We start from the raw sequence: 72089 nt of genomic DNA, 5'->3' as shown, positions 1-72089 counted from the left end.
GTTAATGCACTTTTTATCTTGTTTTTTTTACTTTGGCCAGTGGCTTTTGAGTTAGGAATGGGTGGCATTTCATCACTAGGTACATTACCGGAGTCAGGAGTACAGGACATCACTTGGTACATTACTGGAGTCAGGTGTACAGGGCATCGCTTGGTACATTACTGGGGTCAGGAGTACAGGGCATCACTTGGTACATTACCGGTGTCAGGAGTACAGGGCATCACTTGGTACATTACTGGAGTCAGGAGTACAGGGCATCACTTGGTACATTACTGGAGTCAGGAGTACAGGGCATCGCTTGGTACATTACTGGAGTCAGGAGAACAGGGCATCACTTGTTACATTACCGGAGTCAGGAGTACAGGGCATCACTTGGTACATTACCAGAGTCAGGAGTACAGGGCATCACTTGGTACATTACCAGAGTCAGGAGTATAGGGCATCACTTGGTACATTACCGGAGTCAGGAGTACAGGGCATCACTTGGTACATTACCGGTGTCAGGAGTACAGGGCATCACTTGGTACATTACCAGAGTCAGGAGTACAGGGCATCACTTGGTACATTACCAGAGTTAGGAGTACAGGGCATCACTTGGTACATTACCGGTGTCAGGAGTACAGGGCATCACTTGGTACATTACCGGAGTCAGGAGTACAGGGCATCACTTGGTACATTACTGGAGTCAGGAGTACAGGGCATCACTTGGTGCATTACCAGATTCAGGAGTACAGGGCATCACTTGGTACATTACTGGAGTCAGGATTACAGGGCATCACTTGGTACATTACTGGTATAAGGAGTACAGGGCATCACTTGATACATTACCGGAGTCAGGAGCAGGGCATCACATGGTACATTACTGGTGTCAGGGGTACAGGGCATCACTTGGTACATTACCAGAGTCAGGAGTACAGGACATCACTTGGTACATTACCAGAGTCAGGAGTACAGGGCATCACTTGGTACATTACCGGAGTCAGGAGTACAGGGGATTACCTGGCCAATGGCTAAAATCAGGAATAATGGGCATCACTTGGTACATTGCTGGAGTCAGGAATTTTAGGGCATCACTTGGTACATTGCTGAAATCAGGAGTGCAGGCAATCACTTGGTACATTAGTGGCCTCAGGAATACAGGGCATTACTTGGAACATTAGTGGAATCAGGAATACAGGGCATCATTCAGTATATTGCTTGAATCAGGAGAACCAAGGCATCACCTGATCCATTACCGGAGTCAGGGTTAAAGGGCATTGCTTGGTACAGTGCTGAAATCAGGAATACAGGGCATCACTTAGTACATTAGTGGAGTCAGGAATACAGGGCATCACTTGGTCCATATCCATAGTCAGGAATACATGACATCACTTATTAGGTACATTGCTGGAGTCAGGGAGTACAGGGCATCACTTGGTTCATTACCAGGGTCAGGTATACAGGGTATCACTTGGTACATTACCAGGGTCAGGTATACAGGGCATCACTTATTGTATTACTGGAATCAGAAATTATACATTTTACAACAATCTATTATAAATATTAGTATTGTCATGTACAATGTTGGGGCATATACTTAATGCAGCATTTTAAAGATGACATGCAGGCTATATTGAAACAAAGCTCAAGACTGTTGTATCAGGAGCTACATATTAAAACAGTTACCTAAATAGATGCTGGAAGTTGCAGTAACACACATGGTCCAATGTTCTCTGTGGTGCAGCCGGACAAGAGTTGTATGGATACATTTACAATGTACATTCCTATATAGTTATGTAACGTTTATTGTAGGACATTGCTTAAGCTGTAAAAAGTGAACAGAAAAAAAAAAAAAATAATATATATATAGTATGTATACAGTATTTTTTTTGTGTGTATATCTATATATATATATATATATATATATATATATATATATATATATATATGTGTGTGTGTGTGTGTGTGTGTGTGTATCAGTATGCCATGAAGTATAAGTTTGAGATGAATCCAATGCAACTGCAATTTTTTATGCTAATCAAAGCAAAAATTAAGCTGAAACGATATACAGTTTCTAATTGCCTATGAAAGATGGTACAATTTATGACATCTTCTAATATACAGAGAGGGACAGGTTAACATTTGTTACAAGACAAAAAACAATGCAGATAGTCTATAGTTTTTAAAAGGGAAGCAAGTAACGTCAGCAGCATTGTTCATGTGATAATTGACAAGTGGATCTGCCTTCCATACGGATCTTAGTACTGTATATGGAATTGGTACAGAATGTAGAGATAGATGAATAAATCTGTAGATACAGTATAATAGAAATGAGGAACTAAGACATGTTCAAAAAAACTCTCTATTAAATACAAGCATCTAGATCTGTTGGGTGGTTACCACTTTCTAGTCTTGTGTGATTTTGTGTTTCTATTAAATCCTCATAAATCATTGGCATAACTATAGTAAAATGCGTTGGAGGGAATACTCACCTGAAACAAACTGCATCAACCAATCAGATCAAATCAGCACTGGAAAATAAATTACATTTGGAAAATGGAATCTAGAATCTAAATGCTGGTTATTCTTTGCATGTCTACATTTTCTAGTAGTTTAGACATGATTCCACATTGTATTTTTTTCTCAAACAATTTAAAAAATGGTAGAAATAGTCTCCAGCCTTGTATATGGGGAAATAGATATACCATAGTTTGGCTTATTCAAGAATAGAAAATACAAATACAAAGGTAAAGTGCAGAATCCCATATGAACTACCCTTAGGTCTGGGTTCACATACGTGTGGGGCCGGTTGCGGTGCGACTTTTCAAAGGAGTCCGGGGCGGTCTCGTTCACCTGTTCAGGTGCGATTCACGTGTGAATTTTTAAAGTGTATGACACTAGAATTTGCACCTGAATCGGACTGAAAATTGTACAGGACTCCTTTATAAAATGCATTATGGCCGGCCCGCACATATGTGAACCGACTCTATAGAAAGCCAGTTTGGTTCATATGTCATGCAATTCGGATGGGTTTCAAAATGCATCCAATTCACATATATGTGAATCAGGGCTAAGTTTATTGCAGCAGAATTCTGGTTGGTGATATTGTTTTACTTTATGGTTTTTTAAATTGTACAACCTAGACATTTGGTCAGGTGATCTTGGTCAAAGGGAGGATTCATAGTTCAGATTGGTGAACCTCCTTTTAGCAGAGATAACATGACCAGATGCCTAGATTTGCGGTTATATGCCCATCAGTGGAGAGGTTCTGAAGCAATGGGGTTGATTTACTAAAGGCAAATAGGCTGTTCACTTTTCAAGGGAAGATGACCTTTGCAAGGGAGTTTAGTAAATGAGATGACACTCTGCTGACTTCCATCCAATCATGTGCAAGCAAAAATGCTATTTTTTTTTTCTTTTCCTTGCACGTGATTGGGTATTCTTTCTTTGCAAAGTGACATTTCCCCCCCCCCCCCCCCCCCCCCGGAGGAATGCCTGGGTTTTAGTGGCTAAATACAGACATACAAGGCAGCCATCAGAAATTTTGGGGCCCCTTACACAGCTTTAGGCCTAGGCCCCTCCAGGCCTTACCACCAACAATCTGCAGGGCCCACCCTCTGGCCGGCCCACTGAATCCACCCACTGGCCATCCCACCGAGTCATTCAGTGTACCCACTTCAATTTTAACACTCTTACAACTTAATAAATTAAAATTAATCTAATCTATCAAAGAAACATCCCCATATATTCAGCAAAGAGACATCCCAATCCAGTAAAAAAGATGGCCTCATATATTCAGCAAAGAGGCATCCTAATCCAACAAAGAGACGGCCCCATATATTCAGCAAACAGATATCCCAATCCAGTAAAGAGACAGTCTCATATTTTCAGTAAAGGCACATCCCAATCCAGTACAGAGACAGCCTAATATAATCAATAAAGAGATATCACAATCTAGCAAAGAGACACCCTCATATTTTCAGCAAGGAAACAGCGCAATCCAGCAAAGAGACATCCCTTCAGCTGCATCGGCTTCCTCTGCAGCCGCCATTCTTTAGCAATTGCTAGTTACTACAGTAGCAACAACTCGGTCTCATTGGTTGGGGCCTGGGCGGCCGAGCCCTTTGGAACGCCTGGGCCCCCTACATGTGTATGGGCTGTACCCCCCTGATGGCTGCCCTGCAGACATACAGCGGCTGCCTACAATGCCACCAGGAGATGCTAGTTTTCATCAACAGGTCCATTTGAGCATTCTGTTGTGATTTTCTTCAGTGGCTAAATGGTTAGCACTTCTGCCTAGCAGCATTAAGGTCATTGATTCGAATCCCAACCATGGAACTACCTGCATGGACTTTGCACATTTTCCCTGTGCCTGCATGGATTTCCTCCGGTTTCCTCTCACACTCCAAAGACACAATGGTAGGTGAATTGGCCCTACTATGTGTATGTATGAATGTGAGTTGAGGACCTTAGACTGTAAGCTCCTTGAAGGCAGGGACTAATGTGAATGTACAATATATATATATATATATATATATATATATATATATATATATATATATATATATATGTAAAGTGCTGCTTAAACAGCACTATATAAGTACATGAAATAAAATAAATACAACACAGACTGTTTAAGCCCTGAAGAAGGGGAAGGCTTTTTCCCTCGAAACGCTGTATTTGATGCTCTTAACCAATAAATGCTTCAAAAAGTCCTTTAAGTGAGATGAACTTTTGTGCCATGCGTTCCTCCGTACACATTTAAGATCTACTATCTGGTGAGCGCTTTCCTGTGTCGCTGTCAGAACCACTTTTTAGCACTATCTGTCCAGTGGTATCACACACATATAGTGCACATAAAGTGACAGTGTTTATGAAAAGATCCCCACTAAAGTTATACTTTCTTTTTTAGACAAATAAAAAATGGGTTGGGACTTTGATCGAGGCATAAAACTGAGTCTGATTGTAAAACAAAAACATAAAATATAAATGTTTATCGATTTTATTGAGTACAACAGATAATGACAATGATGTTAAAAATGTATAAATATAAGATAACATGCATGGATGATACCAGTCTGACCAAGTCTTAAAAGACAGACATATATATATATGGTGTAGGTTACTTTCTCATTTTTTTTTTTACTTACTTTCTGATACACCAGTGGTACTCTCTGGTAATATTTCTTATCTCACTATGTTCACTGCACTATATCTCATCCCCTATTTTTCCATTATTACATCTCCATGCACCTTATTCATGCTTTGCACAGCACATGCTTTTTCTCCTTTTCTTCTCCTTTGGGTGTATTATACTCATTCCCGGCCTCACCATACATGATACCTAGGATTCATACTTCTCGATACTCATACTCCTTATATATGAATCTACTTATTTCATTATAAATATTCCTAGGTACTATAATAGACAACTAGTCGAGGCTGTGGTTCCTTTTCCCACGGAGATGACACTCATCTCACATCTTTATTTTCCCACCCACAAGCCCATGACATTGCTCCCTCAGCTCCCGGGTGAGACGGTTTCAGAGCACCCTCCTCTACAAGCCCCTTGTGGCGGAATTTTGTACTAATTTTTATTAGACCACCTTTTGTTGACAGACATTGCAATGCTTTGGCAATGATACCACCAGACATTTTTGCATATTTTTTTACATTTTTATTCCTTGATAGATTAATGATTGCTTCTGCTCCTGACAAGTGTAGAAACACGAAACGCGTAGAGCATTAGAGGACGCAATCCTCAGGACAATTCTTCCTACACCATATACATATGTCTGTCTCAACCATTTTCTTATTTTGGAATTCCAGCGTTTAGACCACTGTGATACTGCATACCCTTTTAAGTCTTGGTCAGACTGGTATTATCCACGCATGTTATCTTGTATTTATACATTTTTAACATTGTCATTATCTGTTGTACTCAATAAAATCGATGAACATTTATATTTTTATGTTTTTGCTTTACAATCAGACTCAGTTTTATGCCTCACTCAAAGTCCCAACCCATTTTTTATTTGTCTTCGAATATTAGGGATGGAGGTACAATGGTCAGTTGTAACCTCATTCAAAGTCCCAACCCTTCTCCATATATACATACTTTTTTTTTTTTTTTTTATCTAAAAAAATGTTATTATTGAAAAAAATAGAAGCAAACATGAAAAACAACAATGAAGAAATTAGTGCAACAAAACCCATACAGCTGCTGTATCAATCACCAGCTAATAAGTGCATACATTAATAGGGTTCACCTATAAACTGCCTTACCACCTTTCAATAACCATATAACTTTCCCCACTCTAAAGCAACAGAAATAAGTACTTGACCTCCCACATGAAGAAGTTGTCAAAACTCCAAAAATATCAGCTAGCTCAGAAAAGAGATAAAAGAAACCCAGAAGAAAAAGAAATGAAGGAGGTCGGGTGCAGAAAGAGAAAGCCAGACAGCAACAGAGAAAAAAGCAAAGATTGAAGAAAGAGGAAAAAAGGAAGGGGTAGGCGAGAGTCCCCCAGAGGTCTATAAGAGCGACATGTTAAACTAAACCTCCATGATTCTACTCATAAGCAGTTGTGCCGGTGCCAAGCCTGGACAGTCCAGCAAGTCCTGCCAAATTGCATAAAATGTCTTGACTGCATTCCTATGGCGATAAGCTAGTTGTTCTCGCAATAAAATTGTGTTGACACGTGTCACCCATTGCCCGATCGTGGGAACCATGGGGCTCATCCAATTACTGGCAATCAGTTTTCTAGCCAGATACAGCAAACGCTGTATCATGGCATACGTGCCCGGTAAATATGGTTCTGGATCCAGCACGCCCAATAGACACACTAGAGGGTCAACAGGTGTGGTAGTGTGGGCACTAAAGTTATACTTAACTTTTCAATGATCCCCTGCGGTTTAGCCAGGGTGAAATATGCAATGCTTTAGGCAGGGGTCACCTAACTTTCTAAACTAAGGACCAGTTTACTGTACTTCAGACTTTAGGGGACCAGACTGTGGCCAGTGGGAGTAGATGATGCCTCACCTCAGGCTTGGTGGTCAGTGGTAGTAAAATAATTACATAGCACTCCTATGGCTAGGATAGGCAATGGAGGAATAGTGCCCAATCATTAATATTTGTGGGAGGAATAATGCCCCCATCATTGGTGTCAGTGGGAGGAATAGTGTCCCATTATTGGTGTCAGTGGAAGAAATAGTACCCCATCACTGGTGTCAGTGAAATGAGTAGTGCCCCATCTTTGGTGCCAGTGGAAGGGATAGTCCCCCATCATTGCCATCAGAGGAAGAATGTATGCTCCATCATAGGTGTCAGTGGGAGGAATAATACCCCACTGTTGATGTCAGAGGGAGGAAAATTGTCCCAAGGGTCAGATAAAGGCAAAGAAAGGGCTGCTGGTCGCAGTTTGGAGACCACTGCTTTAGGGTATCAAGCTAGGGATAAAGCCACCACCTCCCGAGTGACAGTCAATAGGCCTAGTTGCCAATCTCTAGACCCAAATAGTGACACATGACATAGTGGATGAAATCATCACTTTCTCTAGGCTCTGACATCAATCAAGACGGGGGATTTTGGGGCCAGCTGGGATGGAGGGAGGAAGGAACAGCAGGTGAATTGCTTGAGAGGGGAGTGTTAATGGGTTCACATAAACTGCAGTTTTGCTATAAATGGGAGAAGTGACAGTGTCTCTCTATAATAATTACCCACATTCACTGACATAGGGAGCTCTGTGCATTTCCTCACCCACCATTCATATCAGCAGAGTATTTGCCCTTGTGTGCATATAATCGGCACTATGAAAATGGAGTTTAAAATATGTGACACATTTTTTTTCTATCTAGGAACCAAAAAGTACAAGTGTAGCTTTATATAGCCCCCCCCGTGTCCCTGTGCCTCGGTCTGTTTTAGGAACTCAAGGACCACTTTACAATTTTGATGTTCTATTTTTCTATTATTACATTTATTATGTATATTGTCATCTGTTAAGTTAGGTTCCAAGTTCCAGTTTTTGTTTAATTTATCAACATGAAATTCCTCAAAAAAACCTCAATTGTGAAAAAGAAAAGCCTGCCTGGGTTCCCCCATCCCTTCATATCTACAAGCTCTATATGGATGAAAGGCAGAGCACAGATAGCTATGATGACATAAAAGAGATCAGCCAATCAGATATCAGTTTGTTTGATTTAGCAGGTGAATTATGGTTGTTATCAGTCGCTACCTTATTAAATAAATCTACATGGCTTGGTTAAAGGAAGGAAACTAAGAGGTAAATGTAGCAGCCATAATTGGGGTGGTGAATATACACCATTGCATTGACGGACAGTCCCTTTAGATTTCAGTCCAATTTTTGGTCTCTAAAGACAATGCTGAAGGAGAATACAGAGCTGGCCGTTCAGATAAACAAAATGGGGTCTGCGATGTTCTGAGAGATGAGGAGGTTCCTGTCCCTGCCTCCCTGATTCTCTAGAGGGTGTCATCCAAATGGACAGAATCCATGTTAAGCATCTCTTTCAAAGGCCATCGAACGGTATTGATCAGGATGTCAAGTGAAGAAGGCGAGAGACAGGTTCTCCTTTCATGTCAGTTCTTATAATAGGCTCTGACTCTTCTGTCCCTCCTATCAGTGTCATCTCTCCCTCCCTTTCCATACAGAGTCTCATCAGGGTGGGCCTGCTGGTCACAAACAATCAGGAAGTGCAGTGAGATCCCAGGTAGTCTGTTTTAAGTCAATTCTGTTCACTTATCCCAATGTGAAGAGCAATAGTGAAGTATTTGCCATGATATATATATATATATTGGATGTAAATTTGTAAATTTATAATATTGGATGTCCCAAGCCCAGTTATAAAGGGATATCACTGTCCATGGGCATTGGATGCTTAATATTAGGGCTTTTTTTCAGCTGGAACTTGGTCGAACTCAGTTCCACCACCCTTGGCTCAAACCCCCTGCTCCTTGCTCACCACTATCACTTGTAAACACACAAGTCTGGCATCTGCGATTATCAGTTACAGCTTGTCTCCCAAAAGCTCCCACAGATCTGATCTCCTGAGCTGCTCCCACAGGATGTGCAGGATGGGGACAAAGGAGATTCAGATGCCTGGGGTGCAGTGCAAATGCCAACATCCTCATTGAATGATCTCCCGGCAAGTGAGAGGCCGAGCCAGCTACAGTGAGCAGGGAGGTACTAGAGCCAGCCGGGTGCTTCAGCCTAATAGGAGGATTGGAAGTGAGATGTGGATAGGGGATGCAGAAGGAAGAAGTCTGCACTATGCATGTAGCACACCGCCAAACTCTGCACCCCTGAACTCTGCACTATGTGTGGAATAACCTTCCCCTCCAAAACTCTGCACATAGCGTACCCCTGAACTCTGCACACTGTACGTAATGCACTCCAGGTATTTAATGCCACTGTAAGACCCTCCCACTGAAATTTGACAACGTCCACTATTTGATGGGGTTTGGAAGGTGTGTGTTTGGGGGGGGGAGGGGGGAGGGGGGATTGGAGGGTCGTGATGAAGTTCCTGCACCTTTTTTCTGAGAAAAAAAAGCCCTGCTTAGTATACTTAAAGTAGGCAAAACTTTATTTTTGATTTTGAATAGAGCAAGAGAGGGTTATAACTAGTGATCGACCAATTATTGGCAACACCAATATATCGGTGGCCGATCTGCACTTTCCCTGATATATCAGAATCGGCCTTTTGATTTACAAATATTGCCGATATTTCGGGAAAGTGCTTGTACAGGGATGATGCCTGCAGCTAGAGGCATCACCCCGGTACCGGCGTCCATAGCTGATGATCAGCTGTCTTGTAATGACAACCGATGCGGCTGAGAAGCCGCTCGGCTGTCATTCCAAGGAGCGGGAGGGGACGTTCCCCCCCCCCTCCCGCCGCCTTCCGCGGCTCGCCCGGGTCTCCCGTCCCACCGAGAGACCCGGGCATCCTACCTACACCGCCGCCGTCTGACCGGGTCTCCATTTTTTTTAATCCGGCATCGAGTACCCAGAAGTGATGTCATGACATAACATCACTTCCGGGTACTGGCGGCGCCGAATTTAAAAAACTTAAAGCATTCAAAACAGCCAAACTTGCCATTTTGAATGCTTTTACGTGCAGAGGACGGGTTTGGGGTCTTTTATACCCCCAGATCCCTCCACCACAGTACCTGTAGACATAAAAAAAATATATATTATTGGCCAATATCGGCCGATACCAATATCCGATGACCAAAATATTGGTATTGGCGTTAAAAAAACGATATTGGTCGATCAATAGTTATAACCCCTGTCAGATTTGTTTTCCATTCACTTCCTATCCCATAGGCAAACATAAAGAGGAAATCCTTGCAAAATAAGGGGATTCTTTGGGGAGCCCCAGGTCATCAGAACTAGTATCCCCATTGGAAGATTTCCCATCTATTACCGTTCTGGGGACAACTCAAAATGTGGGATTTTCTTTTACTTTCACTTTCAAAGCAAGCATGTTATACAGCACAGTTCTTGTGCTGGGTCATTTGGCCCCCTGTATCACCTAAGAAACCTGGCTGATTCTGCCAGTTCCTACCCACCCCCCCTGTAAACTGACCACGGTGTATCATGGCTGCCGAGCCCTGACACCGTGGTCAGTGCTCCTGTGCCTGTCTTATAGAAAAAAAAGAACGATCTGTACCTATGTCAGAGGGGCTCCCAGCGATCACGTGACCGCTCAGCTCTCTCTCTCTCCTCTCTTCCCCTCCTCCCCGGCTGATGTCAGCTGCAGTGCTCAGCCCCGCCCAATGAGCTGTCAGCTGGGCAGAGAAGAGAGCCAAGGGATCAGCTGATCGCTGGGAGCCACTCTGACATAGGTACAGCTCGACATATTTTTTTCTATAAAACAGGCACAGGAGCACTTATATTACAGAGTGGATTAGATTATTTTATAGTGGTGGCTTAACAACCACTTTAACATCATACTAGCCATCCAGAAAGTGAAATCATCTACTGTATCTATGTCTTGGATATGCATCGTATAGAATTTATGGGTGGGATCTTACTAGTAATGTCCTAAAATATTTTCCATGGTCTAGAAATATTTTAAAGTGGTTGTAAACCCCTAAAATACAAGACAAAGCATAGTCTTTTATAGTGTGTACTTGTCTTTATCCAAAGCAACTACAGGCAGTCCCCGACTTACGAACATCCGAGTTGCGAACGACTCCTACTTACGAACGGGGCCCCGTGACGAAGGACTCCTACTTACGAACGGGGGCGTGACGAACGACTCCTACTTACGAACGGTGGAGGCGCCCGCGTGACGTCACTGCTGGCTTCTTCCGGCTTCTTCTCGCTCCTGTGCTGGATAGTATTCATCTTAGTGCCGGCCACAATGCACGCTGCATGTACTACATGTACTGATTGCCCCACACTGCCCAGAAGCATCCCACTGCACAGGCAGAAGCTGGTGGAACTGTCTGGAAACTGGTGAGATTACATTACTCTGTATTGGGAGCAGGACCACTGTATTGTACTTGTGCTTCTAGCTATGTTGAATGTAACTATCCTTTTGGGTCTCTTTTAGCCTTTTAGTTTTGGCTAGTACAGTACTGGATGGTGTGGGGTTAGAGCCACAATGAGGTTTGTACTGCTGTCTGTATCCTTATGAATTCTTTGGGCTGGAGTTACACTTAAAAAAGTACATGTTCAGACTTACAAACAAATTCGACTTAAGAACAAACCTATTGTGAATCCCTATTGTGTTCGTAACCCGGGGACCGCCTGTAGTGTGATTTCTGTCTCCTCTCTTATTCCTTTGCTATCTGCATGAGTCACTTCTGACACTTTCCAGGAGATCGCCCCAACCCCTCCTCCAGCACACAGTAGGTGATTGACAGCATCAGCTGTGCATGCTTCCCTATGAGACTGTGTAGAGGGAGGTGTGTCCTTTCCCTCCACTCAGGTCCAAAATTACACTCAGCTCCCTGCTCTATGCTGTGCAGTGTGTGACAACAGATCCTGCCCCCTGCCTCTGGAAGCCAAAAAAAAAAAAAAAAAATCTGTACTTTGACTGTCTATAAAGGAGAGAGGGCTGGAGATAAATGGATACAACTTATAAAGGAGGATTTGTTTAATCTCTGTGTATCACCTGTAGGGGTTTTTACCTACTTTAAAGTAGAACAGCTTTATGTACATATCCTATCCATGAGTTAGTATTTAAAAACCCTTCCTTCTTTATATAGCTTGTTAATGTATATTACATGGAAGCAGCCATATTTGTTCGTTAATGGTGTGTTTTACTTCTTAATCCTATAAAACAAATCTATAGGCCTACTAGATGCAGGGGGTTATTTGAACATCAGATACAGCTGATGTGTGTGGCCACCAAAATGGCACAAAGAGGGCTATAGGAATGAGATGCAGGGGGCTGAGTGACGAGAGAGAGAGAGAGAGAGAAATTCTGAGTTCTCTGTGAAGGACAAATATCTATGACGCAAAACCAAAAATAAGAACAAAAAAATGGAAGAGTAAGCATGTAAAAGAGTGATTCGCATCAAAAACAACTTTACAGTAAACAACGAAAGGAATATACCCAAATGGTAGGATCCCTAAAATGTTAGCAAGCAGCACCACATCCCATATTTCAGTTTAAGAGTTCATATGCTATTGAATTTCAGCCTACTATAACACTAAAGGGTTGTTAGCTGCACAGATTTCCGTATATACAGTGCCTTGCGAAAGTATTCGGCCCCCTTGAACTTTTCGACCTTTTGCCACATTTCAGGCTTCAAACATAAAGATATAAAACTGTAATTTTTTGTAAAGAATCAACAACAAGTGGGACACAATCATGAACTGGAACGAAATTTATTGGATATTTCAAACTTTTTTAAGAAATAAAAAACTGAAAAATTGGGCGTGCAAAATGATTCAGCCCCCTTAAGTTAATACTTTGTAGCGCCACCTTTTGCTGCGATTACAGCTGTAAGTCGCTTGGGGAATGTCTCTATCAGTTTTGCACTTCGAGAGACTGAAACTTTTGCCCATTCCTCCTTGCAAAACAGCTCGAGCTCAGTGAGGTTGGATGGAGAGCGTTTGTGAACAGCAGTTTTCAGTTCTTTCCACAGATTCTCGATTGGATTCAGGTCTGGACTTTGACTTGGCCATTCTAACACCTGGATATGTTTATTTGTGAACCATTCCATTGTAGATTTTGCTTTATGTTTTGGATCATTGTCTTGTTGGAAGACAAATCTCCGTCCCAGTCTCAGGTTTGTTGCAGACTCCATCAGGTTTTCTTCCAGAATGGTCCTGTATTTGGCTCCATCCATCTTCCCATCAATTGTAACCATCTTCCCTGTCCCTGCTGAAGAAAAGCAGGCCCAAACCATGATGCTGCCACCACCATGTTTGACAGTGGGGATGGTGTGTTCAGGGTGATGAGCTGTGTTGCTTTTACGCCAAACATAACATTTGCTTTGTTGCCAAAAAGTTTGATTTTGGTTTCATCTGACCAGAGCACCTTCTTCCACATGTTTGGTGTGTCTCCCAGGTGGCTTGTGGCAAACTTTAAATGACACTTTTTATGGATATCTTTAAGAAATGGCTTTCTTCTTGCCACTCTTCCATAAAGGCCAGATTTGTGCAGTATACGACTGATTGTTGTCCTATGGACAGAGTCTCCCACCTCAGCTGTAGATCTCTGCAGTTCATCCAGAGTGATTATGGGCCTCTTGGCTGCATCTCTGATCAGTCTTCTCCTTGTATGAGCTGAAAGTTTAGAGGGACGGCCAGGTCTTCGTAGATTTGCAGTGGTCTGATACTCCTTCCATTTCAAAATTATCGCTTGCACAGTGCTCCTTGGGATGTTTAAAGCTTGGGAAATCTTTTTGTATCCAAATCCGGCTTTAAACTTCTCCACAACAGTATCTCAGACCTGCCTGGTGTGTTCCTTGTTTTTCATGATGCTCTCTGCGCTTTAAACGGACCTCTGAGACTATCACAGTGCAGGTGCATTTATACAGAGACTTGATTACACACAGGTGGATTCTATTTATCATCATTAGTCATTTAGGTCAACATTGGATCATTCAGAGATCCTCACTGAACTTCTGGAGAGAGTTTGCTGCACTGAAAGTAAAGGGGCTGAATAATTTTGCACGCCCAATTTTTCAGTTTTTTATTTGTTAAAAAAAGTTTAAAATATCCAATAAATTTTGTTCCACTTCATGATTGTGTCCCACTTGTTGTTGATTCTTCACAAAAAATTTATTTTTGAAGCCTGAAATATGGCAAAAGGTCAAAAAGTTCAAGGGGGCTGAATACTTTCGCAAGGCACTGTATGTTTAGAACCATCATAGTCATTGCAGACTACATGATCTGAGCAAAAAGTAGACCCCCCCAAATGCAACATTGATGAGCAGCACAGAAGCTGATTACATCATTTTAAGAAGAGACTTCTGGATCTTACGTAGATTGCAAGTGAACACAACTTGGTATTACAAATGATTACTGATAATTGAATTGGTTAATGGTAGGTTATCTTGTAAAACACCAGCCAGCAATGTATAAAGTGATGTTTTGTGATGGTGTTTCATGATGCTCTTTTTTGTTGTCTTCCAGGTTTCTTTGTGGGATATCGCACAATCTGAACCTTCAAGTCAAAGCTGAGCCATCCAGCCCAACGCTACAGATGGACACGAGCGGGTACTTTAGCCCAGGAGGGATGTCCGACACCAGCAGTAGCTATGGGCTCTCTGTTGGAGGACAATCTCAGAGTTTGGACTCTCCCACTGCACTGCTTGGATTCCCTGATACCAGTGAAAAGTTGTTTGCAGACAGTCCACCTTCCATGGGGGAGGACTCCAGCATGCAGTGTGTCCTCAGGTCTGTCCCCAAGCGACTGTGCCTGGTGTGTGGAGACACAGCCTCAGGATATCATTATGGAGTGGCTTCTTGTGAGGCCTGCAAAGCATTCTTTAAACGCACAATACAAGGTGAGAACCCTGATTTTCTGTAGGTCTTTGTGCATTTCTCTGCTATTATATAATTTAATAGGTTTCTAGTTCAATCTTATTTTATTAAGAATGAACCATACAATACTACAAATAGACATAATTAAGAATACACAAGACTTGCACTGTTGGTCATCACATGGTCCTCAATGGTTATACATACAAGGATACCTCATTAGAATATCACAACTTTTGGTAGCAATGCTATGATTGACATATCAATCAGATAATATCACTGATAGACCATAGCACTGTGGTATTGTCCAGTCACATATCCTCAATAAGATTTGATATCCTGTTCAGTAGTAAGGAATCCAATACATTCCATTGGGCCTTAAGATAAAATGCTACATGCCAGCCAAAGTGCAGCCATTGGAGACAGTGTTTTAGCATACAGGACTGAATAGGTGGTAGAATGTCAAACCATTTGCCATTTAATTTACAGTATATCTTTTTTTTTTTTTAATCAAGAACAAGTTTATTGAGATGCCAACAAAAATTACATTAAAGCATTAAATCAGGTGCATGCAAAACAGAATATGTACATCCGAAATACATGCAGTTTACCATCTTTCAGACAAATAACTACTATCATCTCCCCATTCCTTCCCTTGAGATAACATGAATGCAATTATTAGTGTAACAGTCTGTTCAATACCAGATCAGTGAGAGCTAGACCCGGGGTGGCCAGCCAACCACCCACCCCATACCTTCTCAAATTTTAGAGGAGAACCCCTATGTTGATAGATACGTTTCTCAATGCGCAGCGTATTACCCATCTGTTCAAGCCACATCCTATGTGGGGGGCTCAGGTGCGATCCAGTGTACCAGCAAAAGTCTGTGTTCCTGAAACAGGGCTCTCGCCACTGCCTTCCCCAGACATCTGTCCTGGGTGACCGTGTCGAGTATACCCATCAAGCATTGTCTGGGATCCAGAGGTACATATACAGTATATCTTAACACTCTAGTGGAAGGATCTTGCACTGGTGATCCTTACAAGGGGACCTCACTCTTGCTGTTAATTATTTTTCATTAATGTTATTGATGACCTGTGTATTTCTGTGCATCACCATTCAGGCAGTCCCATTTATAGCAGTGAGACTTCCACGTATATTTGCAAATGTTGTACAACTAAAACCTCTGTTTTTTAAGCAAATTGTTAGACGATGTAATTCACTTTTTTTTTTTGCTGGCTAACTGGTAAATGTGCTAGGAAATTAAGCTGTTTAAATTTAGGGTTCAGTTTGGCTTTAAGGGTTAATAGTACACCTTAACCACTTGACGTCTGCTCACATTGCTGCTACTGCGCAATGTGGCTCGTTATGGTCCAGCGACGTAGACCTACGTCCCTGGACTCCTCCCCTTGTGGGTGGCGCACGCGCGCCGCCTGGGCTCGCTTCCGCTGTATTCAGTTACAGCGGGAGTCGGGCCAGGGGAGGAGCGGCGGTGATCACCATCGCTCTTCCCCGATCGTCGGGGATCGAGTGTGGAGATCCGCATAGCTGAACCTGCCATCTGTCCCTGTGTCACTCAATCACCTCCCCCCACACATGTTAGTAAGCACCAGGCATACATTAACCCCTCCCTCTCCAATAAAAATTAACCCCTTCACTGCCAGTGTCATTTTTACAGTAACAGTGCATATTTATAGCTCTGATTACTGTATTACTATTACTGTCACTGGTACCCCCAAAAGTGTCAAAAATGTCATTCAAGGGTCCGATCTGTTTGCCGCAATGTCACAGTCCCGCAAAAAAAAAAAACGCAGATCGCCGCCAGTACTAGTTAAAAAAAAAAAAAACAATAAAAATGACATAAATTTCCCGTAGATAGTAGCTGCGATAACTTTTGCGTAAACCAATCAAAATACGCTTATTGCAATTTTTTTTTTTACCAAAAATATGTAGCAGAAAACAAATTGGCAAAAAAAGTTAAAAAATTTTGATTTTCACATTTTTTGGGGGAATTTCATATAAAAAAATGTGAAAAATATTGTTATTTTTTCAAAATTGTCGCTCTTTTTTTGTATATAGCGCACAAAGTAAAAGTCGCACAGGTGATCAAATACCACCAAAAGAAAGCTCTATTTGTGGGGAAAAAAAGGACATAAATTTAATTTGGGTACAGCATCGCCCGACCGCGCAATTGTCCGTTACATAAACGCAGTGCCGAATCACAAAATATGGCCTGGTCAGGAATGGGGTAAAATCTTCCAGTCTTAAAGCAGTTAAAAATACGCTCATTGAGAATTTTTTTGTCAAAGACATGTAGCTAAATACATTTTGGCCTAAATATATGACAAAAATTTAATATATTGGATATTTTTTAACTGTCAAAGTAGAAAAATATTGTTATTTTTTCAAAATTATCGCATTTTCTTATTAATATCGCAAAAAATGAAAAGTGCAGAGGTGATCAAATACCACCAAAAGAAAGCTCTATTTGTGGGGAAAAAAAGACGTAAATTTTGTTTGGGTACGGCGTTGCATGACCGCGCAATTGTCAGTTAAATTCGCACAGTGCCGAATCGCAAAAAGTGGCCTGGACGTAAAGTGGTTAAAATGGTAATGCCTAACAGCATTCTTTTTTAATTTCTGGGTTAAAAACTAGAAAAGCTCCCAACAGGCCCAACCCCCCCCCCCCCCCCCAATGTGCAAATTGCATTCTGGCATGTAGGGTAAGGCAGGCTAGATCTCGGACTCGATGATAAAGACAATATTTTCTTATTGTATGTACCCAAATTCAGGGCTTGCTGAGGTATTAGGAGGTAAAGGAAACATTGTGATGCAGGCATAAGGCTGCTTGTGTTAGCCAAAACTATTTTTTAATGACAGGTCCACCTTAAATGTTGATTCTAGAGCAGGTTACTCAGACGTAACCATCTTTATCTAGGAGTGTAAAAAACTTCTGGTTATCTTTGTTGCGTGGTCCTGGACAGGGGATTGGCTAGTTTCATGGAGTCTTTCCCTCCATTGCTATTGCTCCTATGGGGGACAGCCTTGGATCTGAGCTTTCAGAGAGTTATCATGAATATTAATGGTGTATTGAATGACATGGCAGCCTGTCTATAGCTGTAATTCTAGGCTGATCCGACTGCCATTTTGCCCTCCCCAGCACTCCTAGGAGTCCAAGGATTAACCCTGTGGAAGATGTGAGTACTGGAGCCCCAATATGGCAGATGGCTTGGCTATGTGGTGCAAGTATAGGCTCCCTGTAGCCTTCCAAGTAGTGAAAATCACAGCATATCCTACAAACTACTGATGGGCCATAGCCTGTCCTTGCTTGTCACATAAGTGGATAGCAAGGTTCTCTGCAAATCAGATATGCAATAAATTAATATAGAAATGTGATGTGTCCATATTTAAGAACAGCGGTCTCCAAAGTGCAGGCCGAATGTGACCCTTTGTTTGCCTTTATCCAGCCCTTAAGGGGGATTTTCTTCCCACTGATATGAGGCACTATTCCGCCCACTGACCCCAACAATTAGGCACCATTCTTCCCACTGCCATCAGCAGTGGGGAATTAATTCTACCCATTGACACCAACAATGGGGTATTTTTCCTTCCACTGATACCTATGATAGAGCAATACTCCGTCCACTGACACCAACAATGGTGCATAGTTCCTTCCACTGATATTAACGATTGGGCACTATTCCTCCCACTGACACCAACGATGGGGCAATAGTCCTCTAAGTAATACCAATTATGGGTTACTATTCCTCATACTGTCCACAAGTGCTAGGAATATTTTTTTACTCCCACTGGTCGCCAAGCCTGAGACATTGGGGTTGATTTACTAACATTGGAGAGAAAAAAAATCTGGTGCAGCTCTGCATAAAAACCAATCAGCTTCCAGTTTTTTTTTTTTTTGGTCAAAGCCTAATTGAACAAGCTGAAGTTAGAAGCATATTAGCTACAAGCAGGGCTGCTGATAGGGGGGGATCACCAGTCCTCTTGTAGGGGGCCCCAGCACACAGGGGGGGCCCACACAGGGAGGGGGATTAGTGACGGCAATTGCAGAACTCTTCCTCCAGCAGCTGAAAGCTAGTCTCTACCCCTCTCCCTGCTGCCAGCTTTTATCTGCTGAGAAAGAGACAGTCATTCCTCACTAATCCCCCTCCCCGCCCTGGCTCTAATGTTAGCTCTGCTCCTGAGATCTCTGTAACTTTGTTTCTCTCCCTCTGTCTCTCTGATGCCGGAGCTCCAACTGCCCAGCCTGTATCGATTTAGCAGGAATTCTGTGAGTTATGTTGTATTTTCGTCTGCTAATAATGATTTTATTGTATTTTAAGCAAAATATAACTTTAATATTTTCTTGGGGGGGGCCCTATAAGGTAGTCTGTATGGGGCCCCGCGATTTCTATCAGCAGCCCTGGCTACAAGGCATAGCTGCACCAGATTTTGTACTCTCCAGCTTTAGTAAATTAACCCCAATGTTTACTCCCACTGATTCCCCAAGCCTTGGATATTGTCTACTCCCACTGATCACCAAGCCTCAGACATTGTCTACTCCCACTGATCACCAAGCCTCAGACATTGTCTACTCCCACTGATCACCAAGCCTTAGACATTGTCTACTCCTACTGATCCCTAAGCCTTAGACATTGTCTACTTGCACTCACCAAGCCTTAGACATAGTCTGATCCCACTGATCACAGAGCCTTAGACACGGTCTACTCCCACTGATCACCAAGCCTTAGATGTTGTCTACTTACATTGATCACAAAGCCTTAGACATTGTATACTCACACTGATCATCAAGCCTTAGACTTTTATATGAGTTTAAGGTGTGTCTTAAAGTGAGTTCATTATAGATACACTTAAGATATCTGGTACCAACATCCCTGTACTTAGATATAAGTAAAGCTCTGAAATCACAGAGCTCTCGTATGCACGAGAGAAAAGGAGGGCTTGGCTACACCAATTTTAAATGGGACTTTTCACGGTACCAATTAGAGAAATTTAGTAAAGACAAAAAAAAGGGGGTATAAAATATTATAAATTTTATTCAAAACATTAAAAAATTCATCTTGTTGAAAGTTTTAGGATGAATGTTGGTTTACATATAAACATACAAGAACATACAGAGACCACATATGTCTATGGACAATGAAATATATCACATGAGTAAATACGTATATATATATATATATATATATATAGGACCATATCAAGTGGCTGATAGTTGCTCAAAGTGAATAAGCAGTGGGTTCATCCACTACGGCAATATTCAGCGCCCGCCCGACATGTTTCACCACAGGGGCTTCTTCAGGGGCATAGCATACAGTATAGTGATGGTCGTATTGCTATATGAGGCATAGAACACAAAAGAAAGTAATATTAGAAACAACACAACATCAAAAATTCGCATTGATTATGGTGGTGCATGCCAGAAGCCGTGCGGGTCCCCAGGGAAACAAATTTCCCTCTACTGCTGAGAGAGCCCCAACCACCGGAGGAAACACCAGAGCACCGTGCACATGCAGGGGAAGACTGGGGGTGTAATGACATGCTGGGGGGGGACGGGTGCGGGAGCAGATTTTGATAGACAGAACACGAAGATGTGCGGTAAAAACTTTGTATATAGTATCTTAACTGCATGCAGCATGCAGGTAAGCCTAACAAGGCATATTGTACCTTAATGAGAATTTAGTAGCGTGGCATCTTCATGTATGATATATTTAGAAAGTACTTAACATGTATGGTAATAAGAGAAGTGGGGAGAACAATTATACATAGCCTGCTGGACAGATAACATCTCCATAGGGCAACTTATAGCCGTGTCATCTAAAATAATAATCCATAGAAAGAGCCATTAGATCAGGTCCATGGATTGGTAAACAGGAAAAAACAAAAAACAAAAGCTGTAACATATGGAGAATTAAGGGACAGTAATATATATGTATACCTGTGGACAGCTATATATGGCTAAAGTTTGTCTGGCGGTGTACCAAGCCGTATGTATAGATAGATTTAAGTCAGCCTGCACCAAGTTTGCAGACAGTCCGAGTCTTCAGACCGGGCAGCAATAGGCTATAAAGATATAGAAACAAAAGCAATAATGCTCAGGATTACCTCCGAATTGTCATGTGCATGTCCAAAAGATGGAGGGTATACAGAATTACTCACCAATGCAGGCTATGCGTCTGACATCCCCACGAACTGGCGCCATACTAGATGGCGTTGGTTTATATATCTGCTCCAACCCGACCACGTACTTCCGAGGAAGTGACGTCGGTCGGGCCTGGTCTCAAACTGCGCTTGCGCTGATTGTACGGCGCATGCGCAGTGCTCAAAAATGGAAGCAAGGGATGCCCGAGTTCCTACAGCCGCAGGGGAGCCGGTGGCGCCATATAGGCAACCGCAGCTCTCCTGTGAAGAGACCGCACACCCGTCCCCACCAGATGGCACCCCTGGGTCCCAAATCATGGCACATTCGCTACAGACGCCACCTCACAGAGGGCCGAAGCCTCCCCAGCAGGATATGACCGGCACAGCAACGGCATAAACTCCACCAGTGATACAATGGGATAGGCAGATGCTTTACCCTAATAAATCATGATTATTGAATACAGAACAAACATATAAAACATATATAATATATGCATATATGTTGAGAATAATTGGTTTATAAATAAAGAACATATGTTAATACATCAAAAGAACAAAAAAGAATAAACAAAGGATATAAGAAAAAACAGGTAAGTATATGTTAATCAGATTACCGGAAATCAGGCCGCTAGGTACTGATTTGCCTTTGTGGTTGCACCTATAAAGGACCATGTATGAGTAAGCTGGGGAGTGTGCTAGCAAAGGATTGTGGAGTCACAATAGGGCATCCAACAAGATCCAACAGGCACATTCCCCAGTAAACATGTATCGAGGGCTGGACAAAGAACAGGGACATAAGGACAATTGGGATGAACAAAGAGGGAAGATAACCTTGACAAGGGAGAGAGGAGGGGGAGGAGTGAAAGGTAGGGAGGGGAAGGGAGGAAAAGGAAAAGGGGAGGGGGGGAAAAATGGGAGGGAAGAGGGACAAGAAGAATGTTGGGTGAGAATAAGAGAAGAAAAAAGAAGGAAGAAAATTCAAGGCAAAGAAGGCTTACATTGTTGGGTTAGAGGAACGGTTTATAGGTGAGCACTTCGTTGATGCCAGGGGATATCGTGGCATCAAGGTACTCGATCCAGTACGTTTCTCGTTGTAATATTCTCCTATCCCAATCCCCTCCATGGGGGTCGGGGGAGACCACTTCAAGGACAAAGAAAGAAATTACTGAGTTGTCATATTTGTGGTGCAGGCCAATATGGCGTGTTACTGTCGTCAGAATTCTACCTCCCTCAGAATAATAAAGGTGGTCACCTATGCGCTGATTGAGTTGTCGGATGGTCTTTCCGACATAGTAGGCCTTGCAGATGCATTGCATCAGGTATATGATGCCTTTGGTGGTACAGTTAGCATGTTGCCTCGCCCTATGCCAACTTCCATTAGGTAGGCGTATGCCCCTGCCCTCTGTGACCCAGCTGCATCGTGAGCATTGCCCACAGCGGTAGGTGCCCTTTCGAGTATTTTGGTGTGACACACTTGTTTGATAGTGGCTGGAAATCAGACTATCCCGTATTGAGGGAGCACGTTGGAAAAGCAGTTCAGGGTATGGCTTCAGGTACTTGTTAAGTGTGTAGTCATTTGTGAGTACGTGCCAATGTCTCTCCATAATGGTGCGCAATTCTTTTTCATGCATTGAGAATCTGGTAACAAAACGCACTGAATTGTTCGTAGCTGGAGGACGAGTGTTGTATAATAATTCCTCTCTAGGTCGTTTTTTAGCTCGATTGAAGGCCCTTCTTAACAAAGATTTGGAGTACCCCCTTTCCAAAAGGCGGTCCCTAAGTAAATCAGATTGAATTTGAAAATTGGTGTCATTTGAGCAATTTCTTCTAAGGCGAATAAATTGGGCGTAAGGAATGCTTCTGACCAGGGGGGCGGGATGGGCACTTGCTGCGCACAAAACCGTATTGCCCGCACTGGGTTTTCTATAAAGATCAGTTGCCAGTTCACCACTAGGTGAAATATTGATGGTAACATCAAGGAAAGGGATCTTCTCCGGACTTATGGCATGGGTAAATCTCAGATTAAGATGGTTATTATTGAGACTGTCAAGAAAGATATTGAGATCTGTGATTGTACCAGTCCAAATTATTAATAGGTCATCTATATACCTATGCCAACATAGGATATAGGACGACCACATGTCCATAAGTTCGCTGGAGAAGATCCCTCTCTCCCAACCTCCTAAGTAGAGGTTGGCATAAGATGGTGCGCAGCAAGTGCCCATAGCCACCCCCTGAGTCTGTAAATATAATTGATCACCAAAAGTAAAGTAGTTTTTTGTCAGGACAAAACGTAGGAGTCTGAGGACAAAGTCCATTAGAGGCCATTCTCTATAGTTAGTTTCTTTTAGAAAGGATTCGGCCATCCGGATGCCCTGCTCGTGCGGGATTCTCGAGTACAAGGCCTCGATATCTACCGCCACGAGCAGGGCATCCGGAGGGACCTGAATCCCCTCCAAATGCTTAAGCAGGTCTGTAGTGTCGCGTATATATGAAGGTAAACAATGGACATGTGGCATGAGATAGGAGTCCACACACCTGCTTATTTTTTCGGTCAATGATCCAATACCTGACACTATGGGCCTGCCAGGTGGCTGGGTAAGATCTTTATAGAAAACCCAGTGCGGCCAATACGGTTTTGTGCGCAGCAAGTGCCCATCCCGCCCCCCTGGTCAGAAGCATTCCTTACGCCCAATTTATTCGCCTTAGAAGAAATTGCTCAAATGACACCAATTTTCAAATTCAATCTGATTTACTTAGGGACCGCCTTTTGGAAAGGGGGTACTCCAAATCTTTGTTAAGAAGGGCCTTCAATCGAGCTAAATAACGACCTAGAGAGGAATTATTATACAACACTCGTCCTCCAGCTACGAACAATTCAGTGCGTTTTGTTACCAGATTCTCAATGCATGAAAAAGAATTGCGCACCATTATGGAGAGACATTGGCACGTACTCACCAATGACTACACACTTAACAAGTACCTGAAGCCATACCCTGAACTGGTTTTCCGACGTGCTCCCTCAATACGGGATAGTCTGATTTCCAGCCACTATCAAACAAATGTGTCACACCAAAATACTCGTAAGGGCATCTACCGCTGTGGGCAATGCTCACAATGCAGCTGGGTCACAGAGGGCAGGGGCATACGCCTACCTAATGGAAGTTGGCATAGGGCGAGGCAGCATGCTAACTGTACCACCAAAGGCATCATATACCTGATGCAATGCATCTGCAAGGCCTACTATGTCGGAAAGACCATCCGACAACTCAAACAGCGCATAGGTGATCACCTTTATTATTCTGAGGGAGGTAGAATTCTGACGACAGTAACACGCCATATTGGCCTGCACCACAAATATGACAACTCAGTAATTTCTTTCTTTGTCCTTGAAGTGGTCTCCCCCGACCCCCATGGAGGGGATTGGGATAGGAGAATATTACAACGAGAAACGTACTGGATCGAGTACCTTGATGCCACGATATCCCCTGGCATCAACGAAGTGCTCACCTATAAACCGTTCCTCTAACCCAACAATGTAAGCCTTCTTTGCCTTGAATTTTCTTCCTTCTTTTTTCTTCTCTTATTCTCACCCAACATTCTTCTTGTCCCTCTTCCCTCCCATTTTTCCCCCCCTCCCCTTTTCCTTTTCCTCCCTTCCCCTCCCCCCCTTCCACTCCTCTCTCCCTTGTCAAGGTTATCTTCCCTCTTTGTTCATCCCAATTGTCCTTATGTCCCTGTTCTTTGTCCAGCCCTCGATACATGTTTACTGGGGAATGTGCCTGTTGAATCTTGTTGGATGCCCTATTGTGACTCCACAATCCTTTGCTGGCACACTCCCCAGCTTACTCATACATGGTCCTTTATAGGTGCAACCACAAAGGCAATCAGTACCTATCGGCCTGATTTCCGGTAATCTGATTAACATATACTTACCTGTTTTTCTTATATATCCTTTGTTTATTCTTTTTTGTTCTTTTGATGTATTAACATATGTTCTTTATTTATAAACCAATTATTCTCAACATATATGCATATATTATATGTATGTTTGTTCTGTATTCAATAATCATGATTTATTAGGGTAAGGCATCTGCCTATCCCATTGTATCACTGCATATTATTTATATTTGTAACATGTAGTCGCTTTGGTGGAGTTTATGCCGTTGCTGTGCCGGTAATATCCTGCTGGGGAGGTTTCGGCCCTCTGTGAGGTGGCGTCTGTAGCGAATGTGCCATGATTTGGGACCCAGGGGTGCCATCTGGTGGGGGACGGGTGTGCGGTCTCTTCACAGGAGAGCTGCGGTTGCCTATATGGCGCCACCGGCTCCCCTGCGGCTGTAGGAACTCGGGCATCCCTTGCTTCCATTTTTGAGCACTGCGCATGCGCCGTACAATCAGCGCATGCGCAGTTTGAGACCGGGCCCGACCAACGTCACTTCCTCGGAAGCACGTGGTCGGGTTGGAGCAGATATATAAACCAACGCCATCTAGTATGGCGCCAGTTCGTGGGGATGTCAGACGCATAGCCTGCATTGGTGAGTAATTCTGTATACCCTCCATCTTTTGGACATGCACATGACAATTCGGAGGTAATCCTGCGCATTATTGCTCTTGTTTCTATCTCTTTATAGCCTATTGCTGCCCGGTCTGAAGACTCGGACTGTCTGCAAACTTGGTGCAGGCTGACTTAAATCTATCTATACATACGGCTTGGTACACCGCCAGACAAACTTTAGCCATATATAGCTGTCCGCAGGTATACATATATATTACTGTCCCTTAATTCTCCATATGTTACAGCTTTTGTTTTTTGTTTTTTCCTGTTTACCAATCCATGGACCTGATCTAATGGCTCTTTCTATGGATTATTATTTTAGATGACACGGCTATAAGTTGCCCTATGGAGATGTTATCTGTCCAGAAGGCTATGTATAATTGTTCTCCCCACTTCTCTTATTACCTTACATGTTAAGTACTTTCTAAATATATCATACATGAAGATGCCACGCTACTAAATTCTCATTAAGGTACAATATGCCTTGTTAGGCTTACCTGCATGCTGCATGCAGTTAAGATACTATATACAAAGTTTTTACCGCACATCTTCGTGTTCTGTCTATCAAAATCTGCTCCCGCACCCGTTCCCCCCCCCCAGCATGTCATTACACCCCCGGTCTGCCCCTGCATGTGCACCGTGCTCTGGTGTTTCCTCCGGTGGTTGGGGCTCTCTCAGCAGTAGAGGGAACGGCTTCTGGCATGCACCACCATAATCAATGCAAATTTTTGATGTTGTGTTGTTTCTAATATTACTTTCTTTTGTGTTCTATGCCTCATATAGCAATACGACCATCACTATACTGTATGCTATGCCCCTGAAGAAGCCCCTGTGGTGAAACATGTCGGGCGGGCACTGAATATTGCCGTAGTGGATGAACCCACTGCTTATTCACTTTGAGCAACTATCAGCCACTTGATATGGTCCTATATATGTATACGTATTTACTCATGTGATATATTTCATTGTCCATAGACATATGTGGTCTCTGTATGTTCTTGTATGTTTATATGTAAACCAATATTCATCCTAAAACTTTCAACAAGATGAATTTTTTAATGTTTTGAATAAAATTTATAATATTTTATACCCCCTTTTTTTTGTCTTTACTAAATTTCTCTAATTGGTACCGTTAAAAGTCCCATTTAAAATTGGTGTAGCCAAGCCCTCCTTTTCTCTCGTGCATACGAGAGCTCTGTGATTTCTGAGCTTTACTTATATCTAAGTACAGGGATGTTGGTACCAGATATCTTAAGTGTATCTATAATGAACTCACTTTAAGACACACCTTAAACTCATATAAAAGTCTAAGGCTTGATGATCAGTGTGAGTATACAATGTCTAAGGCTTTGTGATCAATGTAAGTAGACAACATCTAAGGCTTGGTGATCAGTGGGAGTAGACCGTGTCTAAGGCTTTGTGATCAGTGGGATCAGACTATGTCTAAGGCTTGGTGAGTGCAAGTAGACAATGTCTAAGGCTTAGGGATCAGTAGGAGTAGACAATGTCTAAGGCTTGGTGATCAGTGGGAGTAGACAATGTCTGAGGCTTGGTGATCAGTGGGAGTAGACAATGTCTGAGGCTTGGTGATCAGTGGGAGTAGACAATATCCAAGGCTTGGGGAATCAGTGGGAGTAAACATTGGGATTAATTTACTAAAGCTGGAGAGTACAAAATCTGGTGCAGCTATGCCTTGTAGCCAGGGCTGCTGATAGAAATCACGGGGCCCCATACAGACTACCTTATAGGGCCCCCCCCCAAGAAAATATTAAAAGTTATATTTTGCTTAAAATACAATAAAATCATTATTAGCAGACGAAAATACAACATAACTCACAGAATTCCTGCTAAATCGATACAGGCTGGGCAGTTGGAGCTCTGGTATCAGAGAGACAGAGGGAGAGAAACAAAGTTACAGAGATCTCAGGAGCAGAGCTAACATTAGAGCCAGGGCGGGGAGGGGGATTAGTGAGGATTGACTGTCTCTTTCTCAGCAGATAAAAGCTGGCAGCAGGGAGAGGGGTAGAGACTAGATTTCAGCTGCTGGAGGAAGAGTTCTGCAATTGCCATCACTAATCCCCCTCCCTGTGTGGGCCCCCTCTGTGTGCTGGGGCCCCCTACAAGAGGACTGGTGATCCCCCCCTATCAGCAGCCCTACTTGTAGCTAATGAGCTTCTAACTTCAGCTTGTTCAATTAGGCTTTGACCAAAAAAAAACTGGAAGCTGATTGGTTTTTATGCAGAGCTGCACCAGATTTTGTTCTCTCCAATGTTAGTAAATCAACCCCAATGTCTCAGGCTTGGCGACCAGTGGGAGTAAAAAAATATTCCTAGCACTTGTGGACAGTATGAGGAATAGTAACCCATAATTGGTATTACTTAGAGGACTATTGCCCCATCGTTGGTGTCAGTGGGAGGAATAGTGCCCAATCGTAATATCAGTGGAAGGAACTATGCACCATTGTTGGTGTCAGTGGACGGAGTATTGCTCTATCATAGGTATCAGTGGAAGGAAAAATACCCCATTGTTGGTGTCAATGGGTAGAATTAATTCCCCACTGCTGATGGCAGTGGGAAGAATGGTGCCTAATTGTTGGGGTCAGTGGACGGAATAGTGCCTCATATCAGTGGGAAGAAAATCCCTCTTAAGGGCTGGATAAAGGCAAACAAAGGGTCACATTCGGCCTGCACTTTGGAGACCGCTGTTCTTGAAAAATAGGGGTTGTGGATCTTGTATTGGAGGTTAGTTAGTAGTTTTCTGCCACCATCCCAACAATTTGTGTGTCATTTGTGGTGCCTCAGGTCAGGAGGGGGGATTTTATGGGCAGGAGTAAGGATATAGAGAGTAGTAATATAATAATATTTATTAAAGAAAAAGAAAAACAAATTATATACAAACACTTGGGTGTAAATGGGTAAAGGCCCATTGAGTGCCAGTGAAGAGAAGGTTGAGTGTGTTTACACGTGAAAATTTAGTGACTTCATTATTTTGAGCGGGACAATCCTGCACTGTTGATCCCTGTATGAGGATAGGGATTGGTTCAGAGCGGGTGTCCAATCGGTAATCCGACGCGTTTCGGCCAAGGTTAGGCCTTTATCAAGGTTGTATCACCGATTCTATAATTATTAAGATATGATGTGTGAGTAACTCAGTAACATTATATATATATACAGAAGAATTTTTCTTTTAATTAAATTTACATACACTTTTTGTATCCAATTTCTTGTGAGTGTGTCTTCCCAAAATTTTCTTCAGGTGCTGCAGGAACTATACGCTGTGTGGGATAGATGGATAATTTGAGTATTGGGGCTGGAAAAACCAGGGTAGAATAATTATAGTAGGTAGTTATTTACTTAGGATTTGAAGATTCGGTTCAAGGTCCAATGGGGTCCAAGGTATCAGCTATATAGCAGTAAGACCCATCTGGAAAGATATTTATTCTTGTTTGGTGTTGGTTTTTATATATACCAGTCCGCATCAGTAGTGATTTTTACATAAATAGGTGACTTCCAAGAGGAAAAAACGGCTGGAAAGGCCGTAGGTTCTGAGGTAGGAGATAGGTTCAGGGAACTTCTCCTCCAAAGAAGACTTACAGTTAGTAGTGTTGTAGGGGTTAAACGTCCATCCGCAGCATAGGAACTCCAGGATGCTTCCTCTCCCTCGGTTGGAGAGAGACTGAGACTCCTGGAGCGTTCCCCGGCCTTAAATAGGCTGTCACGCATGCGCATGAAGCGCTGCGTGAAGCACTGTGACAGGATCCATACGAGGTCAGTGGCGCGCCTGCGTACAAGACGCGGCGCATCCCTTGACACCCTCCGGTCGTGCCACATAGGCCGCCGACACGGAGGAAGAAGCCGAATGATCCTGGAGGGATCTGGGAGGATACAGAAGCATCGACCCTCGGTTCTATTTGCCCCGATCTCAAGGATTCGGGGCTTTCCGTGCCGGGAGCTCCTGAAGTTTTGGGAAAAGGCACCAAGAAAAGGGATTTAACATAATGATGTAAAGAATATTTGTGCATAACAAGAAAAAAGTACAAAAACACAAAATTGGTGGTGATGCACGTTGGTGATCACCTGAGTCTCTATATTGCAATCAATAATTAGCAGCAGAAAAATATATAGAAGCAAGAGGCACAGTATGTGCTGGGGTAGGGCCTGAGAAGGAGATGAGAAGGGGAGAGGATCATTATGTCAAGCATTCCAGGCATTCCAAACGGAGGATCATAAATAGAAACAGTTTGATTGGTAGCCCAATCTACTTGATCCGATGAGAGTCTTATGTGTGTGGGGAAATAGAAAATCGGAGGTGGGGTGATGTTGGAGTAATGATAGGGAAAGAGGGGATTAATCGGTTTTCCCTGATGAGAAGCCCTCCAGGAAAGGGCGGAAGCTTTGGGCTTCGTTAAGTCCTGGTGGGACTGTCGCTTTGAGTCTGGTGATCCAGCGCATTTCTAACTGCAGGAGGATCTTATTCCAATCACCTCCTCGTAACGGAATATGGATCCTATCGAGGGCCATGAAATTGACCTTAGGCATTTTGTATTTGTGGTGATGTGTGACATGTCTGCCAAGTGGAACATAAAAATTGCCAACATGCATGGTTTGTAAGTGTTGGTTCACACGTTTCCCAAATTCTTGTCGGGTTTTCCCGATGTAAAAAGCCCCGCACTCGCAGGTCATTATGTAGACCACACCTCTGGTCTTACAGTTACAAAAATGATTAGGTCTAAAGGCATCTCCGTTCGGTAGGGTAGTGTCTATTGTTTGGCGGATTACATGACATTGGGCGCAACTCCCACATGGGAAGGTCCCCTTTGTTTTACACGGGTCTTTTCTGGACCCCTCTTTGTGTTCACTGTGAACTAGTTTTTGTTGTAGCGATCCTGCCTTCCTAAAAGTAATGGGAGGGCGTTTTGGTATCAGTTTGGAGATATTTGGTTCCTCGGTGAGAATGGACCAATGTTTTGTGAGAATGTTTTTTATTTGTTTGTGTTCATTAGTGAATCGGATTATGATCCGAGTGGTGGGTTCTTGACTCGTTGGTTCTTTATTTTTGAAAAGGAGTGTTTCTCTGTTTGTCAGGTTGGCACGATTAAAAGCCTTTCTGAGTGAGGTTTTAGTATAGCCTCTCTGGAGCAGTCTGGTTGTTAGGGCATTGGCTTCTAATTGAAATTTAGTTTGGTCTGAGCAGTTTCGTTTTTTATTCGTAAGTACTGACTGTAAGGTATCGATTTGATGAGTGGTTGTGGGTGAAAACTGGAGGCGTGTAAAATGGAATTTCCTGCTGTATCCTTTCTGAATAAAGTAGTGGATATTTTGCCGGTTGGTTCTTTGTATATAAGGGTATCCAGGAAAGAGATCTGGTATTTATTATACGTCATCGTAAAGAACATGTTATGTTCATTGGCGTTCATCTTGGAGAGTAAATCGGGTATCATATTTTCTGGTCCGTTCCATACAATCAATATATCGTCGATATACCTTTGCCAGATGAGGATTTTCTCAGAGTAGATGTTATTCTCTTCTTTTGATAAAAAGTCCTGTTCCCATGATCCTAAAAAGATGTTTGCATAAGAGGGGGCGCAACTGGTCCCCATTGCTACTCCACATATTTGGAGGTAGTAGTTCCCTCCAAATGTGAAGACGTTGTGGTTCAGGATGAATTCTAACATTTCAACAATAAAATTGTTGAAATTTTGGTCATGTTCGCTGTGGCTGCGTAGGGTGTTTTGAACTGTTTTTTGACCTTTGGTATGTGGAATATGGTTATATAAAGATTTGACGTCAACAGTGATCAGGTATGAGTCTTCCGGTATGGTAGTGTCGTTCAGGATTCTCAGAAGATGGAGGGTGTCTTGAGTATATGAAGGTAATTCTTGGACGTGTGGACGTAGGTGTCTGTCTATTACCTTGCTCATGGATTCTGTAATGCTGCCGTTACCGGAGATGATAGGTCGTCCGGGGGGTTCCTGCGGGTTTTTATGAATTTTTGGTAATGCATATAGTGTCGGTGTTTTAGGATGTGTTGTCCTAATGAATTCCCATAATGTTTGGGTAATGATACCTTCGTTGAATGCCTTATCTACTTTGGAGTAGAAAATCTCGTCATAGGTTTTCGTCATTATAGGGAGAATTTGTTTATAACATTGTTTGTTGGCAAGTATGTTGTAGCACATGGTTTTGTAGTTTTCATTGTCCATGATCACTACATTACCACCCTTGTCTGAGGGTTTTATGGTAATGTTAGCATTGTCTTTTAATTCTTGTAGGGCTTGCCTTTGTTTGTTTGTAAGGTTGGAGGTCTGTCTTTTCTTTTTCATCTGTTCAATCTCTTTGGTGGTTTGTCTCACAAATAATGCGATAGCAGGGTTGGTATTGAGAGGTGGAAATTTACTTGATTTCTTTTTGAAGGATGGTATATTCGATGTTTCTGTTTCTTCATTATCGCTGTCATGCATTAGGTCTGATTCGATTTGGTCGTCCCATTCATCAAGGTCGCTCTCTTGGAGAAGTATGTTGAGGTCTCGAATGGCTCTAAATTCGGCCGCAGTTAAGTTGGTTGTTTTCTGTGCTGGTTGTGGTTGTTTTTGATAAAAGGTTTTGAATAGTAAGTTCCTCGCAAAGAGGTGAATATCCTTAATGGTTTCAAAGGTATCAGTGCTGGTGGTTGGACAAAAGGAGAGTCCTAAAGATAGGACCTCCTTTTGTTCATCTGAGAGTGTATATGATGACAGGTTGATTATCGTTTTTCCCTGGCTTCCTCCAGTTTTTTCTCTGATTGGTTCAGTTTTTTTTGGAGGTTTTGTGTTCGGTTTCCCTAAAAAAAACTGTTGTTTTGGGTCCACTTGAGATCTGGTAAAGATAAGGTGAGTTTTAACAGGTTGATTCGTGTCTGCTGACTGTGTTGCTTGCTCGTCTTGTATGGTAGTGGTTTCTTGGGGGCCTGTGGTTCTCTGGTTCTCATCATCCATTCTGGGTGGATGTTCTGTTTGTTTGTGTTGTTCTCTTCTCCTTTCTGTTTCTGACCGCTGTTCTTAAATATGGACACATCACATTTCTATATTAATTTATTGCATATCTGACTTGCAGAGAACCTTGCTATCCACTTATGTGACAAGCAAGGACAGGCTATGGCCCATCAGTAGTTTGTAGGATATGCTGTGATTTTCACTACTTGGAAGGCTACAGGGAGCCTATACTTGCACCACATAGCCAAGCCATCTGCCATATTGGGGCTCCAGTACTCACATCTTCCACAGGGTTAATCCTTGGACTCCTAGGAGTGCTGTGATTAGGTGATTTCTCTTCACCTGTTTAGTTATGAAGATGAATCAATACACATTTAATTATGTTGTTATAACCTCTGGCCTCATCCATCAGGGAGCTGTCAAATATTATTGTGTCTGTGTGGAACCTGGGGAGGGCAAAATGGCAGTCGGATCAGCCTAGAATTACAGCTATAGACAGGCTGCCATGTCATTCAATACACCATTAATATTCATGATAACTCTCTGAAAGCTCAGATCCAAGGCTGTCCCCCATAGGAGCAATAGCAATGGAGGGAAAGACTCCATGAAACTAGTCAATCCCCTGTCCAGGACCACGCAACAAAGATAACCAGAAGTTTTTTACACTCCTAGATAAAGATGGTTACGTCTGAGTAACCTGCTCTAGAATCAACATTTAAGGTGGACCTGTCATTAAAAAATAGTTTTGGCTAACACAAGCAGCCTTATGCCTGCATCACAATGTTTCCTTTACCTCCTAATACCTCAGCAAGCCCTGAATTTGGGTACATACAATAAGAAAATATTGTCTTTTTAATCGAGTCCGAGATCTAGCCTGCCTTAGCCTACATGCCAGAATGCAATTTGCACATTGGGGGGATGGGGTTGGGCCTGTTGGGAGCTTTTCTAGTTTTTAACCCAGAAATTAAAAAAGAATGCTGTTAGGCATTACCATTTTAACCACTTTACGTCCAGGCCACTTTTTGCGATTCGGCACTGTGCGACTTTAACTGACAATTGCGCGGTCATGCAACGCCGTACCCAAAAAAATTTACGTCTTTTTTTCCCCACAAATAGAGCTTTCTTTTGGTGGTATTTGATCACCTCTGCACTTTTCATTTTTTGCGATATTAATAAGAAAATGCGATAATTTTGAAAAAATAACAATATTTTTCTACTTTGACAGTTAAAAAATATCCAATATATTAAATTTTTGTCATATATTTAGGCCAAAATGTATTTAGCTACATGTCTTTGACAAAAAAATTCTCAATGAGCGTATTTTTAACCGATTTAAGACTGGAAGATTTTACCCCATTCCTGACCAGGCCATATTTTGTGATTCGGCACTGCGTTAATTTAACAGACAATTGCACGGTCGGGCGATGCTGAACCCAAATTAAATTTATGTCCTTTTTTCCCCCACAAATAGAGCTTTCTTTTGGTGGTATTTGATCACCTGTGCGACTTTTACTTTGTGCGCTATATACAAAAAAAGAGCGACAGTTTTGAAAAAATAACAATATTTTTCACATTTTTTTATATGAAATTCCCCCAAAAAAATGTGAAAATCAAAATTTTTTAACTTTTTTTGCCAATTTGTTTTCTGCTACATATTTTTGGTAAAAAAAAATTGCAATAAGTGTATTTTGATTGGTTTACGCAAAAGTTATCGCAGCTACTATCTACGGGAAATTTATGTCATTTTTATTGTTTTTTTTTTTTAACTAGTACTGGCGGCGATCTGCGTTTTTTTTTGCGGGACTGCGAGATTGCGGCAAACAGATCGGACCCTTGACTGACATTTTTGACACTTTTGGGGGTACCAGTGACAGTAATAGTAATACAGTAATCAGTGCTATAAATATGCACTGTTACTGTAAAAATGACACTGGCAGTGAAGAGGTTAATTTTTATTGGAGAGGGAGGGGTTAATGTATGCCTGGTGCTTACTAACATGTGTGGGGGGAGGTGATTGAGTGACACAGGGACAGATGGCAGGTTCAGCTATGCGGATCTCCACACTCGATCCCCGACGATCGGGGAAGAGCGATGGTGATCACCGCCGCTCCTCCCCTGGCCCGACTCCCGCTGTAACTGAATACAGCGGAAGTGAGCCCAGGCGGCGCGCGTGCGCCACCCACAAGGGGAGGAGTCCAGGGACGTAGGTCTACGTCGCTGGACCATAACGAGCCACATTGCGCAGTAGCAGCAATGTGAGCAGACGTCAAGTGGTTAAGGTGTACTATTAACCCTTAAAGCCCAACTGAACCCTAAATTTAAACAGCTTAATTTCCTAGCACATTTACCAGTTAGCCAGCAAAAAAAAAAGTGAATTACATCGTCTAACAATTTGCTTAAAAAACAGAGGTTTTAGTTGTACAACATTTGCAAATATATGTGGAAGTCTCACTGCTATAAATGGGACTGCCTGAATGGTGATGCACAGAAATACACAGGTCATCAATAACATTAATGAAAAATAATTAACAGCAAGAGTGAGGTCCCCTTGTAAGGATCACCAGTGCAAGATCCTTCCACTAGAGTGTTAAGATATACTGTATATGTACCTCTGGATCCCAGACAATGCTTGATGGGTATACTCGACACGGTCACCCAGGACAGATGTCTGGGGAAGGCAGTGGCGAGAGCCCTGTTTCAGGCACACAGACTTTTGCTGGTACACTGGATCGCACCTGAGCCCCCCACGCGGGTCTAGCTCTCACTGATCTGGTATTGAACAGACTGTTACACTAATAATTGCATTCATGTTATTTCATGGGAAGGAATGGGGAGATGATAGTAGTTATTTGTCTGAAAGATGGTAAACTGCATGTATTTCGGATGTACATATTCTGTTTTGCATGCACCTGATTTAATGCTTTAATGTAATTTTTGTTGGCATCTCAATAAACTTGTTCTTGATTTAAAAAAAAAAAAAAGATATACTGTAAATTAAATGGCAAATGGTTTGACATTCTACCACCTATTCAGTCCTGTATGCTAAAACACTGTCTCCAATGGCTGCACTTTGGCTGGCATGTAGCATTTTATCTTAAGGCCCAATGGAATGTATTGGATTCCTTACTACTGAACAGGATATCAAATCTTATTGAGGATATGTGACTGGACAATACCACAGTGCTATGGTCTATCAGTGATATTATCTGATTGATATGTCAATCATAGCATTGCTACCAAAAGTTGTGATATTCTAATGAGGTATCCTTGTATGTATAACCATTGAGGACCATGTGATGACCAACAGTGCAAGTCTTGTGCATTCTTAATTATGTCTATTTGTAGTATTGTATGGTTCATTCTTAATAAAATAAGATTGAACTAGAAACCTATTAAATTATATAATAGCAGAGAAATGCACAAAGACCTACAGAAAATCAGGGTTCTCACCTTGTATTGTGCGTTTAAAGAATGCTTTGCAGGCCTCACAAGAAGCCACTCCATAATGATATCCTGAGGCTGTGTCTCCACACACCAGGCACAGTCGCTTGGGGACAGACCTGAGGACACACTGCATGCTGGAGTCCTCCCCCATGGAAGGTGGACTGTCTGCAAACAACTTTTCACTGGTATCAGGGAATCCAAGCAGTGCAGTGGGAGAGTCCAAACTCTGAGATTGTCCTCCAACAGAGAGCCCATAGCTACTGCTGGTGTCGGACATCCCTCCTGGGCTAAAGTACCCGCTCGTGTCCATCTGTAGCGTTGGGCTGGATGGCTCAGCTTTGACTTGAAGGTTCAGATTGTGCGATATCCCACAAAGAAACCTGGAAGACAACAAAAAAGAGCATCATGAAACACCATCACAAAACATCACTTTATACATTGCTGACTGGTGTTTTACAAGATAACCTACCATTAACCAATTCAATTATCAGTAATCATTTGTAATACCAAGTTGTGTTCACTTGCAATCTACGTAAGATCCAGAAGTCTCTTCTTAAAATGATATAATCAGCTTCTGTGCTGCTCATCAATGTTGCATTTGGGGGGGTCTACTTTTTGCTCAGATCATGTAGTCTGCAGTGACTATGATGGTTCTAAACATACAGTGCCTTGCGAAAGTATTCAGCCCCCTTGAACTTTTTGACCTTTTGCCACATTTCAGGCTTCAAAAATTTTTTTTTTGTGAAGAATCAACAACAAGTGGGACACAATCGAGAAGTGGAACAAAATTTATTGGATATTTTAAACTTTTTTTAACAAATAAAAAACTGAAAAATTTGGCGTGCAAAATTATTCAGCCCCTTTACTTTCAGTGCAGCAAACTCTCTCCAGAAGTTCAGTGAGGATCTCTGAATGATCCAATGTTGACCTAAATGACTAATGATGATAAATAGAATCCACCTGTGTGTAATCAAGTCTCTGTATAAATGCACCTGCACTGTGATAGTCTCAGAGGTCCGTTTAAAGCGCAGAAGTTTAAAGCCGGATTTGGATACAAAAAGATTTCCCAAGCTTTAAACATCCCAAGGAGCACTGTGCAAGCGATAATTTTGAAATGGAAGGAGTATCAGACCACTGCAAATCTACGAAGACCTGGCCGTCCCTCTAAACTTTCAGCTCATACAAGGAGAAGACTGATCAGAGATGCAGCCAAGAGGCCCATGGTCACTCTGGATGAACTGCAGAGATCTACAGCTGAGGTGGGAGACTCTGTCCATAGGACAACAATCATACTGCACAAATCTGGCCTTTATGGAAGAGTGGCAAGAAGAAAGCCATTTCTTAAAGATATCCATAAAAAGTGTCATTTAAAGTTTGCCACAAGCCACCTGGGAGACACACCAAACATGTGGAAGAAGGTGCTCTGGTCAGATGAAACCAAAATCAAACTTTTTGGCAACAAAACAAATGTTATGTTTGGCGTAAAAGCAACACAGCTCATCACCCTGAACACACCATCCCCACTGTCAAACATGGTGGTGGCAGCATCATGGTTTGGGCCTGCTTTTCTTCAGCAGGGACAGGGAAGATGGTTACAATTGATGGGAAGATGGATGGAGCCAAATACAGGACCATTCTGGAAGAAAACCTGATGGAGTCTGCAACAAACCTGAGACTGGGACGGAGATTTGTCTTCCAACAAGACAATGATCCAAAACATAAAGCAAAATCTACAATGGAATGGTTCACAAATAAACATATCCAGGTGTTAGAATGGCCAAGTCAAAGTCCAGACCTGAATCAAATCGAGAATCTGTGGAAAGAACTGAAAACTGCTGTTCACAAACGCTCTCCATCCAACCTCACTGAGCTCGAGCTGTTTTGCAAGGAGGAATGGGCAAAAGTTTCAGTCTCTCGAAGTGCAAAACTGATAGAGACATTCCCCAAGCGACTTACAGCTGTAATCGCAGCAAAAGGTGGCGCTACAAAGTATTAACTTAAGGGGGCTGAATCATTTTGCAAGCCCAATTTTTCAGTTTTTTATTTCTTAAAAAAGTTTGAAATATCCAATAAATTTCGTTCCAGTTCATGATTGTGTCCCACTTGTTGTTGATTCTTTACAAAAAATTACAGTTTTATATCTTTATGTTTGAAGCCTGAAATGTGGCAAAAGGTCGAAAAGTTCAAGGGGGCCGAATACTTTCGCAAGGCACTGTATATACGGAAATCTGTGCAGCTAACAACCCTTTAGTGTTATAGTAGGCTGAAATTCAATAGCATATGAACTCTTAAACTGAAATATGGGATGTGGTGCTGCTTGCTAACATTTTAGGGATCCTACCATTTGGGTATATTCCTTTCGTTGTTTACTGTAAAGTTGTTTTTGATGCGAATCACTCTTTTACATGCTTACTCTTCCATTTTTTTGTTCTTATTTTTGGTTTTGCATCATAGATATTTGTCCTTCACAGAGAACTCAGAATTTCTCTCTCCCTCTCTCTCTCTCTCTCTCTCTCTCTCTCTCTCTCTCTCTCGTCACTCAGCCCCCTGCATCTCATTCCTATAGCCCTCTTTGTGCCATTTTGGTGGCCACACACATCAGCTGTATCTGATGTTCAAATAGCCCCCTGCATCTAGTAGGCCTATAGATTTGTTTTATAGGATTAAGAAGTAAAACACACCATTAACGAACAAATATGGCTGCTTCCATGTAATATACATTAACAAGCTATATAAAGAAGGAAGGGTTTTTAAATACTAACTCATGGATAGGATATGTACATAAAGCTGTTCTACTTTAAAGTAGGTAAAAACCCCTGCAGGTGATACACAGAGATTAAACAAATCCTCCTTTATAAGTTGTATCCATTCATCTCCAGCCCTCTCTCCTTTACAGACAGTCAAAGTACAGATTTTTTATTTTTTTTGGCTTCCAGAGGCAGGGGGCAGGATCTGTTGTCACACACTGCACAGCATAGAGCAGGGAGCTGAGTGTAATTTTGGACCTGAGTGGAGGGAAAGGACACACCTCCCTCTACACAGTCTCATAGGGAAGCATGCACAGCTGATGCTGTCAATCACCTACTGTGTGCTGGAGGAGGGGTTGGGGCGATCTCCTGGAGAGTGTCAGAAGTGACTCATGCAGATAGCAAAGGAATAAGAGAGGAGACAGAAATCACACTACAGGCGGTCCCCGGGTTACGAACACAATAGGGATTCACAATAGGTTTGTTCTTAAGTCGAATTTGTTTGTAAGTCGGAACATGTACTTTTTTAAGTGTAACTCCAGCCCAAAGAATTCATAAGGATACAGACAGCAGTACAAACCTCATTGTGGCTCTAACCCCACACCATCCAGTACTGTACTAGCCAAAACTAAAAGGCTAAAAGAGACCCAAAAGGATAGTTACATTCAACATAGCTAGAAGCACAAGTACAATACAGTGGTCCTGCTCCCAATACAGAGTAATGTAATCTCACCAGTTTCCAGACAGTTCCACCAGCTTCTGCCTGTGCAGTGGGATGCTTCTGGGCAGTGTGGGGCAATCAGTACATGTAGTACATGCAGCGTGCATTGTGGCCGGCACTAAGATGAATGCTATCCAGCACAGGAGCGAGAAGAAGCCGGAAGAAGCCAGCAGTGACGTCACGCGGGCGCCTCCACCGTTCATAAGTAGGAGTCGTTCGTCACGCCCCCGTTCGTAAGTAGGAGTCCTTCGTCACGGGGCCCCGTTCGTAAGTAGGAGTCGTTGGCAACTCGGATGTTCGTAAGTCGGGGACTGCCTGTAGTTGCTTTGGATAAAGACAAGTACACACTATAAAAGACTATGCTTTGTCTTGTATTTTAGGGGTTTACAACCACTTTAAAATATTTCTAGACCAAGGAAAAGATTATATATACAGAATATTTTAGGACATTACTAGTAAGATCCCACCCATAAATTCTATACGATGCATATCCAAGACATAGATACAGTAGATGATTTCACTTTCTGGATGGCTAGTATGATGTTAAAGTGGTTGTTAAGCCACCACTATAAAATAATCTAATCCACTCTGTAATATAAGTGCTCCTGTGCCTGTTTTATAGAAAAAAATATGTCGAGCTGTACCTATGTCAGAGTGGCTCCCAGCGATCAGCTGATCCCTTGGCTCTCTTCTCTGCCCAGCTGACAGCTCATTGGGTGGGGCTGAGCACTGCAGCTGACATCAGCCGGGGAGGAGGGGAAGAGAGTAGAGAGAGAGCTGAGCGGTCACGTGATCGCTGGGTGCCCCTCTGACATAGGTACAGATCGGTCTTTTTTTTCTATAAGACAGGCACAGGAGCACTGACCACGGTGTCAGGGCTCGGCAGCCATGATACACCGTGGTCAGTTTACAGGGGGGGTGGGTAGGAACTGGCAGAATCAGCCAGGTTTCTTAGGTGATACAGGGGGCCAAATAACACAGCACAAGAACTGTGCTGTATAACATGCTTGCTTTGAAAGTGAAAGTAAAAGAAAATCCCACATTTTGGGTTGTCCCCAGAACGGTAATAGATGGGAAATCTTCCAATGGGGATACTAGTTCTGATGACCTGGGGCTCCCCAAAGAATCCCCTTATTTTGCAAGGATTTCCTCTTTATGTTTGCCTATGGGATAGGAAGTGAATGGAAAACAAATCTGACAGGGGTTATAACTATTGATCGACCAATATCGTTTTTTTAACGCCAATACCAATATTTTGGTCATCGGATATTGGTATCGGCCGATATTGGCCAATAATATATATTTTTTTTATGTCTACAGGTACTGTGGTGGAGGGATCTGGGGGTATAAAAGACCCCAAACCCCTCCTCTGCACGTAAAAGCATTCAAAATGGCAAGTTTGGCTGTTTTGAATGCTTTAAGTTTTTTAAATTCGGCGCTGCCAGTACCCGGAAGTGATGTTATGTCATGACATCACTTCTGGGTACTCGGCGCCGGATTAAAAAAAATGGAGACCCGGTCAGACGGCGGCGGTGTAGGTAGGATGCCCGGGTCTCTCGGTGGGACGGGAGACCTGGGCGAGCCGCGGAAGGCGGCAGGAGGGGGGGGACGTCCCCTCCCGCTCCTTGGAATGACAGCCGAGCGGCTTCTCAGCCGCATCGGTTGTCATTACAAGACAGCCGATCATCATCTATGGACGCCGGTACCGGGGTGATGCCTCTAGCTGCAGGCATCACCCCTGTACAAGCACTTTCCCAAAATATCGGCAATATCTGTAAATCAAAAGGCCGATTCTGATATATCAGGGAAAGTGCAGATCGGCCACCGATATATCGGTGTTGCCAATAATTGGTCAATCACTAGTTATAACCCTCCCTTGCTCTATTCAAAATCAAAAATAAAGTTTTGCCTACTTTAAGTATACTAAGCAGGGCTTTTTTTCTCAGAAAAAAGGTGCAGGAACTTCATCACGACCCTCCAATCCCCCCTCCCCCCCCAAACACACACCTTTCAAACCCCATCAAATAGTGGACGTTGTCAAATTTCAGTGGGAGGGTCTTACAGTGGCATTAAATACCTGGAGTGCATTACGTACAGTGTGCAGAGTTCAGGGGTGTGCTATGTGCAGAGTTTTGGAGGGGAAGGTTATTACACACATAGTGCAGAGTTCAGGGGTGCAGAGTGTGGCGGTGCACTACATACATAGTGCAGACTTCTTCCTTCTGCATCCCCTATCCACATCTCACTTTCACTCCTCCTATTAGGCTGAAGAACCCGGCTGGCTCTAGTACCTCCCTGCTCACTGTAGCTGGCTCGGCCTCTCACTTGCCGGGAGATCATTCAGTGGGGATGTTGGCATTTGCACTGCACCCCAGGCATCTGAATCTCCTTTGTCCCCATCCTGCACATCCTGTGGGAGCAGCTCAGGAGATCAGATCTGTGGGAGCTTTTGGGAGACAAGCTGTAACTGATAATCGCAGATGCCAGACTTGTGTGTTTACAAGTGATAGTGGTGAGCAAGGAGCAGGGGGTTTGAGCCAAGGGTGGTGGAACTGAGTTCGACTAAGTTCCAGCTGAAAAAAAGCCCTGATATTAAGCATCCAATGCCCATGGACAGTGATATCCCTTTATAACTGGGCTTGGGACATCCAATATTATAAATTTACAAATTTACATCCAATATATATATATATATATATATATATATCATGGCAAATACTTCACTATTGCTCTTCACATTGGGATAAGTGAACAGAATTGACTTAAAACAGACTACCTGGGACCTCACTGCACCTCCTGATTGTTTGTGACCAGCAGGCCCACCCTGATGAGACTCTGTATGGAAAGGGAGGGAGAGATGACACTGATAGGAGGGACAGAAGAGTCAGAGCCTATTATAAGAACTGACATGAAAGGAGAACCTGTCTCTCGCCTTCTTCACTTGACATCCTGATCAATACCGTTCGATGGCCTTTGAAAGAGATGCTTAACATGGATTCTGTCCATTTGGATGACACCCTCTAGAGAATCAGGGAGGCAGGGACAGGAACCTCCTCATCTCTCAGAACATCGCAGACCCCATTTTGTTTATCTGAACGGCCAGCTCTGTATTCTCCTTCAGCATTGTCTTTAGAGACCAAAAATTGGACTGAAATCTAAAGGGACTGTCCGTCAATGCAATGGTGTATATTCACCACCCCAATTATGGCTGCTACATTTACCTCTCAGTTTCCTTCCTTTAACCAAGCCATGTAGATTTATTTAATAAGGTAGCGACTGATAACAACCATAATTCACCTGCTAAATCAAACAAACTGATATCTGATTGGCTGATCTCTTTTATGTCATCATAGCTATCTGTGCTCTGCCTTTCATCTATATAGAGCTTGTAGATATGAAGGGATGGGGGAACCCAGGCAGGCTTTTCTTTTTCACAATTGAGGTTTTTTTGAGGAATTTCATGTTGATAAATTAAACAAAAACTGGAACTTGGAACCTAACTTAACAGATGACAATATACATAATAAATGTAATAATAGAAAAATAAAACATCAAAATTGTAAAGTGGTCCTTGAGTTCCTAAAACAGACCGAGGCACAGGGACACGGGGGGGGGGGGGGGGGGGGCTATATAAAGCTACACCTGTACTTTTTGGTTCCTAGATAGAAAAAAAATGTGTCACATATTTTAAACTCCATTTTCATAGTGCCGATTATATGCACACAAGGGCAAATACTCTGCTGATATGAATGGTGGGTGAGGAAATGCACAGAGCTCCCTATGTCAGTGAATGTGGGTAATTATTATAGAGAGACACTGTCACTTCTCCCATTTATAGCAAAACTGTCGTTTATGTGAACCCATTAACACTCCCCTCTCAAGCAATTCACCTGCTGTTCCTTCCTCCCTCCATCCCAGCTGGCCCCAAAATCCCCCGTCTTGATTGGTGTCAGAGCCTAGAGAAAGTGATGATTTCATCCACTACGTCATGTGTCACTATTTGGGTCTAGAGATTGGCAACTAGGCCTATTGACTGTCACTCGGGAGGTGGTGGCTTTATCCCTAGCTTGATACCCTAAAGCAGTGGTCTCCAAACCTTTCTTTGCCTTTATCTGACCCTTGGGACAATTTTCCTCCCTCTGACATCAACAGTGGGGTATTATTCCTCCCACTGACACCTATGATGGAGCATACATTCTTCCTCTGATGGCAATGGTGGGGGGACTATCCCTTCCACTGGCACCAAAGATGGGGCACTACTCATTTCACTGACACCAGTGATGGGGTACTATTTCTTCCACTGACACCAATAATGGGACACTATTCCTCCCACTGACACCAATGATGGGGGCATTATTCCTCCCACAAATATTAATGATTGGGCACTATTCCTCCATTGAACTAGATAGAGCAACTACGCCTATCCCTGATGCAGCAACAAACAGGGGCGTAATGCAATAAAAAAATCATGTGCCACGTCCTGAATCTTAATTGAGCAAAAAAAGGGGGGGAAATGGACTTTAAAGGCACCGTAATAAAAAACAACGCTTTATTATTGATAAATGGTAAAACCACAAAGATATGTGTCCGCCGACCAATAGGGGCGGGGACCATTGATCAGAAATTACAGGTGGTGGGTGGATAGAGGAAGCCTAGCCACCTAGGACATACAATACAACATAACAGATACAAAAATTGACATAGAGAAATAAACAAAAAATTATTATTAGGACGCTATGCGTTGCACACAGCAGCACCAAGGTGCAGGCAGCGCAGAGCGTCCTGTACAATACAATAAAAACTTCCAAAAAGGAAACGGACTAATAGATCCAATTGCTCTACATGTTTCGCCTGGTGTTCAGACTTCATCCGGAGCTGTTTGGAATGTGAATTCCATAGGAAGATGTTACTGGGGCCAACCAGAAGGCGCCAGAGGGATGGTAGACCATGTAGGGTAATTAGTAGTCACGAGGGATGATCTGCTGAGGTAGTTGAAGGAAACGCACTGCTTGTGGCCAATTAGAGAGATATATCAGGTAATCACAGTATATAGTATGCCTGTTACATACATAACCAGGCATAAGACAAAGGCTAAAGTAGCAGGCAATTCCTCCAGTCAAGGGAGCGGCATGCAGTGCGTCCTCCAAGTGCTCCTCACAGATGCAGATCCACCATGGTTACTCCCCATCCGGGGGACATTGATCTGCATCTGTGAGGAGCACTTGGAGGACGCACTGCATGCCGCTCCCTTGACTGGAGGAATTGCCTGCTACTTTAGCCTTTGTCTTATGCCTGGTTATGTATGTAACAGGCATACTATATACTGTGATTACCTGATATATCTCTCTAATTGGCCACAAGCAGTGCGTTTCCTTCAACTACCTCAGCAGATCATCCCTCGTGACTACTAATTACCCTACATGGTCTACCATCCCTCTGGCGCCTTCTGGTTGGCCCCAGTAACATCTTCCTATGGAATTCACATTCCAAACAGCTCCGGATGAAGTCTGAACACCAGGCGAAACATGTAGAGCAATTGGATCTATTAATCCGTTTCCTTTTTGGAAGTTTTTATTGTATTGTACAGGACGCTCTGCGCTGCCTGCACCTTGGTGCTGCTGTGTGCAACGCATAGCGTCCTAATAATAATTTTTTGTTTATTTCTCTATGTCAATTTTTGTATCTGTTATGTTGTATTGTATGTCCTAGGTGGCTAGGCTTCCTCTATCCACCCACCACCTGTAATTTCTGATCAATGGTCCCCGCCCCTATTGGTCGGCAGACACATATCTTTGTGGTTTTACCATTTATCAATAATAAAGCGTTGTTTTTTATTACGGTGCCTTTAAAGTCCATTTCCCCCCCCCCCCCTTTTTTTACTATTCCTCCATTGCCTATCCTAGCCATAGGAGTGCTATGTAATTATTTTACTACCACTGACCACCAAGCCTGAGGTGAGGCATCATCTACTCCCACTGGCCACAGTCCGGTCCCCTAAAGTCTGAAGTACAGTAAACTGGTCCTTAGTTTAGAAAGTTAGGTGACCCCTGCCTAAAGCATTGCATATTTCACCCTGGCTAAACCGCAGGGGATCATTGAAAAGTTAAGTATAACTTTAGTGCCCACACTACCACACCTGTTGACCCTCTAGTGTGTCTATTGGGCGTGCTGGATCCAGAACCATATTTACCGGGCACGTATGCCATGATACAGCGTTTGCTGTATCTGGCTAGAAAACTGATTGCCAGTAATTGGATGAGCCCCATGGTTCCCACGATCGGGCAATGGGTGACACGTGTCAACACAATTTTATTGCGAGAACAACTAGCTTATCGCCATAGGAATGCAGTCAAGACATTTTATGCAATTTGGCAGGACTTGCTGGACTGTCCAGGCTTGGCACCGGCACAACTGCTTATGAGTAGAATCATGGAGGTTTAGTTTAACATGTCGCTCTTATAGACCTCTGGGGGACTCTCGCCTACCCCTTCCTTTTTTCCTCTTTCTTCAATCTTTGCTTTTTTCTCTGTTGCTGTCTGGCTTTCTCTTTCTGCACCCGACCTCCTTCATTTCTTTTTCTTCTGGGTTTCTTTTATCTCTTTTCTGAGCTACCTGATATTTTTGGAGTTTTGACAACTTCTTCATGTGGGAGGTCAAGTACTTATTTATGTTGCTTTAGAGTGGGGAAAGTTGTATGGTTATTGAAAGGTGGTAAGGCAGTTTATAGGTGAACCCTATTAATGTATGCACTTATTAGCTGGTGATTGATACAGCAGCTGTATGGGTTCTGTTGCACTAATTCTGCACCACTGTGTTTTTCCTGTATACTCTGACATGTAAATGTACCCCCTTTTTATGCTATATTGTATGACCTCTACGGTTTTCTTCATTGTTGTTTTTCATGTTTGCTTCTATTTTTTTCAATAATAACATTTTTTTAGATAAAAAAAAAAAAAAAAAAGTATGTATATATGGAGAAGGGTTGGGACTTTGAATGAGGTTACAACTGACCATTGTACCTCCATCCCTAATATTCGAAGACAAATAAAAAATGGGTTGGGACTTTGAGTGAGGCATAAAACTGAGTCTGATTGTAAAGCAAAAACATAAAAATATAAATGTTCATCGATTTTATTGAGTACAACAGATAATGACAATGTTAAAAATGTATAAATACAAGATAACATGCGTGGATAATACCAGTCTGACCAAGACTTAAAAGGGTATGCAGTATCACAGTGGTCTAAACGCTGGAATTCCAAAATAAGAAAATGGTTGAGACAGACATATGTATATGGTGTAGGAAGAATTGTCCTGAGGATTGCGTCCTCTAATGCTCTACGCGTTTCGTGTTTCTACACTTGTCAGGAGCAGAAGCAATCATTAATCTATCAAGGAATAAAAATGTAAAAAAATATGCAAAAATGTCTGGTGGTATCATTGCCAAAGCATTGCAATGTCTGTCAACAAAAGGTGGTCTAATAAAAATTAGTACAAAATTCCGCCACAAGGGGCTTGTAGAGGAGGGTGCTCTGAAACCGTCTCACCGGGAGCTGAGGGAGCAATGTCATGGGCTTGTGGGTGGGAAAATAAAGATGTGAGATGAGTGTCATCTCCGTGGGAAAAGGAACCACAGCCTCGACTAGTTGTCTATTATAGTACCTAGGAATATTTATAATGAAATAAGTAGATTCATATATAAGGAGTATGAGTATCGAGAAGTATGAATCCTAGGTATCATGTATGGTGAGGCCGGGAATGAGTATAATACACCCAAAGGAGAAGAAAAGGAGAAAAAGCATGTGCTGTGCAAAGCATGAATAAGGTGCATGGAGATGTAATAATGGAAAAATAGGGGATGAGATATAGTGCAGTGAACATAGTGAGATAAGAAATATTACCAGAGAGTACCACTGGTGTATCAGAAAGTAAGTAAAAAAAAAAATGAGAAAGTAACCTACACCATATATATATATGTCTGTCTTTTAAGACTTGGTCAGACTGGTATCATCCATGCATGTTATCTTATATTTATACATTTTTAACATCATTGTCATTATCTGTTGTACTCAATAAAATCGATAAACATTTATATTTTATGTTTTTGTTTTACAATCAGACTCAGTTTTATGCCTCGCTCAAAGTCCCAACCCATTTTTTATTTGTCTAAAAAAGAGTATAACTTTAGTGGGGATCTTTTCATAAACACTGTCACTTTATGTGCACTATATGTGTGTGATACCACTGGACAGATAGTGCTAAAAGTGGTTCTGACAGCGACACAGGAAAGCGCTCACCAGATAGTAGATCTTAAATGTGTACGGAGGAACGCATGGCACAAAAGTTCATCTCACTTAAAGGACTTTTTGAAGCATTTATTGGTTAAGAGCATCAAATACAGCGTTTCGAGGGAAAAAGCCTTCCCCTTCTTCAGGGCTTAAACAGTCTGTGTTGTATTTATTTTATTTCATGTACTTATATAGTGCTGTTTAAGCAGCACTTTACATATATATATATATATATATATATATATATATATATATATATATATATATTGTACATTCACATTAGTCCCTGCCTTCAAGGAGCTTACAGTCTAAGGTCCTCAACTCACATTCATACATACACATAGTAGGGCCAATTCACCTACCATTGTGTCTTTGGAGTGTGAGAGGAAACCGGAGGAAATCCATGCAGGCACAGGGAAAATGTGCAAAGTCCATGCAGGTAGTTCCATGGTTGGGATTCGAATCAATGACCTTAATGCTGCTAGGCAGAAGTGCTAACCATTTAGCCACTGAAGAAAATCACAACAGAATGCTCAAATGGACCTGTTGATGAAAACTAGCATCTCCTGGTGGCATTGTAGGCAGCCGCTGTATGTCTGCAGGGCAGCCATCAGGGGGGTACAGCCCATACACATGTAGGGGGCCCAGGCGTTCCAAAGGGCTCGGCCGCCCAGGCCCCAACCAATGAGACCGAGTTGTTGCTACTGTAGTAACTAGCAATTGCTAAAGAATGGCGGCTGCAGAGGAAGCCGATGCAGCTGAAGGGATGTCTCTTTGCTGGATTGCGCTGTTTCCTTGCTGAAAATATGAGGGTGTCTCTTTGCTAGATTGTGATATCTCTTTATTGATTATATTAGGCTGTCTCTGTACTGGATTGGGATGTGCCTTTACTGAAAATATGAGACTGTCTCCTTACTGGATTGGGATATCTGTTTGCTGAATATATGGGGCCGTCTCTTTGTTGGATTAGGATGCCTCTTTGCTGAATATATGAGGCCATCTTTTTTACTGGATTGGGATGTCTCTTTGCTGAATATATGGGAAGTTTCTTTGATAGATTAGATTAATTTTAATTTATTAAGTTGTAAGAGTGTTAAAATTGAAGTGGGTGCACTGAATGACTCGGTGGGATGGCCAGTGGGTGGATTCAGTGGGCCGGCCAGAGGGTGGGCCCTGCAGATTGTTGGTGGTCAGGCCTGGAGGGGCCTAGGCCTAAAGCTGTGTAAGGGGCCCCAAAATTTCTGATGGCTGCCTTGTATGTCTGTATTTAGCCACTAAAACCCAGGCATTCCTCCGGGGGGGGGGGGGGAATGTCGCTTTGCAAAGAATACCCAATCACGTGCAAGGAAAAGAAAAAAAAAATAGCATTTTTGCTTGCACATGATTGGATGGAAGTCAGCAGAGTGTCATCTCATTTACTAAACTCCCTTGCAAAGGTCAACTTCCCTTGAAAAGTGAACAGCCTATTTGCCTTTAGTAAATCAACCCCATTGCTTCAGAACCTCTCCACTGATGGGCATATAACCGCAAATCTAGGCATCTGGTCATGTTATCTCTGCTAAAAGGAGGTTCACCATTCTGAACTATGAATCCTCCCTTTGACCAAGATCACCTGACCAAATGTCTAGGTTGTACAATTTAAAAAACCATAAAGTAAAACAATACCACCAACCAGAATTCTGCTGCAATAAACTTAGCCCTGATTCACATATATGTGAATTGGATGCATTTTGAAACCCATCCGAATTGCATGACATATGAACCAAACTGGCTTTCTATAGAGTCGGTTCACATATGTGCGGGCCGGCCATAATGCATTTTATAAAGGAGTCCTGTACAATTTTCAGTCCGATTCAGGTGCAAATTCTAGTGTCATACACTTTAAAAATTCACACGTGAATCGCACCTGAACAGGTGAACGAGACCGCCCCGGACTCCTTTGAAAAGTCGCACCGCAACCGGCCCCACACGTATGTGAACCCAGACCTAAGGGTAGTTCATATGGGATTCTGCACTTTACCTTTGTATTTGTATTTTCTATTCTTGAATAAGCCAAACTATGGTATATCTATTTCCCCATATACAAGGCTGGAGACTATTTCTACCATTTTTTAAATTGTTTGAGAAAAAAATACAATGTGGAATCATGTCTAAACTACTAGAAAATGTAGACATGCAAAGAATAACCAGCATTTAGATTCTAGATTCCATTTTCCAAATGTAATTTATTTTCCAGTGCTGATTTGATCTGATTGGTTGATGCAGTTTGTTTCAGGTGAGTATTCCCTCCAACGCATTTTACTATAGTTATGCCAATGATTTATGAGGATTTAATAGAAACACAAAATCACACAAGACTAGAAAGTGGTAACCACCCAACAGATCTAGATGCTTGTATTTAATAGAGAGTTTTTTTGAACATGTCTTAGTTCATCATTTCTATTATACTGTATCTACAGATTTATTCATCTATCTCTACATTCTGTACCAATTCCATATACAGTACTAAGATCCGTATGGAAGGCAGATCCACTTGTCAATTATCACATGAACAATGCTGCTGACGTTACTTGCTTCCCTTTTAAAAACTATAGACTATCTGCATTGTTTTTTGTCTTGTAACAAATGTTAACCTGTCCCTCTCTGTATATTAGAAGATGTCATAAATTGTACCATCTTTCATAGGCAATTAGAAACTGTATATCGTTTCAGCTTAATTTTTGCTTTGATTAGCATAAAAAATTGCAGTTGCATTGGATTCATCTCAAACTTATACTTCATGGCATACTGATACACACACACACACATATATATATATATATATATATATATATATATATATATATATATATATATATATATATATATATATATATATAGAGATATACACACAAATATATACTGTATTCATACTATATATATATATATATATTTTTTTTTTTTTTTTTTTTTTTCTGTTCACTTTTTACAGCTTAGGCAATGTCCTACAATAAACGTTACATAACTATATAGGAATGTACATTGTAAATGTATCCATACAACTCTTGTCCGGCTGCACCACAGAGAACATTGGACCATGTGTGTTACTGCAACTTCCAGCATCTATTTAGGTAACTGTTTTAATATGTAGCTCCTGATACAACATTCTTGAGCTTTGTTTCAATATAGCCTGCTTGTCATCTTTAAAATGCTGCATTAAGTATATGCCCCAACATTGTACATGACAATACTAATATTTATAATAGATTGTTGTAAAATGTATAATTTCTGATTCCAGTAATACAATAAGTGATGCCCTGTATACCTGACCCTGGTAATGTACCAAGTGATACCCTGTATACCTGACCCTGGTAATGAACCAAGTGATGCCCTGTACTCCCTGACTCCAGCAATGTACCTAATAAGTGATGTCATGTATTCCTGACTATGGATATGGACCAAGTGATGCCCTGTATTCCTGACTCCACTAATGTACTAAGTGATGCCCTGTATTCCTGATTTCAGCACTGTACCAAGCAATGCCCTTTAACCCTGACTCCGGTAATGGATCAGGTGATGCCTTGGTTCTCCTGATTCCAGCAATATACTGAATGATGCCCTGTATTCCTGATTCCACTAATGTTCCAAGTAATGCCCTGTATTCCTGAGGCCACTAATGTACCAAGTGATTGCCTGCACTCCTGATTTCAGCAATGTACCAAGTGATGACCTAAAATTCCTGACTCCAGCAATGTACCAAGTGATGCCCATTATTCCTGATTTTAGCCATTGGCCAGGTAATCCCCTGTACTCCTGACTCCGGTAATGTACCAAGTGATGCCCTGTACTCCTGACTCTGGTAATGTACCAAGTGATGTCCTGTACTCCTGACTCTGGTAATGTACCAAGTGATGCCCTGTACCCCTGACACCAGTAATGTACCATGTGATGCCCTGCTCCTGACTCCGGTAATGTATCAAGTGATGCCCTGTACTCCTTATACCAGTAATGTACCAAGTGATGCCCTGTAATCCTGACTCCAGTAATGTACCAAGTGATGCCCTGTACTCCTGAATCTGGTAATGCACCAAGTGATGCCCTGTACTCCTGACTCCGGTAATGTACCAAGTGATGCCCTGTACTCCTGACACCGGTAATGTACCAAGTGATGCCCTGTACTCCTAACTCTGGTAATGTACCAAGTGATGCCCTGTAGTCCCGACTCTGGTAATGTACCAAGTGATGCCCTGTACTCCTGACACTGGTAATGTACCAAGTGATGCCCTGTACTCCTGACTCCGGTAATGTACCAAGTGATGCCCTGTTCTCCTGACTCCGGTAATGTACCAAGCGATGCCCTGTACTCCTGACTCCAGTAATGTACCAAGTGATGCCCTGTACTCCTGACTCCGGTAATGTACCAAGTGATGCCCTGTACTCCTGACTCTGGTAATGTACCAAGTGATGTCCTGTACTCCTGACTCTGGTAATGTACCAAGTGATGCCCTGTACCCCTGACACCAGTAATGTACCATGTGATGCCCTGCTCCTGACTCCGGTAATGTATCAAGTGATGCCCTGTACTCCTTATACCAGTAATGTACCAAGTGATGCCCTGTAATCCTGACTCCAGTAATGTACCAAGTGATGCCCTGTACTCCTGAATCTGGTAATGCACCAAGTGATGCCCTGTACTCCTGACACCGGTAATGTACCAAGTGATGCCCTGTACTCCTGACTCTGGTAATGTACCAAGTGATGCCCTATACTCCTGACTCCAGTAATGTACCAAGAGATGCCCTGTACTCCTGACTCCGGTAATGTAACAAGTGATGCCCTGTTCTCCTGACTCCAGTAATGTACCAAGCGATGCCCTGTACTCCTGACTCCAGTAATGTACCAAGTGATGCCCTGTACTCCTGACTCCAGTAATGTACAAAGTGATGCCCTGTACTCCTGACACCGGTAATGTACCAAGTGATGCCCTGTACTCCTGACCCCAGTAATGTACCAAGCGATGCCCTGTACACCTGACTCCAGTAATGTACCAAGTGATGTCCTGTACACCTGACTCCAGTAATGTACCAAGTGATGTCCTGTACTCCTGACTCCGGTAATGTACCTAGTGATGAAATGCCACCCATTCCTATCTCAAAAGCCACTGGCCAAAGTAAAAAAAACAAGATAAAAAGTGCATTAACCTATCAAAACCAACCAGAATACAACTGTTGCGGCTCCCATCAAACTAATATGCTGAAATCTGAAAATCAAAACCTGTTTAGCTAACTGCTCATCACTTTTATGTCCAAATTCTGTAAGTCTCCTTCCTCATCCTCAGATTGATAAATCAGAAATAATTACAGAGTAAGGCATTATTTCAAATTAGCTATCCTGAAGCAGCATAATTCTAAAATAAGCCTGGACAGGGAGAGAAGGAGTTGTGAATCCCCTGAATAGCCTTCCTGCAGAGGTGGTAACATAGTGATCATCAGTTACTTACGAAGGAGATGGGTGCTTCTCTGTCTGGGTGACTGGCATGTCAAGCCAGGCTAACTCTAAGTATACATGTGGAGGGGAGATGTAGAATCCTTCCTGAGCAGACAAGACCCCAAGCTGTGAAGAGTCTCCTACACAGAGAGATGGGAAAGCCGGACCACTCGCACTCCCTCCCTCCTTCCTCTCTGGATTTGCATAGAGTCAGCTTGTAAGGGGGGGACCAGACACATAATTGGAGATGCACACACATTGGTCTGTAGGGAAATATTAAGCAGTTTAACAGTAATAATAATTATAGTGTGCAAATTAAGAGGCCAGATCCATCCCCCAACGTGTAAACTGTGTGATGGATTGTTTAGTACACAATTTAATGGCACTTAGACAGAAAAAAAGAAGAGTAGAATGTCACATGGAATGTCTCCAACCCATTTATTTTTCACAGACTTTATTGAATGCAGTGGGCTGTAATTTGGAAGAACAGAAAAGCTGGCCATATACCATTAGAGTTTTGCTTAAACATTTGAATTTTTAGAACATTGTTTGATTTTCTAATAAATAATGGGGTCAAACTAAAGATTGTTTTTGATCACAGTGATGAAAAAAAGGATGGAGATTCTTACTTGAATGAAGGAAGTTCTTTAGCTGGTCATAGATGGATTGTTTGACCATTAGATTCTAGAATGGATTCTTCCATCCACACACAAGCAAGGTGGATAGAGGAATCCTCCCCACTGCACTATTGTATTTTGACAGCAAGGGCTCCTCCACTATCAGTATACACTGATCAGTGCTGTTCAAAATGAAAATATTACAGGTTTTCTGTGGTAATGGCTATAGATCAGGGGTGGGGAACCTACGGCCCGCGGGCCGATACGGCCCACAAAGTCATCTGATCTGGCCCCCTGTTCTAGGTGACCAGACGTCCCCGGACTGAGGATGGCCAATCCTGGGCGGGGGGCGCCAAGAGCCGGCCCTACCATTGGGCTGCCTCCAGAGGGGAAGTGGAGGGTGAGCGCCTCCTGATTACAAAGAGCAGGGTTCTTCTCCTTACCTGGCGCGGCCACTGTCATACGAAGTCACGCCTCCTACCTATGATAGACAGCACAGTGGTGACGTCTATCATAGGAGTCGGTCCAGGAGGCGTGACTTCGTATGAGAGCGCCCGCGCCAGGGAAGCAGAAGAACCCTGCTCTTTGTAATCAGGAGGCACTCTAATTCACTGGCACGAATCACTCTGCATTAAGGGGGGGGCACTAATCACTCTGCATTGATGGGGGCACTAATCACTGTGCATTAAGGGCGGCACTAATCACTCTGCATTGATGGGGGCACTAATCACTCTGCATTAAGGGGGGCACTAATCACTCTGCATTTAGGGGGGCACTAATCATTCTGCATTAAGGGGGGCTCTAATCACTCTGCATTGATGGGGGCACTAATCACTCTGCATTGATGGGGGCACTAATCACTCTGCATTGATGGGGTCACTAATTACTCTGCATTGAGGGGGGGGACTAATCACTCTGCATTAAGAGGGGCACTAATCACTCTGCATTGAGGGGGGCACTCATCACTCTGCATTGAGGGGGGCACTCATCACTCTGCATTGAGGGGGGCACTCATCACTCTGCATTGAGGGGGGCACTCATCACTCTGCATTAAGGTGGGCACTAATCACTCTGCATTAAGGGGGGACTAATCACTCTGCATTGATGGGGGCACTAATTACTCTGCATTAAAGGGGCACTAATCACTCTCAATTGATGGGGACACCAATCACTCTGCATTAAGGGGGGCACTAATCACTCTGCATTGATGGGGCACTAATCACTCTGCATTAAGGGGGCACTAATATCCAGCAGTACCAGCCAGAGCCAGCAATACCCACAGCAGAACCAGCAGTACCCACAGCAGTACCAGCCAGAGCCAGCAGTACCCACAATAGAATCAGCAATACCCACAACAGTACCAGCCAGCAGTACATACAGCACAGTACCAGCTAGCAGTACCCACAGCAATATTAGCCAGCAGTACCCACAGCAGTACCAGCCTGAGCCAGCAGTAGCCACAGCAGTACCAGCCAGCAGTACCTACAGCACAGTACCAGCCTGAGCCAGCAGTACCCACAGCAGTACCAGCCTGAACCAGCAGTACCTACAGCAGTACCAGCCTGAGCCAGCAGTACCTACAGCAGTACCAGCCTGAGCCAGAAGTACCAGCCAGCAGTACCCACAGCACAGTACCAGCCTGAGCCAGCAGTACCCACAGCATTACCAGCCAGCTGTAACGCTCCTGCGTTTCATGTATGGTGTGGATTTTCAGCTGCAGAAATATTCCACTTCAGTAGTCATGTAAGAGAAACGCTGAGATACCATTCCCAACCCTCAATGACTCATCATGTGTGGAAGGTCTTAATTCAGCTAGTAAATACACACACTCAACAATATGTTTCCTAGAGTGACTTATGTATATAGTAACACAGTGATGATAGACTGAAGAGACAGGTTGGGTGGAGATGGTAGATGACAGACACTTGAAGGTAAGATAGTAGCAGATGGATGCAGATAGGTTTAGCAATCATGTATGGTAGCAGATGACAGAGTAGTAGGTGGACATACAAGAGAGATCAACCCAGTGCAGGAATAGGTAGCAGTAGTCTCAAGAGCTAGCAATCTAGATATGCAGATGTGATAACAGTCTTTACTATGCAGAGCTAGATAGTGTAAGCTTTAGTATAAAGTTTATAGAGGTCTCCCCTGCGGGGTACTTATCACTAATAGCAATGTAGCCGAGGGGTGGTTCAGGAAGAGCGGATGATCCAGTAGCGGGATACAGGGATCAGCGCAGCGTGGTTCCGTCAGCGAGGTATGCTTGCAAGCATGAGAGCTTCAAGCCAAGTTAGCATCCAGGTGCAAAGGTGTTTGAACGAATACATGTGAGTCAGAGCTGGTGATTTAAGTAGCTGTGCAGTCCGGCGCTCAGTGATGACAGCATCAGTCTTAAAGGTGTATGCGCACCTTACCAAAAGAGAATGGTGGGGCGCATACACTTAGGAAAAAGAGTAATTAGGGTACCCAAAGGTACCAGAACATTACAGTACCCCCCCCTTAAGGCCGGCTCCTGAAGGCCTCTGGAGCTGGTTTGCCTGGGTACTTCGCATGAAAATTGCGGATTAATCTAGGGGCATGTATGTTAGAGGTGTTTAGCCAGGTGTCGTCTTGGGGCCCATAGTTCTTCCATCGAACTAAGTATTAAAGTCGTCTTCTGTGGATACGAGAATCCAGAATCTCCTTTATCTCATATTCTTCTCCACCTTCAACTTGTACAGGAGGAGGAGGTGGGATAGTAGGCCTTATTCCTTGGTCAGGAACATGGGGCTTCAGTAGCGACACATGGAAAATGGGATGTATTTTGAGGTCTATTGGCAATGTAAGCTGTACTGCAGCTTTTCCAATAAGTTTCTTGATTGGGAAAGGTCCCAAGAACAGAGGTCCAAGCTTTTTGCTAGGGATTTTCAGTCTTAAATTTTTTGTTGAGAGCCAAACGAGGTCCCCGATAGCATACTGAGGAGAAGGTCTTCTGCGAAGATCATAGTACTTCTTTTGTTGACTATGAGCGTGTGCAATGGTAGTATTAAGCAAACCCAGAGAGTCCTTTATTTGGGTAAGATAGTCTGAGGCTACTGGGTTATTTGAAGGAAGGATGCGTGGTGGAAGAATAGAGGGATGAAACCCATAGTTCAAGTAGAACGGACTCTGCTTGGTCGTAATATGGGTTGCGTTGTTGTAGGCAAATTCTGCCAGAGGGAGAAGATCCACCCAATCATCCTGTTGGTAAGAAGTGTAACAACGTAAATATTGCTCGATGCATTGGTTGACTCTTTCAGTCTGTCCGTTGGTCTGCGGATGATAAGGAGAAGTGAGCTTTCGCTCAATTCGTAGTATGTGACATAGTTCCTGCCAGAACTTGGAAATAAATTGTGATCCACGGTCAGACAGAAGAGTTTTTGGGATACCATGTAACTTAAAGACATGTTTCATCAGGAGTTCTGCCGTTTGTTTGGACGAAGGTAGTCTGCGAATAGCAATGAAATGTGCCATTTTTGTCAGATGGTTCACTGACACTAAGATGGTATTAAATCCTTTGGAAGGAGGTAGTTCTACTATAAAGTCCAAGGACACAACTTCCCATGGAGTTTGGGGTATTGGTAGACTGCATAGTAGACCGGATGGTCTCGTAGTGTCAATTTTGGACCTGGCACAGACATTGCATGAAGAGACGAATTTTTGTATAGATGTTTTCATGTCAGGCCACCAGAATTGCCTGGTAATCAGATTAAGAGTCTTTGTCATACCCATATGTCCTGCCATAGGCACATCATGCGATAATTCCAAGATCTTGGTACGCATGGTAGGTGGTATGTAAAGTTTGTCGTTGTAGTAGAGGAAGCCTTCTGCATCAGTATTTAGTTGAGGTGGGGGTGAATCCAAACTTATACCATGCAAAACCTCTTCCTTCAAGGAACGAACAACAGCAATAATGCGTTTGTGAGGTATTATAGGAACGGAAGGGATTTCAAAGTAGTTTTCTTCAGTTAGTCGTGATAGTGCATCCGCCTTTTTGTTCTTATCTGCAGGTGTGTAGGTCACTAGGAAGTTAAACCTTAGAAAGAATAGTGACCATCGTACCTGTCGGTGAGAGAGAGTTTTGTTAGTCTGAAGATATTGAAGATTTTTATGGTCCGTGTATATAAGTATTGGTAATCGGGTACCTTCGAGTAGATGTCGCCAATTCTCCAGAGCCAATTTTATAGCAAGCAGTTCCTTTTCACCCGCGGGGTAATTTACCTCTGGACTGCTTAAGGATTTAGAAAAAAAGGCGACTGGATGAAGTGGTGAAGTGTGAGTTGGTCGTTGGGAGAGTATTGCTCCTACTGCCATGTTTGACGCATCTACTTCCAGAATGTATTGGAGGGATGGGTCTGTATGGCGTAGTATGGGAGCAGAGGTAAACCTTGTCTTCAACAGGTGAAAAGCTTTATTTGCTTCATCTGACCATTTGAATGGTCTTTTAATGCTAGTGAGCTGTGTGAGGGGTCTCACAATGGCAGAGAAGTTTCTGATGAACTTCCTGTAGAAATTCGAAAATCCAAGGAATCGCTGTAGCGCCTTGCGTGTGGTTGGTGTAGGCCAATCCTGAATGCAGGATATCTTACTCATGTCCATCTTGATTCCTGTTTTGGATATGATGTAGCCTAGAAACAGTACTTCTTCCTTATGGAACAAGCATTTTTTCAGTTTCACATAAAGGTTGTGTGCAAGCAATCTCGATAATACTAATCTTACATGTCTTATGTGTTCAGACAGGGATCGTGAATATATAAGTATATCGTCCAGATATACCACAACACAGACATCTAGTAAGTCTCTGAAAATATCGTTTATAAATCGTTGAAAGGCTGCAGGGGCGTTGCATAGCCCGAATGGCATTACAAGATATTCGAACAATCCGTATCTGGTTCTGAATGCAGTCTTCCACTCGTGTCCGTCACGGATTCGAATGAGATTGTATGCTCCTTTTAGGTCCAATTTTGAGAAATAGGTGGCTCCATGCACCTGCTCAATGAGCTCAGGGATAAGTGGTAGAGGATAGCGATCTTTTATTGTGATAGCATTCAATTGCCTATAGTCGATGATAGGCCTGAGACTTGAGTCCTTATTGCGGACAAAAAAGAGTCCTGCTGCTGTGGAAGAAGTGGAAGGTCTAATAAAACCTTTTTTCAAATTCTCATCCAAATAGTCTTTGAGATGGGAAAGTTCATCCTGCGAAAGAGGATAAACATGACCGAACGGCAATTTGCTATTTGGGAGTAGATCAATACTACAGTCATAGTCTCGATGGGGAGGTAGTGCTTGAGCATTTTTCTCAAGAAAAACCTCAGAGAGATCCTGATAACATAGTGGTGCAATCTCATCTGTCACCACAGACAGGATCTTCCCGAAAGACGGGAGGTTACACGTACCCTCGCAATAGCAGGAGAGGAAGGCCAAGGTCCGTTCCTTCCAATCTATGGTTGGTTGATGTGTGTGTAACCAGGAAAGTCCCAAAACAATGGGAAAGTGGGGTGAAGGTATTAGATCGAAGGTAGTGGTCTCCATATGAGACCCGTTAGTAGTGACTAGGAGTGCCTGTGTCTGATCAGTGATCGGACTAGAGGATAAAGGAATACCGTTAATAAGACTCACTGAGACAGGTTTAGGTTTAGAAATAATAGGAACTTTATTTAAAGCGGCAAAACGCATGTCAATATAATTTCCACAAGATCCTGTGTCATGGCCTTAGTAGTAATCCTGTTCTGGTCCCACTGTAATGTTAAGCAAACAAAAAGGTAAGGGTTAGTAATTGAAGTTGTCAATCCCCCTAGGAGGACATGTGAACACTCACCCTTCTTTTTGTAGACTAGGGGACAGACGTTTATCTTGTGATCCGGGGATGCACAGTACAAGCAGAGATTACCAGATCGTCTTCTGGCTCTTTCCATAGTTGATAGAGGTGGCCGTATGGTTCCTACCTCCATAGGAATGGGGTCAACGGCCGAAATCCGAGAAGAACTGGATAATGGCATTCCCATTTTCTCAGCCTTTCTTTCTCGTAGTCTTCTATCTATGGTGATACTGAGTTGGATCAATGCATCCAGGGTTTTTGGCAGATCCGCTCAGGCGAGCTCGTCTTTAACGGCCTCTGATAGGCCAAGCCTAAATTGGGTTTTCAGAGGTGCATCATTCCATTCTGAATCAAGGGTCCATCTCTTGAATTCTGCGACAAAGTCTTCCACAGGTCTCCTACCTTGTTTCAAGGATCTTAATTGAAGATCGGCAGTACTCTGCCTATTGGGATCATCATATAGGCTAGTAAGTTCTGCTAGGAACAAGGCATAGGAGTTGAGAAGCTGAGCGTTTTTCTCAAAAAGAGAGTCTGCCCAGGCCCGAGGATCGCCTGTTAGGTAAGAAATAATAGTACAAACCTTAATGTGATCAGTAAGGTAGGTACGGGGTTTTAGCAAAAAAAGTAACTCACATGCGTTTTTAAATTCGCGAAATTTTTTGCGATCGCCTGTAAATACCAAAGGAGGATTTATTTTGGGTTCAGGAGACTGTGCAGTGGTAAGCTGTATCAACCTAATTACCTGCTGCGACAGAGCCTGATTGTCTTCTTTTAATTCAGCAAGTGCGTGCACTAACGCAGCCACTTGCTGTTTTAATTGTGTCACCTGAGTGGTGATTTCTTCTGAATCCATTTGAGGTTCGTTCAATCTGTAACGCTCGTGCGATTCATGTATGGTGTGGATTTTCAGCTGCAGAAATATTCCACTTCAGTAGTCATGGAAGAGAAACGCTGAGATACCATTCCCAACCCTCAATGACTCATCATGTGTGGAAGGTCTTAATTCAGCTAGTAAATACACACACTCAACAATATGTTTCCTAGAGTGACTTATGTATATAGTAACACAGTGATGATAGACTGAAGAGACAGGTTGGGTGGAGATGGTAGATGACAGACACTTGAAGGTAAGATAGTAGCAGATGGATGCAGATAGGTTTAGCAATCATGTATGGTAGCAGATGACAGAGTAGTAGGTGGACATACAAGAGAGATCAACCCAGTGCAGGAATAGGTAGCAGTAGTCTCAAGAGCTAGCAATCTAGATATGCAGATGTGATAACAGTCTTTACTATGCAGAGCTAGATAGTGTAAGCTTTAGTATAAAGTTTATAGAGGTCTCCCCTGCGGGGTACTTATCACTAATAGCAATGTAGCCGAGGGGTGGTTCAGGAAGAGCGGATGATCCAGTAGCGGGATACAGGGATCAGCGCAGCGTGGTTCCGTCAGCGAGGTATGCTTGCAAGCATGAGAGCTTCAAGCCAAGTTAGCATCCAGGTGCAAAGGTGTTTGAACGAACACATGTGAGTCAGAGCTGGTGATTTAAGTAGCTGTGCAGTCCGGCGCTCAGTGATGACAGCATCAGTCTTAAAGGTGTATGCGCACCTTACCAAAAGAGAATGGTGGGGCGCATACACTTAGGAAAAAGAGTAATTAGGGTACCCAAAGGTACCAGAACATTACACCAGCAGTACCCACCAGCAGTTCTTTTTAAAACTTACCACCATTAAGAGTCGACTGCGCTCCAGACTGACCGACGCAAACCTGGAAAACCAGTTGCCAGTAGCAGCATCATCAATACCAGCTAACATCACACACCTCACCAAAGAGAAGCAGTTGCAGCCATCACATTAGGGGTGAGTTAATTAAATGTTTGACCAAATAAAACAGGCACATTTTTGAGTTGATAATTTTGTACGGCCCCCAAATCATTCTATAAATACCCAAATGGCCCTTGGCAGAAAAAAGGTTCCCCACCCCTGCTATAGAGGGATCAAAATGTGGCCAACTTAACAGTGGGTCTTACCTGAACTGTCTTTCTAGCTCAGCCTTTCTAGCACAGAGGAATCTTTAAATAAATTTTTAGGTCTCAGAGAACCTCTGCTAAAATTAATTCTTTGGGGCTCAATTGAAAAATGCCACTTACATTGGTGATGAATGGGAATGACCCTTACAATGGTAGTCAGTGGGAAAAATGCTCCTTACCTTGGCGGTCAGTAGGAAGAATAAACTTTATATTGGAGGACAGTGGGAAGAATGCCCCTTACATTGGTGGTCAGTGGGAAGAATGTCCCTTATATTGGTGGTCAGTGGGAAGAATGCCCCTTACATTGGCGGTTAGTTGGAAGAATGCCCCTTGCAATGGTGGTCAGTGGGAAGAATGCCCCTTACATTGGTGGTCAGTGGGAAGAATGCCCCTTACATTGGTGGTCAGTGTTAAAAATGCTCCTTACCTTGGCAGTCAGTAGGAAGAAAAAAAATTATTTTGGAGGTCAGTGGGAAGAATGCCCCTTACATTGGTGGTCAGTGGAAAGAATGCCCCTTACATTGGTGGTCAGTGGGGAAAATGCCCCTTACATTGGTGGTCAGTGGGAAAAATGCCCCTTATATTGGTGGTTAGTGGAAAGAATGCCCCTTACATTGGTGGTCAGTGGGAAAAATGCCCCTTACATTGGTGGTCAGTGGGAAGAATGCCCCTTACATTGGTGGTCAGTGGGAAGAATGTCCCTTATATTGGTGGTCAGTGGGAAGAATGCCCCTTACATTGGTTTTCAGTGGAAAGAATGCCCTTACATTGGTGGTCAGTGGTAAGAATGCTCCTTACATTGGTGGTCAGTGGGAAGAATGCCACTTACAATGGTGGTCAGTGGGAAGAATGCCCCTTACCTTGGCGGTCAGTAGGAAAAATGCCATTTATATTGAAGGTCAGTAGGAAGAATGCCCTTTATATTGAAGGTCAGTGGGAAGAATGCCCTTTATATTGAAGGTCAGTGGTAAGAATGATCCTTACATTGGTGGTTAGTGGGAAGAATGTCCCTTACATTGGTGGTCAATGTGAAGAATGCTCCTTACATTGGTGGTCAGTGGGAAGAATGCCCCTTACATTGGTGGTCAGTGGGAAGAATGCCCCTTACATTGGTGGTCAGTGGGAAGATTATCCCTTGCATTGGTGGTCAGTGGGAAGAATGCTCCTTACCTTGGTGGTCAGTAGGAAGAATACCCTTTACATTGGTGGTCAGTGGGAAGAATGCTCCTTACATTGGTGGTCAGTAGGAAGAATACCCTTTACATTGGTGGTCAGTGGGAAGAATGCACCTTACATTAGTAGTTCATGAAAAAAATGTAACTTACAGTACATTGGTGGTTAGTGGAAAGAATGCTCCCTCACCTGTGGCCATATTAGGTCAATGAAGTCACAAGCATTGCCCCTCCTTTGTACATAAAGCTGTGGGGCTGGGAATCAGTCAGTGGCCCGGCACTGACAGCTGACCAATGGTTACATTATTTACTAATTCCTTGCAAACATTATTTAGAAATGTCACGGGTTGTATCTCTGTGTCTTGTTACAAGGACGTATGTATTTCCTATGTTCCTCAGCTCCATCTAGTGGTTATATTGTGGTATTTTCCTACTGTTCATAATAAAAAAACATTCATCAGTAAAAACAACATCATTCATTTTTTGCCCAGTTCTCACTAAATGCACCAGATGAATAGCTATGCAATATGTTTTTTTTTTTTTTTTTATAAATAAGCCCTAGAGCTCTGAAACAAGTATAAAGATAAGGACTTTTTCCCCCCGACTCTCATTTGGTGTGTGTTTATCCCAAGTCAGTGACTCAGAAGTATTAAAGACAGATAGCCAGGCAACTGACATTTTATAAGATGGTCAGCAAAGGCAGTCTACATAGTTCTGTCACAATGCTTTAAGAGGGATGAAGCCAGTATGTGATTAGATCATGCAAGCCACCTATAAGTTAAATGTTAGTTTTGGGTGTAATAGCATGCCATATACCTAGCTCCTTATAATTTTTGGAGATATTGTTATGTATTTCACCCACACCTGACCTCTGGGGGATTTATGAGTCCATAGGTAGTTTAATCTGACAGATTAGGTTCATAGGTTCAATCGCAAGCGATCGGCTTTTCTCTCCAGTTGACTGTCAGGCCAGAAAAATTAAAGTGGTTGTAAAGGCTGAAGGTATTTTTTTTAACTTAATGCATTTTCTGCATTAGGAGAAAAAACCTTCCATTGTCAGCACCCCCCCCCTTTTCCTTATGATTACCTAAGCTTGATTCGGGGGTGTGCCCATGAGCAGCGGCAGTGCTCTCTCCCTCCTAACTAGTGAGAGCAGCCATTGGCTCCTGCTGTTGTCATCCAAATCCAGTGACAAGCGAGTGGGGGGCAAAGCCGCACTGTGTGTGTCAATGGATACACATAGCGTGGCTCGGGATCCAGCCGGCAAGTTTGCCACTATAGGAAGCAGCTACAGAAAAGAGGAGGAGCCCAGAGCACCACTATAGACCCCCCCCCCCCCCACCTGCCTTTGTACACATAACTATGTTGGTGCTGTGAGGTGCACCAGCCATTGTCATTTTGAATGGCACCCCATCACACCTTTACAACACACCTGCACTGCAATGCACCACAGCATACTACAAGGCTTGAACTATTTTTTTATGCGTTAAAGTAGAATTATGGGCAAATATTTTTCCTTTTATTTTGGATAGAGTAAGGGAGGGTAGTAAATGCTATAAGATTTATTTTTGTCACCTGTGTCCCATTGCAGAGATTTCCCTTCACTTCTGTCTAATAGCCAACCAAGAACTGAGAGGAAATCCCTGCAAATTAAGGGAATTCCTTGGGGACCACCAAGTCACCAGAACTAGTGTCCCCATTGGATGATTTCCCCTCTATTACTTTTCTGGGGACAACCAAGAAGTTGGGGATTTTCTTTTACTTTCACTTTCAATGATAATGGTAAACAGGACAAATAGAGAGGATGAGTTTTAATCTATCTCATTCTCTACTCTATCCAAAACGTTAAAAAAACAAATGTTGCCTTTAGTTATATTATGATATATAAATTATAGATGCGTTGCAGCCCAATAATTTTGAATAGGTTCTCTATTGCAGCTAGCTAAAATGCATGTATCGTTGGTTTCACTGATCTGGTTGCTGCATTGTTGTACATGTTTAAAAAAAAAAAAAAAGATACATATAAATATACACTGTTACCAAAAGTATTGGGACGCCTGCCTTTACACTCACATGAACTGTAGAGACATCCCAGTCTTAAGCCTCGTACACACGCAACGATTATCGGCCGACCGATCGTCCGACTTTTGTCCAAGTGGTGTTTTGTTGGTTGGAATGTGCCTAGACTGCACACAAATTTTCTCGGCCAACAAAAATCTGCTTCAGAAGTGATGTCATGTGTTGGTTTGTTTTCTTTGTGTTTTTTCTTCACTGAGCATGCCCAGACTTGCTCATCAGATTTTTCCCTGTCAAAATCTGTACTGACTGCACGAAAATCGGCCGTTGTGTTGACGGCCAACAACAATTTTATAGCCTGCACACCGACTTTTCGGCCGAAAAAAATCTGGAGTCGGTTGTCGGAAGCATCATACTAACAAGCCGAATATCGGCAGATCGGACATTTCCCTGCCAATTTTCGACGCGTGTGTACGGGGCATTAGTCCGTAGGGTTCAATATTAGGTTGGCCCACCCTTTGCAGCTATAACAGCTTTAACTCTTCTGGGAAGGCTGTCCAGAAAGGTTTAAGAGTGTGTCTATGGGAATGTTTGACCATTCTTCCAGAAGCGCATTTTTGAGGTCAGCTGCTGATGTGGACGAGAAGGCCTGGCTCGTAGTCTCCAAAGGTGTTCTATCGGGTTGAGGTTAGGACCCTGTGAAGGCCAGTCAAGTTCCTCCACCCCAAACTCGCTCATCCATGTCTTTATGAACTTTGCTTTGCGCACTGGTGGGCCAGTCATGTTGGTACAGGAAGGGTACAAGAAGGGTCCATCCCCAAACTGTTCCCACAAAGTTGGAAGCATGAAAATGTCCAAAATGCCTTGGTATGCTGACGCCTTAAGAGTTCACTCCACTGGAACTAAGGGGCCAAGCCCAACACCTGAAGAACAACCCCACACCATCATCCTTAGGTACCGGGGTCCTGGGAGAATGTGTACTTCCTCATTTTACCGAGCTTCAGCCCTGAGTTCTTATTTTCATCATCCTTATGAGCTGACCTGCTTGTGTGGTCCAAGCGTACCGACTTATAGGTTGTTTCTTTTTAGCTATGGTATTTGGTTTGTTTTTCTTTTGGTGTTTGGTTCCTGTTTTGTGTACGAGCCTGGGTATGTCCAATAGGCTACATAGGCTTTGTTATGTACTACACTTTGAAAAACAGCAATAAAAACAATTAAAAAAATAAAATATAATAAAAAATGACAATGTTATCAAAAGGACACTGCACTGATCCATTCACTCGCATACTAATGTATATGGGCAGCAAAAAGACCACAATTGAGGAAAGTAGTTGTGATATGTAATATTCCACGGGTCAATAAGTACAGTCCAGGTTAATAAAGGTGTGCACGAGTGGATAAGTCATATTGCAATCCCAGGATATTTGCATAAATTACATATATGCCAGTAACCATACTCTATAGGTATGAAGTATATTGGTGAAGCAATTTCCTGAGCTAGGGATAAACCGCTGGGACTGGGGGCTCATGTGTGTAGTAAGGGTGTGCTTGGTGGGATATTATCAGCAGGGGCAATTACAGGGGAGAAATATCCCACTCCCTGCGCACCACATGCTGCAGCCTCCGTGTGCACAATCCTGCTGTTTCCACGGCTCGTGTGTAGCGAGGGTATGCTTGATGGGATAGTATCAGCGGAGGGTAGATGTGTAAAACCAGCAGGGTATAGCCTGTTCCAGTTTATCTCACCACTTGCCGGCACTCCCAGACCACGCCAGCCGGTGCCAAACTGTCCTCCTGTCTTCACAGAGGGGAGATATCCCACTCCCTGCACACCAAGCACCACACACTGCAGCCTGCATGTACACCCCCCTGCTATTTCCATGGCTTGTTCCCAGGGGAAGGCAGAGTATCCATAGAGAACGATCTGTGTCAAGGCATCACCGACGTAATGACGTCATGCTGATGCATTTCGGAACAGTATAAAACTGGAATGAATTTTAAACCCTGACAACTATTTGCCCAACTTGATAATATGGAAAATATAACCTGTTATTCTTTTATTAAATGCCATGCAGCAGCACTAGGCCTAAAGCGGTGTACACACTAAATCAAACGTCCGATTTTCCAATGACAATGGTATTAACTTACACGAAAATTCTCAAACGACAAAGGTGAACGTTGATGTCTATGTTTGTTGCCACCTTCTTTCAAGTTTCTCTTTGCTTCTGATCATGCCAGTTTTTCTGTATTCGATTTTTTTTAACGGTTATTGAACACATTGAGTGAAAATCGGACATTGCGTTCACATACGATAAAAAATTTCTAGCTTGCGCCTTCATTTTTTTCACCCAAACAATCAGAATCGGCTGTTGAAAGCACTATATTAATGATCAGATAATCGACCGATTGTTTCTTGTACAGAATTTTATCGTGTGTACCCAGCTACTGTATATGTAGAAAGCTAAAACCATACTACATTCCTTTCTTAATGTTGTTAAAGCTGGGCACACAGGGGCTGAAAGTCATCTGAAAACTGTCGGTTTGGCAGGACTGAGTGTACAGCTCCTTGTCCCACAGAAGGTAGTCTCACGACTGCCTTTTGTCGAACGAGCATTCTGGGAAACCAGCATTCGATCAACGCTGATCACTGTGTTCTGGCAGGGAGGGGATGTTGGATTGTCCCCCCTGTTAGAGCACAATAACACAGCAGGGAGATCGCTGTACTAACTTTGGATGTTTTAGAACAGCGATCTGTAAGTTCTTTTTTGGAAGGGGGGGGTTGGGTTGCCCCCCCTGTTAGAGCACAATAACATAGCAGGGAGATCGCTGTACTAACATCGGATGATTTAGTACAGCGATCTTTAAGTCTTTGTGTGTGTGTGTGTGTGGGGGGGGGGGTTGGGTTGTCGCCCTGTTAGAGCGCAATAACACAGCAGGGAGATCTCTGTACTTACATCAGATGTTTTAGTACAGCAATTTTTTTTTTGTGTGTGTGTGTGTGGGGGGGGGTTGGGGGTTGGGTTGTCCCTCTGTTAGAGCCCAATAACACAGCAGGGAGATCGCCGTACTAACATCGCATGTTTTAGTACAGTGATCTGTAAGTTTTTTTTTTTGTTCAGCCCGTTGGGTTGAATGGAAAAAAACGTTCTGTGTGTATCCATCACAAGTAAGGCTCCATGTACACAGGACGTTGTAAATGGCCGTTTAGGAGCAGTTGGGCTTTTTTTTCAGAAGCCCCTGAACCCATCTACATTTTATCTTATCTGTCCATGTACACAGGGTCGTTTACAGTCATTTGCAGGCAACCTAGTTCAGGGACGTTTTTTGGAAAGCAATTATTTTCGTTCGAACGTGTGTTTCCCGGCGTTTCAAACACAAAAACGCGACCGAACACGACTGCACGTGATAACCCGCGTTTAGCGCTCGCGTTTTTCCATTTTAAAGGGGAATGATTTTTTTTACCTCTAGGAATGGTTCTAAACGCAAACGCCCGCTAAACGCGGGTGCAAACGCGACCTAACGGATGTTTTAAACGTCCTAAAAATTCCAGCATTCAAAAGGGACTTTTAACAACGTCCCGTGTACGTAGAGCCTAAAGCCCCGTACACACGTACCGATTGTCGGCCGAAAATGTTCGGCCGCCGAACGATCGGCCGATTTTCGGCTTGTTAGTATGATGCTTCCGACAGCCGACAGCGCACTTTCGGCCGAAAAGAATCTGTCGTGCAAGCATTAAAATTTTTGTTGGCCAACACCAGAACGGCCGATTGTTCGCCAGTCAGTACAGAATTCGGCCGACAGACAGCAGATTTGCAAGACTGGGCATGCTCAGAAAAGACAAAACACACGGAAAGTTAACCATCACATGACATCACTTCTGCAGTCGGCTGTTGTTGGCCGACAAAATTTGTGTGCAGTCTTTTGCAGTTTTCAACAGACACGACAGCCCTCAGACAAAAGACGGGCGATCGTTCGGCCGGCGATCGGTACGTGTGTACGGGGCTTTAGGAGAGAGTGTGTGTAAGAGATCCCACAAATATATGAAGAACAGCCTTTAAACTCATTATTGACATATGCAACACAACAGTTCCCTCTCGTGGCTAAATGTTGTTATTACATGTAAACAATATGAATTTTGCTGTTCAGAGTTTTAAAGACAACTGGGGTTCCTTTACTTAGAAGAAAAGAAATAAAAAAAAAAAAAATGGTATTATTTATATGGCTGATGTTTATGAGTTATAGAAGATGTTAAAGTGCCCGAATATTGCTTCTCCATTACTCTCATTTAATAACTGTACTTGACGGGCTATATAATCAATGTACTTGACGGGCAATAATCAATATTGCTAACTCACCCCCAAATGAACTGCAAACAGCATTTGACTTTATCATTCTCTGTGTCTTGTTTGGAGTATTTTTTTCTTTTGCATTCACTTGTATAAAAACTTTGTATAAAATCCTTTAACCTCCCTGGCGGTATGATTCTTTCGGATTTTAGGTGCTGAAAGCGGTACCATTATTTTGCATGTAATTCTTGAGAATGAGCAGCCCAAACCAACTAACTATATATATGTATATGTATATATATATATATATATATATATATATATATATATATACATAAAAAGAACAGTAAAACTGCAGGAAAGGGCACTGGGGGGCAATGTAATGTGAATTTATTTTATTTTGAATAGTATCAGTGTGTTTGGTGTGTTTTACATTTGAATTTGCCGCCGGTTCCACCCCCCTGCGAACGTCACGTCGCAGGAGACGGAAGTCGGGGGAAGGAAAGGATCGGGAGGAAGATCCGCCGCCGCATACCGCTCACATACATCGCTGGATCCTGGTGACAAGGTAAGTAACCTCTTTTACAGGATCCAGCGATGCTTCTGGCGGTACCCCGAGTGCGGCTCGGGGTTACCGCTTTTGGCTCTGAAATGTAACCCCCGAGCCACGCTTGGGAACACCGCTAAGAAGGTTACTAAATAAAATCTGATTAAAAAAGTACTGGATTATTTTACAAAATGTTACTTACATCAATCAATGCATTTCGGAACATGACTTACAGATTAACGCAAGTCAAACTTTTTTTTTTTTTTAACTATATAAGCATATATGTTTTACTTGGAGTTTTGTTTTCAGTACTCAGCATGGTATGGTTTTTAGAACAACAGAAAAAAAAAAGCAAAGCCCTTGAGTCCCTTTCAAAACCACCTTACATCAGGGTCCTCATCAGAGTCCCCTTTTTTATCAGATCTGACATCAAATCTTGCAGCAGGCCATAGCATGGAGATCGCTGATCTAAGTCGTCTGTTGTAAGCAAAGGGTACAAATTAATTTCATTTACAAAATAGGTTAATAAAGTGTAAATGCAGTATTCTGAACTAGCTAAAAATACTAATAGGTATGTAGCATGAAGGATTTTGTTTTAGGTCCACACAGAACACTGATGTGTGAACAAATGGATCTTCCTGGCAATCGGTAAGAGTATGGTTCATACAGCGTATGTGTAAAAATTCTTCTAGCTCCCAAAATGTCAAATATTCACATGATATAATCTAATCTACTATTTTATATTCTACTATTCAATAGGGGGAGGTGTGATAATAGGCATGCACACGCATATTTGTATGTACTGACCAGTAACGCAGATTTTTGTACATTTGCTTTTTTTTTTTTTTTTTACTGATCTTAAAATGGTGCTAATTTACTGATATTAACATGTCTGTGTGTACAGGCCCATTGAAAGAAATAGGCTGAATTCAGAACAAAAAAAAACCCTCCTAAATACCTTGCATTTTTGATTTCCGTGTGCAAGAGCCCTTATATAGTAAGTACAAACTAAACAAGAGGTACTAAATTAAGAGCATAAAAATAAACATAGCCATCAACAAGTCTAATGATGTTAACAGTATCTAGAGAAGATAGATAGATAGAGTTTTTTTTTATGTGTTTGATTCCTATTTTCAGCATTATCTGTATTAAAGTAGAGCTATAGGGAAAAAACATTTTTTTCATTTTGGATAGAGCAAGGGAGGTTTATTATCAGATTTTTTTTCACAATCTGTGTCCCATTACAGAGATTTCTCTTCACTTCCTGTCCCATAGCAAAACAGGAAGTGAGAGGAAATCCCTGCAAATTGGGGAGGGGGATTCCTTGGGGACCCCCAGGTCACCAGAACTAGTGTGCTCATTGGAAGATTTCCCCTCTGTTACTTTTCTGGGGGCAACCCAAAATTTAGGATTTTCTTTTACTTTCACTTTCAATGAAAACGGTAAACCGGACAAATAGGGGGGTTGGATCTCCTTCACGGGGACACACTATTGCCACCACATCCCTGGTAGCGTACATCATGAAGAATTAAAGCGCAAAACATAATTTGTTGAGCCCAGTGTTGTTTTTCTTCAATTTTTTAACCACTGCTTTTCCTTTACACCAGTGCTGAAAAATAACTGGTGAAGTCAAGTAAAAGCTAGATATAAAATGTTAAAATGAATTGTGTTTAAAAACACAAGTTCTGAAAAATTCTCCCATGTAGTGCTGCTATCCCCCCACTGCAAGGATTAACTGCTGGTTTAGGTCTAGGGGAAAAAAGATCTGCAACCCCAATTCCAAAAAAACATTGCAGTAATATGCAAATCTCATAACCCCACATTTTTTCCACAATAGAAAACATATCAAATGTTTAAAGTGAGAGAATGTACCGTTTTAGGGGGAAAAAAAGGTTGACTTTTGAAATCGATGGCAGCAACACATCTCAAAAAAGTTGGGACAAGACAACAAAAGGCTGGCAAAGTGGTACTAACAAGGAAGAACATTTTGCAACTAAATTAGGTTAATTGGCAACAGGTCAATAACATGATTGGGTAAAAAGAGCATCTTAGAGAGGCAGAGTGTCTCAGAAGTAAAGATGGGATGGGTTCACGCTGTGTCTAAAAATTGTTGAACAAGTTTGGAATAATGTTCCTCACCATAAAACTGCAAAGACTTTAAATATATCATCTTCTACAGTACATAATATCATCAAAAGATTCTGGAGGAATTTCTTTGTGTGCAAGGGACAAGGCCGATCTTTGGGTCCTCAGATGTAACTGTATTAAAAACAGGCGTGTATCCCCTCCTGACCCCACA

This window comes from Pelophylax lessonae (assembly GCF_965119305.1).
Source record: "Pelophylax lessonae genome assembly, chromosome: 7".
NCBI lineage: Eukaryota > Metazoa > Chordata > Amphibia > Anura > Ranidae > Pelophylax > Pelophylax lessonae.
This window is presented reverse-complemented; position numbering follows the sequence as displayed.